This window comes from Schistocerca americana, chromosome 11 (genome assembly GCF_021461395.2).
Source record: "Schistocerca americana isolate TAMUIC-IGC-003095 chromosome 11, iqSchAmer2.1, whole genome shotgun sequence".
Taxonomy (NCBI): Eukaryota; Metazoa; Arthropoda; class Insecta; order Orthoptera; family Acrididae; genus Schistocerca; species Schistocerca americana.
In genome coordinates, this window is record NC_060129.1 from 145,830,834 (window position 1) to 145,894,181 (window position 63,348).

At 40.7% G+C, this 63,348-nt stretch overlaps 1 long non-coding RNA gene across 2 annotated transcripts; it reads right to left on the reverse strand.

Moving 5' to 3' along the window:
- Positions 1-20,957: 20,957 nt before the first annotated feature.
- Positions 20,958-59,638, reverse strand: LOC124554021. Of its 2 annotated transcripts, none has more exons than XR_006968211.1 (5): positions 59,547-59,638; positions 52,070-52,642; positions 51,776-51,941; positions 41,061-41,202; positions 20,958-22,171 (listed from the first exon to the last, which is right to left on the reverse strand). It is a non-coding gene; the product is annotated as an uncharacterized LOC124554021 (long non-coding RNA). The 2 variants fall into 2 exon arrangements; XR_006968210.1 differs by having other exon boundaries at positions 41,061-41,205.
- Between the last annotated feature and the right edge of the window lie 3,710 nt (positions 59,639-63,348).

Sequence of the window (63,348 nt, forward strand, 5' to 3'; positions counted from 1 at the left end):
AGCTTCATCTACAGACCTGTTGCTGTTGGAAGCAGTGGAGCTAGCGAGTTGCTGAAGATACTTTCCTGGCTGAATCTAAAGTCATTGCCTACGCATCGAAACTGTGTGTCTGGCTGAGGGAGCCGGCGGGTTTGCTGCTGCTGTCTCTGCAATGACCTCTCATAGCAGAATCATCTTCAACACCATCCTGGACCCTCGTGAGGCACCATATGAAGCTGTTAATGTAGACAGAGTTGCAAGGACAAGGGAGAATGCACTGGATTACTCTCTAATGAGACAAGGATGTAGTGATATATCCAACGAGGTGACAGTCTCCAAATACGGGGATATCAGTGAGAAGTGCATCATTGTAACAATGGATTACAACGATGTTTTAAGATATAAGACAATTATACTTCAAACTCTGCAAATATTTTACAATGTTAGAACTGAAGGCGGATTATTGATGACGAAGATGTTTGTTCACAAATGGGACATATTTTTAAGAACCGTAGCTAGTCAGAATCTACTGCAACCACGTATTCCTGATCAAACCTCACAGCTCACATGACAACTAGGAGACATACATCGTAGCTCAGGACATCAGGAAACAATATTTAGATCAACCTTTACTGGACTGTTATCCTGGACATAAGAAAACTATATCCCGGGCACTGAAACATGTCACTTCAGGGTCACTCCCCAAGCGCTGTAGAGTTGGTAGTATAACTAACAAACAAGTGAGGAACGGTACGCGCCGTGACTTCTGAACCAATAACAGTACTGAACAAAAGCCAGTTCCGGCATCGACGCTACCACGTTGCCGGCTTCTGGGTAAACACTGTATGTCAGTGTGCAAACACCTACTGTTGGGTTGTGTTACCGCCTCGACTAGTTTTTGTTCATTAAACAATGTCACCGAAACGATGTCGTTCACCGAGCGACAATCCATTGTGCCGTGCAGTACCATTAAATAGTCAGGCTTTGGAATTGCTGTGGAGGACGCACGAGTTTCACGAGCAAGAAAAAGAATTTGTTTCTGTTCATCGGCATGCGTTGATTCCTGCCGATAAAGTTTTAGAGCGTACCTCAAAAACTCTATGACTCAGTGAAAGAACAGTTATAAGGAAAGGCGTGCTACGTCAAGACTTACAAGACAGTGAAGTAAACAGTGTGGAAGAAAGCCCCTGTGGCAGAAACTGTGTGTTTTTAAGTACTCCAGGAAAGTAAAGAAGCAGCTTCATCCTGTTACACATGTAGATTCTTTCCAATCCGATGCAATTCGTTGGCACATATATGGATACTATAAAAGGAAAGAATACCGCACAATAGCAAAGTTGCTAATTTCTTTAAAAGAAAGTGAACTTCTCTGGAGGGGGGGGGGGGGGGGGGGGGCGTATGATATTAAAAATTATGGGCTTCTGTTTTAAAAAGTTAGATGGACGAAAACTGTTACTAGAAAAAGCTCATGTCGTTGCAGCTCATACCATTTTCTTACACAAAATTAAAGGAAAGGGCATACACTCAGTCATACAGTTAGATGAAACCTGTGTCAATGCTGGAGAATCAGTCAAGAAACACTGGACAGCTGATACTCCGAATAGCAGCCAACAGGTAGAGGATCACAATTAATTGTGGCCCAGCAGGATCTTCAAACGGCTTTGTGCCTGAAGGACTTCTAGTTTTCCGATCGAAAAAAACTGGTGACTATCATGAGGATACGAACCACCCACAGTTTCTACAGTGGCTTAAAAATTTGTTGCTCCAATTTAGTGTTCCGAGAGTTTTTGTAATGAACAATGCACCGTACCATTCCGTTGATTTTAGATAAAATTCCCACCACTAATGACTGTAAAGAAACTATGATGCGGTGGTTGCAGGCGCGAGACATTGCTGCGTACATAAGCATGACAAAGCTGCTGTTATACTCGCTCGTGAAACAAAATAAGCCTGTGACGCCCAAATACGTTGTAGATGAAATTGAAAGGGAACAGGGTCACTTTGTAATTAGGTTACAGCCTTATCACTGCCATTTTAATCCAATTGAATTGGTTTGGAGTGAAGTCATTAATTTCGGTTGTTTTTATTTCCCGGTTTCATATACTATCAAAAGCTTGATCTCCGTCATTGTTCTCTCCATTGTCAGAAAAACGTACTTTGTTGCATTTACATATAAACGTTGATCGTAGTTTACATTTATGAAACGTACTTTGGAGTTGTGGGTGTGTGAGATGGCAACTATTGACACCTCACAATCACAGGGTAGCCTACCACACAAGAGCTGTCAAGTGACGCCCTAGGTATAACATTTGCCACTTCCATGTCAACTATATCGCTCAGCGTGTTCAGTCGATGGCAGTCAACAAGCCTAGGCGTGTCTCCTTCAACCATGATATTCTGTTATTACGTTCTCTTCAGATATTGACCCCTTACTGGTATGTCAGCTTCCAAACTGGACTCGGATGGTGGGGTTATTATGAAACTTTTTTAGCTATGCTTAGATCAGAAATCAAGAACAGATTAGCATGTTGTACCTGAGATAGATTGATATCTCACTAAGGAGTTGTGACGAACCAGATGCGTGAGCTTGTTATACCAGTGAGCACAGGTGTCAGCTGGGTGAGGGATACTAGGAATCGAGCGACTAGGATTGCTTGTACCTATCTGTGTAGTGCAGGGGGACAGATTGTTTTGGACCATTATATTGACCGATCAAATGAGCCTCTGCCTGAAACACAAGTTGAAGGCGGTATGTCCAAGCTATTGAGAGATTGGACCCTCGGTTCAAATGGCCACCAGTAACTAGTCAGCATTACAGAGGACCAGTGGATGACGGCAGGTTTACTTCGGATCCTTATCGACATTTCCTTGACGGCACGGAGGCCACTTGGTCTCTCATCGGATGGATACAAGCTAGGGGTGCACACCCAGAGGTAAGTAAAATTAAATATTACTATCATTATTTTCCTATACTTTATCTTGAGAACCCTTGAATCTTTCTCGCATCATCACATCCATGAAGATTGTTACTTGGATGCTGATGGGGTTGTTTATGCAACCAGCAGGCAGTCTAGTAGGATATGACAGCAGGTCCAAAAGCATTAACATGAGGACCATGTCATTGGCAGTAGTTGATGGGTGTCCTGATCCTCAAGAATTAGTATAAAAGAAAAGTATCCATACAGCTTCTTCAGAAAAAGCACACAGGCAAAACCCATTACTACAGCTGTATGATACATTATTTTGAGCTCTGCGGTAGATATGGATATGTCATTTTGGTCGCAGATGGTATGCAAGAAGGTGTTAAGACAATCTCCGCCCAAGACAGTGCAGAAGTGCACAGGACTAGAACCTACAATTGGAAAGGCCACCCTACATTTAACTATCTCCAGCGTAACGGAGGCATCACAACTTCCTTCAATCATATAGGATGGACATCAACTGACAGTTACTGTGGGGGAGGGGATTTCTATGCAAATGGGCGTCAATACTCAGATATCATCACAACAGTGACAGTTACACTACACGATGGATGGGCTGACACAGAACTCCAAAGTGGGACGATTATTTTACCGGGTAGACATACAGCTGATCTATCGAATGGAGAGTTCGTGGACTTAGTTTACGGTCAGACCTTCTGGGAGCCATATGACATCAAAGGCTGTACACCAACTGGTCACTCTGTTCTATATGAGGGACCAGCCATTCTATATAAAGAAACATTGCGAACAGGAAGTAGACACTTATTAGTAGTTAACTCAAGAGAGTAATTGTTTGCCTTAGAGCTCAAGATGACCATTAATGCGTGCAGGGTACCTTGCTACACAACTGAGCACCCCCGGCTGTTGGTTCATTTGATAGCAGACAACCTTCCCAAATACTTCCAGAAGGAAGGCCATGTGGATCCTTTGTCCAGAATCAGTTTAGCTACCAGATGCTACAGAAACTACGACTCAAGACGGGCAAGCTGCTTAGCAGACTGGCCTTCTTACAACGGTGTCGAGATAAAGAAGTGTTGCCGAAATTTGCCAACTTGCGACACCCTGTTAGCACGACAAGATCCAGACGCATACTACAACGAGCCGGTGCGGCCCTGGCAACACATACGGGTCACCAGGCAGGAGTTAGATAAGAACGCAAGGATGCTGCTTACTCAACACCTTCGATTGGCATCCTATCTCCCACCACACACATGGGAGTGGATCGACGGAGACACATATGCAAGCAGTGAGATCCACAAGAGAAAAGCCACGGAAAAACAATGTGGCAAGTTCACCAGACTGTCTGGAGCCCGGCAACATGCCGACCACACAACCAATGCCAAGACTGTCATCAATCTGGCAGGCAAAGAACTGGACGAGACCACAATATCAGTGCTGTCGAGAGGACTTAATTTTGCTCCAGTACCCAGGACACTACCTAAGCGAGACATTATCAGCAGCATCGAGCAAGCCGTGCGCGGCCTCCCTACGGAGGCAGCTGAGGAAGTTAGGAGAGAGACGTGCAGGGTCCTGGAGAAGGCAAAAATGCCCAAGAACAACATAACGTCTGCTGAATGGAAGGCTCTTAAGGCCCTACGTGAGGATGAGGACACTGTCGTTCTAGCTGCTGACAAAGGCAATGCCACGGTGATACTGAGGAAAGAAGATTATTGGCAGAAGATAAACTCACTGCTACAAGATACTGCCTACAAGCAACTGGACAAGGACACGACAGCTTCCGTGACTCGCAAGACCATCGCCTTGCTCAATGACTGGACTGGAAAAGGACGTCATCAGGAAGCTGTACCCCAGAGCACCGGCACCACCACGGCTATATGGGCTCCCTAAGATCCACAAAGACGGAGTTCCATTGCGACCCATAGTGAGCACCATCAACTCACCGACATATGGTTTAGCCAAGTACCTAGCACAACTGCTCAAACCGATCGTGGGTCACTGTGAGCACCATGTCAAGAACTCGGCGGAGTTTGTGAAGGTACTACAAGGCTTTCGCCTGGATAAAGAAGATCTTCTTGTCAGATTTGACGTCACCTCACTCTTCACACGAGTACCGCTGGAAGACTCCCTAGCGCTGCTCGAAGCACGCTTTAGTGAGGACACGATAAAGCTGTTCCGGCATGTGTTAACAAACACCTACTTCAAGTGTGGAGGCAAATTTTATGAACAAGTGGATGGTGTAGCCATGGGGTCCCCCTTAGCTCCAGGCATCGCTAATCTTTACATGGAGCACTTTGAAGACATAGCCCTGGACACCGCCCCATTGAAACCTAAAGCCTTTTACAGATATGTGGATGACACTTTTGTCGTGTGGCCACATGGCAGAGAGAACCTGCAAGACTTCCTGCGACATCTCAACAGCATACACAGCAACATACAATTCACCATGGAGGTGGAAGAAAACGGAAGCTTGCCCTTCCTTGACATTCTAATCAAGAGGCACCCTGATGGCACCTTGGGTCACGCTGTGTATAGGAAGAAGACACATACGGATTTATACCTTCATGCACAGAGTTGCCACCACCCAGCACAACGCAACTCAGTGCTTAACACACTTGTGCACAGGGCCAAGTCTATCTGTGATGATGACAGCCTACCTGCAGAGTTACAACACCTAAGGAAGACCTTCTGCCGCAACGGTTATAATGAGACACAAATCTCGCGCACCCTACACAAGAGCAGGAAGGTAGACACACCAGAAGAAGATGAGACCAGATGCCTGGCATTTCTACCATACGCGGGACCGCCAACAGCCAAGATTGCCCGCATTCTGGAGAAACACAACATCAAGACAATTTTTCATGCCCCAAGTAAAATTAAAGACATACTTGGCTCAGTCAAAGACCACCTAGGACTGCAGACTCCGGGCGTATACAGTATTGAATGTGAATGTGGTACGAAATACATCGGACAAACGCAGTGCTGCATCACGCAGAGGCGCTCGGAACACATTAGAAATGTACGCCTTGGTCAGACAGAAAAATCGGCGGTAGCGGAACATAGCATTAACGAAGGACACACCTTCCTCTTTGAGGGTACGAAGAAGCTGTGTGACGCTAAAGGATTTTGGGATTCAGTTTTCAAAGAGGCTGTAGAAATTTGGTTGAACAGCAACCTGATCAATCGAGACACTGGTTTCCAACTTAGTACAGCTTGGAATCCCGCAATAACTAAAATTAGAAGAGAACGCTCCGGCACGAAGACGGTAGCGGCCACAGACGTATTAGGAACCGGCAGGGACTCGACGCCCGGTCCGCGCCGCGAACCCTCCACCACTGGCGCGGCGGCCGATTCCGCAGGTACCCGATTGGTCGGCGCCCGGAATCAGTCACTGGTCCAGGAGCCTTTATAGGACCGCGCAACACAGCATCTCGACACTTCGCTTGAAGATGATGGGTACGAAACCCTTCGAAACGTTGCGAGAAGACGAGGCCTTTACTCGGCTGATCACCCGAGAAGATTTCACGTACCTACGTTAATACTAAATTTGTGTTTGTGGAGAGACATATCAAACAGGCCCTTCTCTCCTTATACAGACACTTCACTAAACAATAATGTGAAATCAAACGAGCACAACTACTGACACTACTGACGGGCCTAGCGATGTGAAGAAATACTTCTCTTTACCGTATGTAGGGCCAATAACCTACAGATTGCAACGTCTCCTTAAAAATAAATATGGCTGCAACATAGTTTTCTCTACCAACAACTCTCTCAAAAATAATCTTATCCATAATTTAAAACCAAGACTGTCGCCTCTGCAAAACTCAGGCGTTTATAAAATCACCTGTGACACTTGCTCAGCTTATTGTGTAGGACAGACTGGACGAGCTTTTTCGATTAGATATAAAGAGCATCTATTAGGGAAACAAGGTACGAACGTACATAATTCGTCATTCGCTGACCACCTTCTTATGACAGGACACAAACCTAAACAAGTTCATGATATTAGTATCTTACATACGGAAAAGAAAGGCTTCAGACTTGATATTCTTGAACAGTTGGAAATTTTCAAACATTTTTCCCGTAACGACCATTTAATCCTCAATGAGCAATCACAATTACGTGATAAAAATTTCTTTGATGGTGTAAAGCCCTTGCTTAAAATCACTTAACGCGGAATATTGCTATTATGCTTCCCGTACTGTAGCCTTAAATATTGTTCTCTCTCTCCCTGTTTTACAGTATAATATTTTGTTCAACTTTCGATCTGTTACATACCATCTGACAACGTAATCAGCACATTACGTGCACTCCTGTTCCAATGCTTCTGACAGCTGTTGTCACTGTAAATTACAAACATTCAATACTAGATGGCGCGATACAAGGTGCCGACTTGCCAACATCGACGGCGCGCGCTCCTGTCAGTCTGATGCTGCTTACAGTGCCGGCCGCACACGCCACCCTTAGCGGCGCGTCTTAATCAAGTTGTGCATTCCTAGGAAAATTTTATAATGTACAAATATATTTTTATCTTTAACGTGAGCACTGTTGCTCTAAACCATTTCATAACTATTTACTCTATGTAAGTATGCTTTCTTTGTCTACTGTACCGTAGCAGTTAGCTATGATGTAATTTTATTACATATGTTTATTTTAATAATTTTTATAGTATTCCAAAACTCTGTTATAGGTAATGTAACATTTTTTTTACTTCTGATGAAGGCTGCCTTAGAGCAGTTGAAACCTAGGTAAAGTTGAAAATTTTTTACCTGTGCAAAGCTGTATTTTCAAGTAATATTATAAAAAACTAACACTATTGTCGATTGCCTTCATTAATGAAGAAGAATTTGCCTATTCCCTGACTGGTGAGAAGGGACGCACTGCCATTAGGCGAGGAGAAGTGCTTTACCTGTTTGTATACCTGTCCCTTTGAACGTCCAGAGAACTGAGCGATGTTATAACGATTTAGCCATAACGTATAAAAATAGGAGTGTCTTCTGGCATCAAAGACAAGCATAATTAAGGCTACTGAGGTGGAGGTTAAATGCTCTTTCTTGACCCCTCCACGGTTTTACTTATACGACGGATGGTATAGTTTAGCACATACGTGCTCGCGGAGCAAGCTGTGAGCAGCAAGGCGCGAGCACGGAGCAGCGCGAGCACGCTACCCCCACTACCAGACCAGAGCGGAGAGTTACGTGGGGCACACAACGGCTGCCGCCAGTCAATGTAAATCCGCGGCCACCTGCAGGGATATCACTCACGAATTATTACTGCGACAAATGAAACAAATAAAGTAGAATGTACACGTGCCACATAATTTTATTAGCTTAGTGTATGCCTCTACATTCGCATTAATTTGTGAACTGTTACACAATAAAAGGTGTCACTGAAGTGTGGGATTCTCGGTTATCTTGTACTTTTTGCCCTTTACAATTGCGTCTATGGTCGGAGTAATTGTTCTTGTGCATTTTAGGCGCAGCGTGCAGTTTAAATTTCGATCAGACAATGCGTTTCTCAGGCGCGTCTTGTTGCATTTCATTGCAGAGAACAGTTGTTCACAAACATACATGGAACCGAACATTGATATTATTGTAGCCGCCAGTTTGTGCAAACGAGGAAATCTATCCTGAGGGAAGTGTCTGTAGAATTCCAAAATGTTTTTCTTGTTCTGAAATTTGTCTCTGTATTCTCTGTCACACTGCAGGTCAATAATTTCTTGCTGCAGCTCAGGACAAATCTCATAAATATTCGCTGAATATGGAGAGAACAGATCAAAATCACTGTCTAGTGCTGTCAGACCTTGAAAGCGCTGATCAACTAAACTATGTGAATAACGTTCACAGTCTTTGTGAACATCTTGCATGGATGATAGTTTAGGAAAATGAGCTAGGTTTCCTGTTTCCAGCTGACTCACTTAAAGTGTCAATTTCATTTTAAAAGCTCGTATTCGATCTATGAAATGAGTAATTAGCAGATCTTTACCTTGTAGTAAAATGTTCAAAGCATTCAGATGGCTAGTTAAATTTGCTAAGAACGCGAGATCACATTCAAACGCGCGCGCGCATTTCCCCTCCCTCGCTACTCCGCGGCCTTGCACCTGCTCGCGAGCATGTGCCTGAGCAGACGCGAGTACTCGCGCTCAAAACCGGCCAGTTGTTAAGCCCTGGTTTAGCAGGAGGTAAATCTGTGCCACAAAAATTTTCTCCTGTATCTAAGGAGAACTGGACACACGTCAGTCCAGCTGGACTTGCTACCAGAAGATGATATTGAGAAGTTTGAAAAGAAACTAATGTTTCATGGTGAGAAAGAATCTATGATTAACATCATTGCTCTTGGGGCTGCTGCGTATCACCCGGATCACCAAGGTATTGCCACAGATGACTTATTTACATCAAGAACAATAGAATCCATGTCTGCCTCTGTGATGGGAAGTATGTGGGGTTGGTTTGCCAAATTTGGTACATATATGTCTGGGGTGTTGAGTATATGGTTTTGCATCAAAGTGTTTAAATTTGTCATCAATTCATTTATTAATGGAACATTGTTGTATAAGATGTATGGCTTTGGAAGTCAACTTTCAGCTTGTATGTGGTCTAATGTTACACATGTTCTGCTCAGCCAGCACCAGCCTACCCAGGTGAAGACTGAGGATGTCGAGATGGTCGGGCAGAAGGTGGAAGAAGACAAACTGACAGAGGATCGGCCAACTTCCGTTGTCGCTTCGGCTCCTCCCGGTTCCACACAATTATATCCTCCAGTGCCTCGAACGAGGTCAACGTGGGTTGTGAACGGAATGACTATCCAACCTGGAGCTTAAAATTATCAGTGTGAAGGACGTGATCAACAATATTAAGAACTCTGCAATGGACTTTTGTATGTGGACAATAAGTATAGAATTAGTATATCTTCAGTATTCCAACAATATGTTTGTTTTGTATAATTTGATGGTTGTAATCAGGTGTTTTAGGCTATAGTTAGTTGCGTAGTAATACTGACAATTGTAATGTCAAATTAATTGTGAGGTTGTAATAAAATATACAAACAAATTGACTCATACACTCAATATACTATGTTGTATTAAAATCCTTTTGTGTGGCAGCTAAACAGTATATGTCTTGGAGATTAAGACTGAAACAATTGCGAGTGATAAGACTACAACCACCCTCAGTCCGACCATGTGCTCCAGTCCAGCAGTTCGTCCAGTTCATCCAGCTACACAGACTCTGATCCCAACCTCCTCATGTATTGATAAATCTTGCAGAACTTCTACATGCCGCCTCCTTATTATCTGAAGAAGTCATTGTTTTATTCTTTATTTTACAGGATCCCTCAACATTCAGCACCCGCTCTATACCTGGGCCACTGAAACATTGCACTTGACATTTGCATACGAAGTTCGCAGTGTAAAAAGTGAAGAATGAGAGGTGCTAGGCATTCAGTGTGGGGCGCCAGCCAGTCACAGCGCAGTGAGCACTGCTGTTACTCACATGCTGTGACGTCAAAGTTCCCGTGTTGCCGGCTTTGTTTAGTGAATGTGTACACAACGCGAATTGTAAGTTACTGGAGTTACTACGCAGAACTCTCGAGTTTTATGAGCAGGAGAAAAACTACGTAAGCATTCGTGGACAGCCATCAATTCCTGCCGATTAAGTGGTGGAACGTACGTCAAAAACTCTTGGAATTAGTGCAAGAACTGTATTAGGTAAGGGAGTATTACTACAAAACTTGGAAGATACTGAAGTGAGATGTAATGATTCCGAGCTGACTGGATCAAAAAATACATTTTTAACGACCCCGGGAAAGAAGAAAAAGCAGCCTAGTCCTATCACAGATTTAGATTCTTTCCAGACTGGTGCAATTCGAAGGCATGTTTATGCTTACTACAGCAGAAAAGAGTATCCGACTGTAGCTAAGTTATTAGTCTCTCTAAAAGAAAGTGAACTCTTCAGGGGTGGTAAAACATCACTAAAAATTGTGCTAAAAAATATGGGTTTCCGTTACAAAATGCTAGACGGACACAAAGTACTGTTAGAAAGGGCACATATTGTTACCGCTCGAAGCATTTTCTTGCACAAAATTGTGAGCCGAGACATTCATTCCATAATTTGGCTAGACAAAATGTGGGTTAATGCCGGGGAAGCTGTCAGTAAATGCTGGACGGATAACACAACCAGCAGCAGCGGCCATCAGCCGACGGGAAGAAGAGCTAGATTAATTGTGGTCCGTGCAGGCTCCTCCAGTGGTTCTGTCCCCGATGCACTTCTAGTTTTTAGATCAAAAAAGACTGGTGATTACCATGAAGATATGGATCACACACGATTTGTTGAATGGTTCAGGAACCTTTTAAAACAATTTCCTGTCCCTAAAACAATTGTAATGGACAATGCTCCATATCATTCGGTGATACTGAACACAGCCCCAACCACAAATGATCGGGAAGAAGTTATGGTGCAATGGTTACAGGCTCGAAATATTGCAGCGGATATGAGTATGACAAAGGTTCTCTTATATTCTCTTGTTAAAGAAAATAAACCTACGACACCTACACATGTAGTAGACGAAATGGCCAAGGAGCAGGGTCATAGTGTAATAAGGCTGCCACCACATCACTGCCATTTCAACCCTATTGAGTTAGTATGGAGCGATGTAAAAATGTACGTAAGGAATAACAACAAGTCCTTTACCGTAACAGAGGTGGAGAAGCTGTTGTGTGAAGCTCTTATGACAGCGGATAGAGTTTCACGGAGGAAAAAAGTTGAGCACGTCGAGAAGCTTATACGAGCAGCACAGACAATAGAAGGCATTATCAGTGGCCACGAACAGTTAATGATTTGTCTTGCCGATGACTGCGACGAAGACGGTTTTGGCGATGAATCGGACAACATTAACGATGGCGAGCTGGATGGAATTGCGCCATTATCGCTGTAAATTGGTGAGTGAAAAATTACTAATATTAGTTATTTATTGCGGTTGTTATTTATTTTGTAAACTACGAACAGTATTGATTTTAAAGTACCAGTCGTCAGATGCCTATTTTCTGTATTTCTTTGCTCCGTTATCGAAAGGGTGTGCATTGTCATGCTTTCACGTGCATTATTATACTGTTGTTAATTTCCTGTCATTGTAGTATAACTAAAAATGAGTTTTTATATACTCTGTAATTGCTCAAACACTTGCATTTACGAGACAGGAGGGAAATGTGTATGGTCTGCTGTGTGTATAAAGGCTGCTGTTGAAACATCGCTACTACAGTACAGCCAAGCTAACTTGACAAAAAGCGAACTGTCAAGTGCAATGTTTCGCCGGCGCGGGTATAATGGCAGCCTCAGGCTCAAATACAGAAGCCGATACAATGTCGTCGGACGCTGAAATGATAAAAGCTCCGGACAGAGCTCATTCTAGAATTATGGGTGCATCCACCAGAGCAACAGGTGTGCCAGCTACAGACACAAAGAGACAAAGAGCTGCCCAAGACCAGACCACATCTTCCAAGGCTGCAAGAACTGAAGAACAAGGAAGAGAGAAAACTCGTAGCCGAGCCACAGGACGGGAACAGGCTGATGGGGCAGCCCCACCTGGACTGCCAGGAAGTGGAGCAGGAGGTGGTAATGGGCGGAGGTGGTCCTGATGACGAAGGAGACTGGAGACTGAATGACAGCGATCTCCCGACTTATGAAGCTGTAAACCAAGAAGACGTGATGCAAAAATATACAATTCATACGTTTCCTGAAGGAACGCAGGGGACAAGTGTAGGCGCAATTGTGCTCCGAACAGCGATCATCGTACACGGGGCTCTCGACAGAAAAGAGATTTTTAGCTTAATGGCGTGCCAGAATCCTCGTCAGGTATTTCTGTCAGGCTATCTATGGCAGACCAACAGTGTTCTGTGGTGTAAGAGCAGTTGACGTTTATGGAGTAGAACCTCAAAGAGCAGCAGATGTTCGTGGAGTCACAACACCTGGTCCATTAATGCCACTGCCTACCATCGTGGTACGAGGGTCTGAGGATGGCCAAATACTGATCGAAACCGATTACCGTAGAAATAAATGTTTTTGCAGTCACAGCTATTTTTGAAGTACATTATAACCCCACTTTTATGTTCCCGGAATTAACATTTTCCCATTTGGTCCCGTCAAATTTCCTACGCCCACAATGTTAATTTGCACCTTATTTTGCGTCAACATATTTATAATTTTTCCGCAATTTACGCATTGCGAAAAAATGTTTGTGGAGAAAAAATGATGATGGCTGTCCAGTAGTGTTTACAAATATTACATGGTTAAGATTCTTGAGATCATGGCTCTCAACTCAGCAGATTTGAAGCGGTAAACGTCTAAAAGTTGGATCAATTCGTGCCGTATTCCCCGCCGCTACCAAGCTCTACTTGGCATGGCTGATGTGAGGTTCATCTGAATAAATATATCACGACCAGTCACAACCATTTCCAAACTGTCTCTACTAAGCAAACAGTTTCGCGATTGTTGTGATCAATGTGACACCTTTGTCGAACCATATTTAGCGTGTTTCGGCGTATGACCACTTCAAGCGCTAGTTGACACTGTCATTCACTTGGCATTGCTCAAATGTTTTTAGTTTAAACACAGCGCCGGTTTTGTACTTTAATCATACTGAGCAAAATGTGTTTTGAGAATTTATTCTCATTGCCATGTGCAGTATTTATGAACGTATTTTTTGTGATGTTACACAAACAATGTGAGTGATAGTTTGCATATGTGTGTGTGTGGTTTTCTGCACAACTGATGAGGCACAGTACCTGATAACCTCAAAAGGACGACTACAGTGCAAGAGTGACAGAATAACATACATTCAGACACCATACAGTATACATATTTACATATTTGCACTTGACAACGAGAAAAAATTCTCAAAACGCGACATCCTAAGCATGAAAAAACACATAAATAGTACAGTATTTCATTATTTAAATACTGAATGACAGCTGCAGACTTTCAAAAACATCGATTATGACAAATAAGTCAAACATTTCTACTTCCCAGACACTTGTCCGTTCCATTTACATCAGCGGTTTTTATTAGATAATCAACCTTCATTAGATAATAAACAAGTCCCTGATAAGTCTTCTGATGCCTGTTATGTACATATATCATACATAAAGTGCAAGGAAGTATCCTAAATGTAACATTTGCAGCTTAAAGCTTTATTTCCAACATTTTACATCATTTCTTTGATGTCACTTGAAAAGTGTAAAAGTGTGGTTTCACTGTATATGCAAGTCGTATGGTGTTTTAATCAAACAACAACATTGTCTGCACATCTCTGAACACAGTATTGAAACCTGTACATGCAGTGCACAGCTGCCTGAGAAGTGGAAACAATTTTGTCATCGTTATCAGCATCGTTATGAAAAAGCAGTGGATGATGTCAGTGAATTTAATGAAGTAATGCTTGCCATCAGAAAGTTGAAAAATGGAAATGCAACTGGCCCAGATCTACCAGGGGAAATCTGGAAAATGCTCGGAAAGCCTGCTTCAGAACTCCTTGCCTGACTCTTCAACCCAATCATCGCCAAAAAGCAACTTCCGCAAGCATGGACAACTAGCATAACAGTTACGATTTGCCCTATTCGACTCCTCTGTCATACTTCAACCCTTTTAGTGCCAAATATGATCTGACCGTGATCCAGATTTTCGGTGAAAAATGCAAGTAACAATCTGACCCCGATGCCCTTCTCATTCATTTTTTCCGCGCTTGAAGGCAAAGATGTTAGTATTTCCTAGTCAAGAAGCAGAAGGAAGGTCAAAGGCACTGCATATTGATCTTCTTTTCGATTGTCAGTGCAATATGTCGATTAAAATAAACTTCTCCAGTGTTGTTTATTTACCGAGTATTTCACAGCAGCATGGCGCCATCAAGTAGGAAGTTGCGGTTTAAAATGTGTGATTTAGGCAATAATATGATAAATAGTGAAAGTAAAGATGAAGTTGCAGGATTTGCAGAAAGTGAACCGGATTATGAGATGTCCAGTAGAGAAGAGGACTCTGTTTTCTTCTTCAAGTGACGATTGTGCGTCAGCAAATGACGACGATGACCAAACAACTGAATTGCAGTGCAAATACTTTTGTTGAAATAATGTTTGAGGCATCAGACAATCTGCCCCCTACAAGCTTTGTTTATGCAGAACTACCAGGTCCTAAACATTTACCAGCAAAAGCCTCACCAATTGATTTTTTCAATTTGTTTTTTTCGCAGCAGCTTCTTACGATTATGGTGACAGACTAACAGATACACTCGCCAGGTGGAATCAAACAGTTGCAAACAACAACTGTAGCAGAAAAGAGGGCTTTTATAGCAGTGATTTTGAATAACGGACTGATAAAAACAAACAGATGATTTTTAGTTATTGGTCAACTGATGCAAATCTGCTGACACCGTGGTTTTCGCAAATGTTTTCACACAACAGGTTTCAGTTGTTGTTTTGGTTCTTGCATTTTGTAGATAATTCGGAACTTCACCCTCCTGGTCACCCATTATATAATCCAACAGCCAAATTTCAAGTGTTGGTAGATATTGCCAACAGTGTTTTCTGTCGTCACTACACTCCACACCAGCAACTGTGTGTTGATGAAAGTCTTGTTGGGACAAAGGCGCACTCACAGCTAATCCAGTACCTTCCCAATAAACATCATCACAGGTGGGGAGTCAAATTTTGGATGCTATGTTATTCAGTAGTAAATTAATGCCTACGGTTTTATGTATACCATGGTGCAAAAAGTGACGACAAAAACGAAATAAAAGAGAATGGCCTGGGATATATAGTCATCATGAAACTACTAGCTCTAGGGAGCTACATGCAAAAAGGTTACCTTGTGTTTTGTGACAATTTTTTTTACGTCTCTTCCTCTGGCAGAAAAGCTGTATTCAGTTGGCACTTATCTAATGGGAACAATTAGAAGAAACAGAAAATTCCTGCCATGCGGTCTTATGACAAATTATGCTGTTGGTCAGCTAAAGTTCTTCAGGAAATCTTTTATACTTCTCCAGGGCTTCAGACAGAAGAAATCACAGAGAAACTCAGTCCTCCTTGCGAGTACATCATCCTCTGCTACATCGTCAGAAAAAAACAATTCACAATAAACAGTCAGTCAAGAAACCAGATGTAATTTTTTAATATAATAAGTATATGGGTGGCATTGTAGTACATGAATCGATACTGGACTCCGTAATAGATTTCACCTCAAAATCAGAAAAAATGTCGACACTCACGATAAGATCTGGAAACAAAGCCTATACATTAATCAATGGACATGCCCCCACAAACAATTATAACAAGAAGAACCCAGAGATGATAAGAGGAATTCTGGGAAGATCTGGAAGAAACTACCAGCAAAATCCCCAAGAATCACATAAAAGTGTTACTAGGAGACTTCAATGTCCAGTTAGGCAAGGAAAGAAAATTCCAAGACACAACAGGGAAACACACGGCCCACATGAGAACGAACAAAAATGGAGAGAACTTGATAAACTTCTGCAGAAATTTTGATCTGAAAATCATGTCAACGCAATTCCAGAAACCACACAGGAAACTTGTAACTTGGAAATCCCCCAACCATGCTCTAGGAGAATTTCAGATAGACCACGTAGCAATATCCACAAAAACCACCAGAGAAATAATGAATGTAAGAACAAGGAAAATAGTTTTCGAATCTGATCATCACCTTCTCCAAATTAAAGTAAAATTTATACCCAATAGACAAATCAAGAGTACCTACAAATAAACAAGAAAGAAATAATAGAGAAATTATGAAAATCAATATCAACAACTGGACAGAACTGTCAGAAAAAATAACAACTAATAAAATTGGGGCAGCCACCGAGAAAAAGGAAACACCGATGGTGGAACATGACATGCAACAGGGCCATACCCTGGAAAAAATTTAACAGCCATAAAACACAAGAAAAATGGGAGGACTTCAACAGGATACAGAAAAACACTTCAAAAATAATCCGAAGAGAAAAAAAGAGGTTACGAAAACAACAGGTTGAAGGAGATAGAAGAAGACTTCACCAGAAACAACACACGAAATTTTTACAGCGTATTCCGAGAAAATATGACAGGATATCAGCCACCAAGCTTATGCTTCAAAAGACAAGATGGAACACTGGAGACAAATCCGAAGAAAAACTGTGAAATATTAGCCAGATACTTTGACACATTACTTAACTGTGATAAACCAAAACAGAGATTACAGTTTACAAAACCAGAACCCAACCGGGACTCCGAACCCCCAACATATGAAGAAATCGTGAAAATAATAAAATCATTGAAAAATAACAGAGCACCAGGTGAAGATGGACTGATTGCAGAAATATGGAAATTAGACCACGAAAACATTACACCCATAATTCATAGTATAATCAAAAACATCTGGGAAACAGAAAAGATACCAGAAGAATGGAAGTCAACCCTAATACATCCCCTCCACAAGAAAGGAGACAAAACAGACCCTAATAACTATAGAGGAATTTCGTTACTGCCGGTGGCATACAAAATTCTATCAAAAGCTCTGTTAAATCGCCTAGAACCTCAGATAGATCCACAGATCGGAGAATACCAAGGAGGGTTCAGGAAGAGAAGATCATGCAGTGAGCAGATCTGGTGTCTGAGAACATTATTAACAACTAGAAAGTCCAGAAACACCACAGTAACGTTTGTTGAGTTCAAGAAGGCTTACGATTCCATAGACAGAGAAACACTTTTTAATACACTAGAAGAAATGAAGGTAGACAATAAGACCAGAAAACTAATCGAGGAAACATTAACAAATACAAAGTCAAAAGAAGTTCATGGGCGAGATATCAGAATCTTTCGAAATCAAGACAGGAGTGAGACAGGGAGATGGCCTGTCACCCATTTTATTTAACGCTGTTTTAGAGAAAATAAACAGGATGTGGGCCAAAGGAGTCAATGGGGTAAAGATGGGGAGAGAGAAAAATAGAACTGTCAACATAAAATGTCTGGTCTTTGCCGACGATATAGCCATTATTACAAATGACAGAAAAGAAGCCAGAGAAGCCCTAGAGATATTGCATGAAATCACAGCCAGAACAGGACTACAAATATCATATGAAAAAACCCAGTACGTGGACACAAAATCTACAGACAGAAGCCCATTGATAACAAAGTACGGAAAGATAACACAAGTAGAAAGTTTCAAATACCTGTGAGAGATTATACAGAAAACAGGACTGAATTCAACAGCCAATGAAGAAAGGGTTACAAAACTACAAAAAGCATACAGACTTACATGGAACCATTACAATAAAAGAAATATTTCCGTCAATGCCAAATTAAGACATTACAAAACAGTAGTCTTACCTGAGGCCTTGTATGTCTCAGAAACAACAGTAATCAGAGGAAGAACTAAAATCAAGGAAATGGAAAAGCAAGAGAGGAAAATTCTGAGAAAGATCTATGGGCCAGTTCAGAGGGGATCTGGATAAAGAGACCAACAAAGGAATTGTACAAACAGGCAGAGACAATTACAGACAATATCAGAAAAAGAAGGGCAAAATTCTATGGGCACATCAATAGGATGAATGAAAATAGGCCGACCAAGAATATTTTTAACATAGTGGTGACGAATAAGTTGAAAACTAACTGGGTAAAGGAAACCATGGAAGACCTCAAAAATCTAAACATCTCCACATCAAACAGAGGAAAATACAGAGAAAAAATAAACAAACAGAAATTCGAAGAAACACCAAAAGAGAAGAAATCGGGAAAGAAGTGGACAGAAGAGAGGAAGAAGAAACACAGTGAATTTGTGAGAGGTTTTTGGGAAGAGAAAAGAAAGAGACAGAAAAAAGTGCCATGAAATTGAAATGTACCAATTTATGTACCATATTGTCATTGTGAATATTGATTGTGTTTTAACGCTCTCCTTCATGGGGAATAAACGATGATAATAATAATAATAATAATAATAATAATAATAATAATATGGGTGGCATTGACTCATCTGATACAATAGCATACTGATATTTAGATGAGAGGAAGACTGTCAAGATGTGGAAGAAGGCAGTGTTCAGCATAATTGCCAGGATGTTGCTGAATGCATATGTTTTGTATAAGGAAAGCCTAAACCCCAGTGACAAACCACTGACACGGCTGAATAACAGCATAGTCATTTGCAAACTTTCTCAACAGTGGTTTCAGGCAAGGGCTGCAACCCCAAGTGCAACTGATATAAATGTACCCGCTCCAACAGTATATGGTGTAGAGACTCTTCCAGGGAGGAAGGAGCACTACTGCAGTGTTTGTTCTACGAAGGATAAGAATTGGCGTTCACGAACAGTATGTGTTTGTTGCAAGAAAGGACTGCATCCTTCACATGTTGGTCAGCATGTGTGCAAGTAGTTGTCATAGCTGCAACCTCACATTTGTCAGTGATTTATGCCTGAAGAACTGAGAACACATTCGGAGCAAAAGAATATTTTTGAATGTTATGCTCTTTTTGATTTTTTCCCTAGTGTAATAAAAAATTTTGTATTCCTGTATGATGTTTTTGTTAAGGAAACTAAAGAGATTCCATATATACCTGAAGTTTTTTAGTATATCATCATTTGATGGGTCTCAGAGTAAACTGGAATCAAAGTTTTAATTTTTTTCGATAAACCCCATAATGAAAATAATTTTTTTCTCTGAAAATTTGTTCTTTGACAAGGTGTACTGCACGTATTACTGCAGCCAGCAGCATTCCCTAAAAATAAAAAAAATACATTCCTTTATGTAATGGTTTAGATTTTATTTCAAGTATGGCACAGGTCTTCATTTTACTGTAAAATCGCATGGCACTTTTAACATGATCTTTTGAGAAAACATCTGGCCCTAAAAGGGTTAAAGATCTTTGAACGGATACTTGATAACAAACTCAGAAGTATTGTCTCTGTAACACCGAACTAGTGTGTATCTGTTAATGGATGCAGCACCATCAATACCCTACGTGCCACACGCCTTTTGATGGAAAAAACACAGACAGAAGGGTGTACACATGGCATTTCTATACCTAGAAAAGGCTTTCAATCGCATCCCACACGATCTTCTTTGGCGAGCTCTTCACTGCCATGGCGTCCCTGAAGAGTATATAAGCTGGGTGCAAATTTTGTACCATAATTATACTAGTGTTGTTCGGAGTCCTGTTGGAATTTCTCCTCCCTTTGGTATCACTGTGTGTGTTCATCAGGGTTTTGCCCTGGCACCACTGCTATTCGTGTTTTGCATGGATATGGCAACAGCTGACATACAGACTTCACATCCCTGGTTCCTTCTTTATGAAGATGATGTGGTGCTTGCCGACCTAGCCCGCCCTGAACTCTTGCACCAGGCTCAAACGTGGAAGGACAGACTTGCTGAAAATGGACTGCACCTCAATGTCTAAAAGACAGAGTAGCTAGAATGCAGCTCTCAAACCAGAGGCACCGTAAGTTTCGGCAAAGACGACCTGCAGAAGACCACGCATTTTACGTATCTAGGGTCTGTCGTCACCTGAGGCTGTGACCCAACTCTCGATACTCAGATGAGGGTGAATGCAGCTTGGATCAAGAGGAGACAGGTCACTGGAGTCCTCTGCGATAAGAAGATGCCTCAGTATCTAAAGACAAAAGTATATAAGACTTCAGTTGCAAAAACAGTGCTCCACATAAACCTAGGAGGAACAAGACCACGAGGTAGACCGATGGACTGACAATGTCAGGTGAGACGTGCATGTTGTCGGTTTAAGACCAGAAGATGTCAACAACAGGGATAAATGGAGGAGATGTAGCAAAACAGCAGACTCTGCAAGTCGGGATTAATGCTCGGAAAGAGAGATGTCAGCGAATGTATTTGTCATATGACCAGAGAACCTGGCAGTATCATTCTCAGAAATGGAATCGTGTAATGTAGCACACCTTCTCTGTATGTGGCATAAATATTTCCATTTAATTTTGTGGTTTTAAGTACTGATTTCAACTATTTTTCTCATCATGTTTTCTTTATCATCGATTATGCACAACTTTATTTCTGCCACTATCACATAGTCGCCTTGAAATATGTGAAAAGAGTGAGAGGCAGGTGTTATTTGTCTTCTCCTGGGATCTGTGAAGCTAAGCAGACACAAGGAGAGACATCCTCACATTTTTCTAACAGATTTGCTAAAGTAAACACAGTCTCAGAATAGACTGGGGTGGACTACGTTATTCTTTAACCCATTTAACAGTTTTATATCCATGTTCAAGAAGGACACAGAAATAGAACATATCCAACAGAGCAAGAAACAGATATCTCCTGCCACTCTCAGTCGCATGGACATATCCTCTCTTTCTGAAACCTTCATTACAGCTGAGAGTGCTGAGTTGCACAATCTGGTATGTACAAGAATAAGATCTTGGTTATCAGTAGCAAAAAAGCATGGGATATAAGAAATTACACAGGTTTCCTGAACTCATTTAAAAGTGTGTTATTTGCCAAACAATTGATGCGCACATTCCCCCTAAGTTCAGAATTTGTGTTTCAGTGTCAAAGGGTTATGACGTTCCTCGCAAGGGAACAAGCCAGAAGTGCAACATATTGGGATTAAAAAATTCCACTGTGTACAATGAAACTCTGGCTCGGATCCTCAGCAAGCACAGAGAATGTACACTTTGCACACTGCTAATGGGAACTGCAATGGTAAGCCTTTCCAGCGGGCATGTTAAAATTTCTTCAGGCCTGTCCATTTACAAACACTTACACTCTAAAAAGCCCAATAAATCTGTTTTTACAATAGTGCAGCAAGCAACCAACACAAGGTGACTATTTTGTTAAACACCTCTTGCGCCACTGAAAGCTAATTTGTATTGGAAATCTCAATATTTCTTCTATAGCTTCTAAAAACACAGATGACAACATAAAAGTAGAACCTTACAGCCATGTTCCCTACATTTACTGCCTCAGCTGAATCGATATCAGCATTTCCTCAAACATAATCTACCAAGTTCACACAAATATTCTGCAAATTTTTCAAAAACCACAATTTTTTTTATCTGAAATTGTGCATTACAATAAGAAGAACTGCACGAATGCAAATCTTTGACTAGTAACTTATCAAAGGGTGCCTCCTGTTCGCCGTGTACTGCATCTTCGCCTCCCGGTAACCTCAAGACGACTGCAAGCTGTGACAGGTCCGCACGATAAGGTATTTGTGCCGTACGGAAAGACGTGGTGGACACTGCTGCCACTTCTCAATCTGTAAGATCAAATGAACATTACTTAAGAAGTGAAAACCACGAAAGTTTTACTTTTAACTAGGTACATCATTAAAAATCATGACCAACTCCCCCACACTTGTGCCTTATGGTATGAGAATAAACTATCATCAAGAAGTACATTAAGCAGAAACAACATTAAGACCATCTTGGCACAAAGGCCAGCATTACAACTAGGCTTGCTCCAAAGGGTTGTTTCAAATGCTTTAAAAAGGTAGAGTAAAAAAACATCAGAAGGATGCTCCACGTAGTGTTACCAGAAAATACAGTAAATTTTTGAACCACATTTTGTGTTCTGTGACGATCAACGTGCAACAGTCCAACGTATAAGCTCTTTATGGACAATCCCATGCACCATTATCTCGGGTGAGTACCATCATGACAAAGACCACATTCGTATGTTTCCGTTTCACAATTCCCCTGGCTTCATTACACCTCACACGAAAGCCTTACTGTACTGTAGAAATCACATCACAAACGAGTTGAGACAGTGACAACACGGCGTAATCCGCCATATTAGATTTCAAATTCCTGAACAATCATCGTCAGTTTCCACACAGCCAGGCTAATGATGAATAGTTTCTCCCCAAGGACTCTGCTAATTCATTTCCTTCGCTAGAAACGCTTGTTGGTTCCATCACAGAGAACAAGTGTGGATGTGGAGAGAACAGAAAAAATCAGTATAGCTATGATCACTTCCTCTTACAGTTTAGACCCCATTTCAATAATAACCGGTGCTGCAAGCTACCTAATCAAGACAAGAATAGTGCCAGTCACTGTACAATTTACGAATTGTTCTCACACCCCATTTTTCTCAAGAGGAGCAGCAGCTTGTATTATTTATGTCTTTTCTAACAAACACAAATAAGGTACTCCGTTCAATTCTCTATACAATGACTAAGTGGCAAAAGGCTGAAGGAGGGTTTGTCAGCATATGTACATAATTGGTAGGAACAGGAAACATTGAGTGTGGACAAAGTTTCCTGGAGAGCAGATCACATATCAACTTGTCCAGTTGTCAAGAGGGTAATGAAGTGACAATCTCAAAGCACAAAATTTGACTACAACTAAACACACAGAGACACCGAAGAATGATCTGTCATAGCAGTTAATACACACAAGCAGTAGTGTCTAACAGCTTATATACAAAGGGATGAAATACAGGAAACAAATGGTTATTTACAACTTTTACAGAAGTCAGACAGCAAATATAAGAGTTGAAGGATGTTAAAGGGAGCAAGACGGGTTTGCAGCTTGTTCTCATTTTTTACATTATGTATATTTTACAAGTAGCAAAGGAAACCCAGGAGAAATCTGGAAACGGAATTAAACTTCAGGGAGAAGAAATAAAAATTCTGAAGACTGATGATGACATTGCAATTCTGTGAGATGGAAGAGGAGTTGAAAGAGCAGGTGAAATAAATGACAGCACCTTGGAAAGAGATATGATGAACACCAACAAAAGTAAAACAAAGAGTACTGGAATGTAATCTAGTTAATGTGGCTATGTTTAGGGCATGAGATACTAAAAGTAGTGGACAAGTTTTGCTAGTTGGGCAGCAAAATAACCATCGATGGCTGAAGTAGTGAGGATATAAAATGCAGAAAGGCTATAGCAAGAAATCATTTCTGGGGTGGGGAGGAAACTTGTTAACATGTAATACAAATTTAACTGCTAGGAAGTTTTTTCTAAAAGTATTTGCCTGCAGTGTAGCCTCGTTCCGAAATGAAGTGTGGATGATAAGCAGTTCACACACGAAAAGAACAGAAACTTTTGGAATGTTGTGTTACAGAAGAATTCTGAAGATTAGATGGGTAGATCATGTAACTAATGAGGAGGTAATGAAGAGAACTGAGGAGAAGAAAAGCTTATGCCATCGCTTAACTAAAAGAAGGGGTCAATTGATAGGGCAGACCTGAGACATTTAATTTTGTAGTGGAGTGAAGTGTGGGAGTTCAACACAGTAATGGGAGATGAAGGGATGAGTACAGTAATCAGATTGAAATTGATGTAGATTTTAGTAGTTATTTGGAGATGAAGAGGCTTGTACAGGATAGACAGCATGGAGAGCTGCTTAAAACCAGTCTTTGGACTGAAGACCACAACTACAACATGGAGAGCTAAAAAAGTCACACTAGCATTGGGTAGATTTTGTATTTAGGGCACTTACAAGACAACTTCAGCAGAAAAAAAAGAAAAAAGGAACACTTAACAAAAAATTGCCTCTAATGCCTTTAGTAAATAAAATAGGGTTTTAAATAAAAATTACAATGAGTCTGAAAGGAAAGGTTGACAATCATTACATAATACTTGTTCCGACTTCAGGTCTTTTTAACACTTTGGAGACCATGTCGGCATAGCTCAGGCTGAAAGTTTGTGCTAAAAAAGACTGTACCTGTGTATAGGTCAGGCCATGATTTTCTAGAGAAGTGAACTACCTATCACTCGAAAAGTGAACTCATCCTGTACGAGAACAACGTACGGATGTCTCGCGACCTGCCACTCGAGCTCTGCCGCCTTCCATTGTCAATTTCTAGAATTATTTCAAAAGAAACAGCAGCAAACATAACAGCTGCTGTCATGAATGGATCTCTGAACTCATCACATTGCAGACCTGATTTTAGCTGATAAGGCTAAGACTGAGCCAATACAATCACACTGTCATAATTTTGTGCTTGTACCCACTAGGTTTCTCAGTTTGCTGCGATTCTGTTACAAATACGTCACATCTGTCAAATGACCGAGAAATTTTGGAAGCTCGAGAGAAAGAAACCGGTCAAAAACTCACCTCTCATTTTTTTCATCGGAGGGTAGTTATACTTTCGGTCATGAGCATCTTAAAATTAGAAATCTATCAAAGAATTTTAAAGTAAATATGAAAAATGAATTTTGGAACTTGGCCCTTTTTCATTATGCATTACTCTTGAAAATACATCAATTACAAATGTGCCAGTAATGCTTTACAAAACTGTATAAACGGCCAGTTTCCTACGCCCAATTTTCTCCCAAGTGGCTCATCTCTAACGGCAGATGGTATCAGAAAAGATGCAGGAGCAACACAGGTGCTCACAGCTGAAAACTATAATGCATAGAGAAATCTGGAGGAGGGTGGTTTAATGCCCAAGTGACACGAGCGGCTACTCAAGGCACCGAGGCGAGAGGTGTGCCAGAGGCACCTGCGTGCAAAATTTGTATATAGGGTGTACTGTAATCAGTGACAATGTGAAAGCATATGATAACAGAAGCAAAAATAAGCCAGTAAACAAGGGTCTGAAATGACATATTTGTGATCGTAAATGTGTGGTAGCAAACCTCCACTGACTTCAGTGGCAAATACAGTCTTCATTTCAATTTGAGCCCAATTAAAAGGGGACACCACAGAATAGTTTACATAAATACTAACTGGGACAATACTTTATACTGAAGTCCATGGTGGACTGTAACCACACATTCGCAAGTATGTCACCAAAGACTTGTGGCGGACCCACATATTCTGGACTGTTATCATATACTGTCACATGAGTGAGCTTTTGCTATTAGTTGTGATCCACCCTGTACATACAAAACAAAATTTTATTACAAGATTTGTAGATGATTAAATAATAAATATTGTGTGGCTCAGTGCTTATTACAAATTTGAGTGATAAGCACGTCAGTTTAAACTGGTGCAGTCACCAATAGTCAAATCCAAATACTGCAGTGGACTCTCTTTAATCACACAGAAATGTGTGTTATCGTTTCCATTTGCATACACAAAAATTTTTATCATATTTCATCAAAGTTCTACAACTTTCACGGGAGATTCCTAAAAGTGTAACTCCATACAACTTTTCTTTGTATGTAACATAGAACATATGTACTTAAACAGTGTTATGTTTAATGCATCAGTTTAAAATTCGATGGGTAATTTTCCTGTGTTAAAATTAGGGTTTGGATTGATGTTATTCTGGCTGATTATAATATTCAGATAGCATTTACAGTTAATATGTTCACAAAATATCTGTTACTTTTATGTAAAAAGCATAAAAATCATTAAATATTAACATTTGGTCAGGTGACCGAAAATGCTCCGTTACTGGCTGAAGATCTGGTGATGTCATTGACTGGGAGTAAAGCCCGGTCCACATGCAACGATCTGTCTGCGCAGACATCGGCGCAGATGTCTGTACATGCAAAACATCGCTGCAAATGTGGTGTGTTCACATGACACAAACCCCTATCTAGTACTCGCCCACCATCTGTCGGTGTAGAAAAGAAATCAGTGGCAAGCGACTACGCTCCCCGTAAACGTCAAAAATTTAATTCAATTATTTTGAAATATAGAAATGGAGGAAGTTCTGTTGTGGTCTGTGTTCGCAACTTGTGTTACAAAAAACATTCAGACCAACCGCAGGAAACGGAGAAAGCGGTCAAAATGGTGTAGACAGTGGCTACTAAAGCGAAAGCAGTTTTCTCAAGTAAATTTACTGCGAGATTTGCAGGGCGAACCTTAAGAAAGCCAAGCAGATCAAAATACTATAACGTTGGCTGGTTTACTTGATCTACTCCTACACCAGATCTTCTAGATTTCTAAACTTTGGATAACTCTTTTCGTAAACAGTTCGCCACGAAATTTTTTTTTATTACTGTTTCTCTGTTTGCCGAGGCGTCAACAGCCCGCAATTTTTTAATTGGAGCATTGTATGGCGCTGTCTTTTTGTCTCAGTCACTATATTCTTTACTTTTAATCTTCCAGAAACATGGGTGGTTTCTATATATTTCAATCAATTCACTCACAAACTCTCGAGAACACTGACGAGTATCAGCCATTTTAATGCACTATGTGCACAAATACAAACACTAGACTGAGCAAACAGCTGTTTCGCGCCAGATTTGCGGCGATCTCCTGTCCACACGCTCCAAGTTGTCTGCGCAGATGTGGTTTGAACCCACAGATTTGAGAGGTTTCGCTCAAACCTCCAACTCCAACTTCCCCCGGTTTGCACACACCTCAGGTTGGTGCAAATCTTCTGTCCACACGCAACAATCTGTCTGCGCAGATGTGATGTGCGCAGACAGATCGTTGCGTGTGGACTGGCCTTAAGGCAAAGCTATATGTGTGTTCTAGACTGTTTGACAAAGTTACAAGGTTTTTATGTACTTTTTCTGCCAACAGTTTAGCTATTTAGCAATGGAAAACACAATTACAATATTTTAAGTAACAATAGAAAGCAATTTTGTGAACACTGGCAGTGGAAACATTGCAAAAGTTGACGCGTTTATGCTCCATTTATTTAGAGTGGTGATATGTGCAATTAGGAACCCTGATTCCTGCAACATCATTAAACTCACTCACCACTAAGGAATTAGATTAGATTGGATTCAGTTTTTGTTCCATCGACCCAAAAAATGAGATGATTTTCATGGGTGTAGAACATGTCAGAAAGTATAACATAAAAACATCAAACATTTGAATATAATACTTACTATCCCGACCATTTGTCAGGAGATTGTTGAAATAGGTTAATACAATGTGGTAGACTGGAGCAGCTAATATTTACAGAATTAACACACTGTCAGAATGAAACATTGTTATGCGCTATTAATAAACTTATACAAAAAATGCCTAATCTTGACTGTGGTGACCAAGTGCAGTCAAAACTGAAATCTAACAGACATTTTTACTTAAACTGGCGTAACAGTCTCTGTTAAGATATTCACTTTCACAAATAGGTCTGTATATTATAACCAGATTGTCAGCTATCAGTCATGAGCTACAACCCAAGACACAATAAAATAATTGATGACAAATCTTAGTACTGATTTCCATTATAGAAGACAACTTAGTAGAGTGTTAGCTCTGATCAGTCCCACAGTGGCACAATGGATAGCGCTTCTGACTGTGAATGACGGTATCACATTAGCGAATCCTGGAAGAGTCCTTTTTTAGAGGTTTTACGTGAAATACAAAACGAGAACTGAGTGTGGCAGTTGTTTCAATAGTGAGATGTATTATTTATAGCTTCATATTGGTCTTAGTCTGAGAAACAGACAACAGAGGATGAAATCATTTACTTTCTGAGCAAACAATTCACTTTTTTGGGAAGCATTGCTAGCAGTGAAGATGTCAACATACGTCCACAGTGCGAGGTGTAGGACTATGAGTTACACGGGGAGAGATAAAGCAGTACAACATGCAGATAACAAAAACATAAGGGCTGTGATGTTTGCGAGTGTAAACTAATGTCAGTGTTTGAAACAGACTTACTTCATCTTTATGTAAGACGATGAAACTTCTGGAGTTTAAACAGTAAGGATCATGACTGGACAGCATGAAGATTTAAAAAAAAAATCATCATTTCTAATAAAGTAAAAAGTGTGTGATCATATTAAGAAGAAAATATCTTTTTGAATGTGATGTTGGTTGGTTGGTTTAAAGGCGGGAGAAGGGACCAAACTACGAGGTCATCAGTCCCTAGATGTGTGAACAGTAATTGCAAATGTAAGTGCACATGAACAGCAAGGAAATAATATTATGCCTCTGATTGTTGTGAAGTTTTTTTAAGTGCGATTTGGTTTTCATATGAGAGGCCTGTCGAGTAGTATTACGCGTATACGTTAAAGTATTCTTTCAGGATTGAGCCGAATCAGCATTTTATGGGCATCATCATCTTAAAGTCGATAGTCTACTGCTCTAACAACTGAGCTGCCGAATAATTTATCTGGAGCTGGGTGAAACGACAATTTTCACTAAGAGTTTAATTAGTTGAATGATACTTTCCTTCCTTGTAACAGTGGGAAAGTATATCTCAGAGGTAAATTAATGTTAACTTCACAGTGTGACACATTTGTATAAGTTAGTGAACATGGGTGTCAAGATGGTGGCAATTTGCCAATACAGAGCTTCCACATTTTACAAACATTTCTCATTCACCGAAACACTCAGGAGTTTTTATACACACATTCATACAGTATGGTATTACACATCATTTATTACCAATTTTCCAAAACAAATTCCAAAACAAGGTATCTCAGATTAATATTATGACAGCAGCAGCGAGCTAGTCAGTGATGTCGCAGGCATAATAGGCTTTCAAATGATTTGAATTTCACTTCTGTTTTTATAAAATGATACTGAAATGCGAAAGGGGAAAAAAGCATGTCCGGAGCATAACACGACGTAATTAATAATTTAAGACAGATTCCCGAAAACAGTCAAATATTCTATTAGAGTATTAATAGATGGCATATTTTTATTGAAGCTAAAATACTTCTATTGGTATAGCTATTATGACTTTCACCAAAAGCTTTTAAAAATAATATTTAGCAGTGGAATGAAATTCAAAAAAGATTGTTTCTGTTACAGAAGAATGTCTAGTAGAACTTGTTTTAAGAGGAAAAACAACCCATTTCCACAATCACTATATTTAGATTCAGAGGCCATACGTAAGTCAGTCAGACAGCTGGAGCCATATTGCACAGGGTTTGCAGACCAACATCCACAGACTTTATGTCATAATTAGTCCACTCTGAAGTAATTTATTAGACAAAAATTTGGAATGTGAGCTTGAGAAAGAACTACTGATTCCTGTAAATCTTAATGAAAAGATCACAGACCATTTTGCAGTACAGAAGGGAAGACAAGCCGATTTCATCAACAAGTAAATGAATTTAGGTAAGCAAATTGTGCATTAATACGTGATAAGATGCAATTCCTACAAAATGAAAAGCTTGAAAATGGGTGGTAATACATTTTTCGAACAACTTCACATTTTCCGACACTTTACCACAACATACTGTGAAAAAAAACACGCCTTTTTGTAGATATCTTTAATGAAGTGTATAACTTTAACCACACAGTTTTATAATAACAAATATAAATACAAAAACCAACAAATACACTATGCTAACTTCGCAAATGTGGCAGTTGCTCGGTTTGCTTCTGTCAGACAATCACCACACAGGTTCCACGATATCACAGAAAAATATCACGAATTCTTAAAGGCTGTGGATGGAACACCCACAAAACATTATACATCTCACATTTTGAATTGAAAACGTGAAAAACAAAGCATGCAGCAAACCTAACATACACTGCATTAAAGAACTCTTTAAAGTCAGCAGATAAATATAGACTACCTCTTGGACTTAGATTTTGATTTTATTTAATTGTTGATTATGAACAGACAGGGCACACAGTATGTAAACTTTTGGCAAAAGTGTGATATCTCCTCCCCTCTCCCCTCTGAAATCTTGGTTGTTGTAACAGACCGATCTGTAGAATATCCTGAGGTCCCTGTCAGTTTGACTGGTAAATGTTGCGGCCTTCCCCAGTATGAAAACTGTGAGCTCCACCTGACACGTATTATTTACTATCTTACAAACCACTCTGTAAGTAGCCAATTGTTTCTACATTTTCACAATTTTCATTACCACCAAAATTGCCAATATACGAGGGTCACTCCAAAAAAAATGCATACTATTTTTTTTTAAATCCATATTTTACTCTACAAGTTTGAAAGTTTTACAGTATGTAGATACATCCTTTAGGAACAATATTTCCATTTCTCCACATAATTTCCAACCCTCTCAATTGCCTTACGCCATTTTGGAACCGGTGCCTGGATACCCGCACGGTAAAATTCTGGACCAACCTGTTGGAGCCACTGTTTGGCAGCATGCACAATGGAGTCATCATCTTCAAACCTTGTTCCACGAAGAAAGTATTTCAGTTTCCAAAAGAGATGACAGTCACACGAAGCCAGGACAGGACTGTAAGGCGGGTGTTTCACTGTTGTCCGTCTGAGTTTTGTGATCGCTGCCACGGTTTTTTGACTGACATGTGGCAGTGCATTGTCGTGCAACAGCAAACATCCTGCTTTTGCCGATGTGGTCGAACACAACTCGGTCGAGCTTTAAGTTCCTTCAGTGTCGTCACATATGCATAAGAATTTATGGTGGTTCCACTTGGCACAATGTCCACAAGCGAGAGTCCTTCGGAATCGAAAAACACTGTGGCCATAACTTTTCCAGCAGAAGGTGTGGTTTTGAATTTTTTTTTTCTTGGATGAATTTGCATGATGCCACTCCACTGATTGCCTCTTCGTCTCTGGTGAAAAATGATGGAGCCATGTTTCATCACCTCTCACAATTCTTCCAAGAAATTCATCTCCACCATTCTCGTACTGTTCCAAAAGTTCGCCACATACCATTTTCCTTGTTTCTTTGTGAGCCACCATCAACATCCTGGGAAACCACCTGGCCCAAACCTTTTTTAACACCAACACTTTCAGTATTCTGCAAACACTTCCTTCCCCTATCCCAATGTAGCGCTACAATTTGTTCACTGTGATGCGTCCGTCAGCAGTCACCAATTCATTAACTCTCTGCACATTGTCTGGAATGTGTGCAGTACCAGGCCTGCCGCTGCGAGGACAATCCTCAATATTGCCGTGCCCACTTTCATCACGTAACCTGCTTGCCCACCGACTAACTGTACTGCGATCGACAGCAGCATCTCCGTACACTTTTTCAACCTCTTGTGGATGTTTCCCACTGTCTCGTTTTCACAGCACAGGAATTCTATGACAGCATGTTGTTTCTGACGAACGTCAAGTGTAGCAGCCATTTTGAAGACATGCTGTGACGGCACCACTCACGGGAACAGGTTGAACTAAGTTTGAAAACAAGTTGGAAGGATGTATCTGCACACTGTAAAACTTTCACACATGCAGAATGAAAACTGAATTTTTACAAAAATTGTGTGCATTTCTTTTGGAGTGACCCTCATAATAAGCAGCAGAAGTGGTACAGTAAAGAAAGAAATAGCCTGGTGCAAGGAACTGTTTGAAGAGTAGACAGAAGCAATGGCTGTAGTCTTGAGGCAGTCTCTGGTACTGATAGGTCAGCTGCTTCATTTTATTGTGCAGTGACCACGAATAAGGAGGTATCTCTAACAGAATGACCTCCTCCATGACAACAGGCACCAGTCCCGAAAACGTAGATCGTGTGAAATCCGACGTATGCTATCCTCACACAGTACCCTGAAAGTCACAGATTGAGGCAATCTGGTGGATGCACTATTTGTAGTCCCCCAACAAGGATTTCACTAGATACCACAGCAATGTTTATCAGTCAAAGTATGAACAAAATATGTGATCAGAATTGCAGGTCATTTTACGTCACGTCATCTGTGCTCTCTCATCTCAGATTTGTTGTCTCTGTAAAAATAAGCACAACTGTACCAAATTTTAGCAGTTTATTTCTGTTTCCACTTCACGGCACTTCGGGTTTTGGAAGATTTGTAGTATTGTAGCATATCGATGCTGCACAAGCCGGCGCCTTGATTCCTGCGGACCTGTGAGCAGTGCTTCGAACATCGCCACTAATTGGATGACGTGACCAATGAAGAACCTCCGAGTCTGCCAGTACAGTGTTATAAGTGGCAGCCACCTCGGCACCTTCTATTAATTCGAGATTAGTCCTGTGCCACTAGTTGGTGCCAAACATAACACTGAGATGATGACAGCTAGTTGTACCAGAAAACACTCAACGTATGTCAGGCCTCTGCTTATAGCTGGCTAGAGCTGCCACAAGTAGTCGCAAGTGTGGCATTTCTTCACCCACAAGTCGAGTACAACATAGGTATTTAAAGCCCACTGGTCTCAATCTCGTGCTCAAGTGTCCAGATTCCTACGGCGACAGATCCATTTGGCCACCTCCCAGCCATTTATCATTAGCAACGAGGGCACAATATTTGGCTCCAACTCGTGTCAGAATGAGATTTGCTATTTCTAACATTATGACGTCACATGACAGCAACTGCTAGCATTTTAAAAATAAATTACTATTTCTTTGTTCATAATCCAAACTACGTGACCTCTGGTGGTTATATACTCTAGAGCAAGGTGTTCCCATTTGTGTGTCTGCCAGGGGAGGGGTAGCCAGGCACAGGTGGGGATAATCGCACCAATTATTCCGTGACTGAATACTGCACACTACACAGTCACCCGATGAAGGTGAAGATGTTTCTTAATCGCAAAATGTGGATTCTCAGTCCCCCATATGTCCTTAATGCTTATCGACGAAGCCATCCAAATGAAGGTGGGCTTCGTCGATAAAGCATACTAATTCCCATCGTGCCCCACGGCCAACCGTGCAGTTTGAACATCCTAACGCACACCGCTCAGAAGTTATAATGATGTTATTTCATACAGTTCAATAATGGGCAACCTGTATGTGGGTAGGAGGCAGCTGTTTTCCTGTGGGTGATGTCAGAATGTCAAATTACCTCCAATACTAAAGCCCGCGACAGCATTTACGGCATCCGGACCGGGGCTGCACAGTAGACAGCTAGCCACTCAGCACTCAGTCTGTTTCCTCATTCTGTTCTGTGTAAACTACGACTGACTGATTTCTGCGGTATCCTGTGTGGTCTGTGAGTTTTGTCATAATGGCTGAGACAGTTAGAAGGCCCTTTTCTCACATGACATACTCATTCTACGGATGCAGTGCAACAGGCAGATTCCATATTTTTAGATTTCCAGAAAGCATTTGACACGGTGCCCCAATGCAGTCTGTTAAAGAAGGTATGAGCACATGGAACAGGTTCACAGATACGTGAGTGGTTCGAAGACTTCTTAAGTTATAGATCCCCGTACATTGTCCTCGATGGCGAGTGTTCGTCAGAGACGAGAGTATCATCAGGAGTGCTGCAGAGAAATGTAACAGGACCCTTAATACTCTCTATATTCATAAATGATCTGCCAGACAGGGTAGACACCAACCTGCGGCTGTTTCCTGATGATGCTGTGGCATACAGGAAGGTGTCAAAGTTGAGTGGCTGTGGGAAAACACAAGATGACAAACCAAATTTCTAGTTGGTGGATAAATGATGTAGCAAAATGCAAATTAATGCAGACGAGTAGGAAAAACAAACCCTTAATGTTTGGATACAGCATTAGTAGTGTCCTGGATGACACAGTCATGTTGTTTAACTGTCCACACACAATGTTGCAACTCAATATGAAATGGAATGAACGTGTGAGGGATATAGCAGGGAAGGCAAATAGCCAACTTCGAGTTTTCGGGAGAATTTTAGGAAAGAGTGTGTGATCTGTGAAGGAGACCCTGTATAGGACTGTTCTGAAGTACTGTTCAAGCGTTTGAGATCCGTACCACGTCGGATTAAAGGAAGACATCGAATCAATTCAGAGGTGGGCTGCTACATATGTTACTGGTAGTTTCAAACAACACACAAGTGCTACAGAGGTGCTTCATGAACTCAAATGGGAATTCCTGGAGGGATATTAACATTCTTCTTGGGGAACACTATTGAGACAATTTAGAGAGCTGGCATTTGAAGCTTACTGCAGAACGATTCTGCTGCCTCCAACACACTCTGCGCATAAGGACCACAAAGATAAGATAAAAGAAATTGCATCTCATACGGAGGCATACAGACAGTCATTTTTGTCTCACCATTTACGATTGGAACAGGAAAGGAAATGAGTGGTACTGGTATGGAGTATCTTCCACCATGTACCATATGGTAGATTGTGGAGTATCCACACAGATGTACAAGATATCAAACGATTCACAAACAGGCAAGTGACCTTATTTTTTAAAGAGTACCCATTCTTCAAATGTGAGGCAGATTAAACCGAGCCGGACAGCGATGCTGCCAACGTGCAGGAGCATAACACAGATACTGTTTATGCACTTTCAGTCAAGTTGACAATGCAGCATTCCTTGGGAGTTTTGTAGCCGGACGCCTTTAATGTTGTTGCCGATTATAGTCCTGACTGCGAAACTCTTCTTCGATGTGAGATTATCATACAGGGTGTTCTGTGTCTTTTTCTACTGGGAACCTTGCAATTTTTGGAGCAGCAGCAGTTGGTACAGCTTTGGTGATGGTGTAGCACGTATGTTAATTAGTGCAGACATCAATCGATTACTACATTCAATTTGGTAGAAAAGTGCTGTTGCAGGCAGATCAGTATTAGTTGCCCTAGAGGTATTGCTGCACGTGATTCTGCAAGTGGTATTCCTTGCACAGCACACACAGTGTCTAATGCATCAGCAGAGACCTGGACTGTGATATCTGCATCTGATTCTGTCTAGAATCTTTATGAACTCTGGGTGACCAGCTGTTGGAGTGCCATGGAAATACTGGATTGGTGAATAAGTTCATAGCACTATCTGTAAGTTTAATAAATGCAACAGATACATGGAGCTGATTTTACTCATCAATAACACATTCTCCTTTACTACTTACAACAATCTGCCAACACTGGTGTAACTATTCAATTCTGCGACTTTAGAAATCACGTGGTTTTGAGGTGAAGAACACGTCGAGCCAGGTACGGAGCACATTTTCATCAGTAAAGGAAGTTCCTCGAAGGTTGTTAGAAAGCAGAAAAGGTGAAAATCAGAGGGCACGAGATCAAACGAATAAGGTGGGTGCAGAATGACTTCTGAACCCAACTCCTGTACAGCATTTTTTTTTATGGAGTAGCACCACTTTGCTGAGTCTTTGTGGTCGTCATTTTCAGACTGCGTCTGCAAGACGTCTCAGTTGTTGACAGTAAATGACAGCAGTGATGGTTACACCTCAGGGAAGCAATTTGTGGAACACCACACTGTCACTGTTCCACCAGATGCGTAATATTATCTTTTGTCAATGCGCGAACATCTTTGAATGTGGAGTTGCTGCATTGTTTGGGCTCAACCATTCCTTTCTATTCCCTATGTAAGCATAAAGACACCATTTCTCATCACTAGTTATGATACAAGATAGGAATGAATGGTAGTGTTTATAAGCCAATTCATGGAGAGCAAGCAGAGATGCAATAAGGCTGATTTTTGAGATTTTGGCTTAGAGCTCGTGATAACCTGTACATTCAATTTTTGAACCTTCCTCATTGCATGCAAATGCTGCACAAGGGTGGGATGATCACAGTTCACCACATTTGCCCGTTCTGCGAGTACACTGATGGCGATCATTGTGGATTTGTGCATTTAAACGATCTTTATCAAACCCCAAAGCACGCCGGAATGTGGGTAGTCAGTAAAGTCGAAATGATCCTCCTCAAAATGAGAAATCCATATTGTTGCCATGCTCTGTCCAGTGGCATTATCCCCGTACAAGTTGCAAATTTTTCTGACTGCCTCTGCTGCTGTCAACCCATCTACATCTACATTTATACTCAGCAAGCCACCCAACGGTGTGTGGCACAGGGCACTTTACATGCCACTGTCATTACCTCCCTTTTCTGTTCCAGTCGCATATGGTTCGCGGGAAGAACGACTGTCTGAAAGCCTCTGTGTGTGCTCGAATCTCTCTACTTTTACATTCGTGATCTCCTCAGGAGGTATAAGTAGGGGGAAGCAATATACCTCATCCAGAAACGCACCCTCTCGAAACCTGGCGAGCAAGCTACACCGCGATGCAGAGCGCCTCTCTTGCAGAGTCTGCCACTTGAGTTTGCTAAACATCTCCGTAACGCTATCACGGTTACCAAATAACCCTGCGACGAAGCGCGCCGCTCTTCTTTGGATCTTCTCTATCTCCTCCGTCAACCCGATCTGGTACGGATGCCACACTGTTGAGCAATACTCGAGTATAGGTCGAACAAGTGTTTTGTAAGCCGCCACCTTTGTTGATGGACTACATTTTCTAAGGACTCTCCCAATGAATCTCAACCTGGTACCCGCCTTACCGACAATTAATTTTATATGATCATTCCACTTCAAATCGTTCCGCACAGAAGTAAGTGCTACCAGTGTTTGTTCCGCTATCATAAAATCATACAATAAAGGATCCTTCTTTCTATGTATTCTCAATACATTACATTTGTCTATGTTAAGGGTCAGTTGCCACTCCCTGCACCAAGTGCCTATCCGCTGCAGATCTTCCTGCATTTCACTACAATTTTCTAATGCTGCAACTTCTCTGTATACTACAGCATCATCCGCGAAAAGCCGCATGGAACTTCCAACACTATCTACTAGGTCATTTATATATATTGTGAAAAGCAATGATCCCGTAACACTCCCCTGTGGCACGCCAGAGGTTACTTTAACGTCTGTAGACGTCTCTCCATTGAGAACAACATGCTGTGTTCTGTTTGCAAAAACTCTTCAATCCAGCCACACAGCTGGTCTGATATTCCGTAGGCTCTTACTTTGTTTATCAGGCGACAGTGCGGAACTGTATTGAACGCCTTCCGGAAGTCAAGGAAAATAGCATCTACCTGGGAGCCTGTATCCAATATTTTCTGGGTCTCATGAACAAATAAAGCGAGTTGGGTCTCACACGATCGCTGTTTCCGGAATTCATGTTGATTCCTACAGAGTAGATTCTGGGTTTCCAAAAACGACATGATACTCGAGCAAAAAACATATTCTAAAAGCACCCTTGGCACCCTTGTTCTCCATAATGCAGTAACAACTCTCACATTACGCCAACAATATGAAAAGTGCACATAAGTACCACAGACTGAGGCGGTTACAACACCCTTGCTACAGGCACACAGCAAATATCAATTATCTTTGCACGTATATGGGCACTTTCCTTTGTAACACATGGTGTTAACCACGGTCAGACTCCCGATTAGCTACCCTCGGTTATCCCGCTTTTTAATCGGCGTTGGTGCAGTTAGTCATAGTGTTAGAAGTGATGAGGCACTCAGGTGTCATAAAAACTGATGAAGTATTAAATGACTGCAAGTCACTGGAAAGTAATTTGCATGGCTTTCATGCAAGTACACACACAGAAACAGTAGTAACCTGTCAGACTGAAGAAAAAAAGCAGCATGTCAGAGTTAATATCTCTCCAAAGCATACGATACCATCCATCGTGGTACCCTTTTAGAAAAATTTTAGGCACAAGGAACATGCAAAAACTGATTTGAATCACACTGTACACAGATTATAGAACTGATTTCTGCTTACTCCACTCACAAAATTATTTCAGTATCAGATACAAAAAAAGTGCGAACAGGAGTAACACACAACAGACAGCACTAATGTGATCTGTGAACCTAAGCAACTGCTGTGAACAACTACTGCTGAAGTCCCAAAGCATGTCCACCCACAGTTCAGTTCAAACAGGTTGACAATGACTATAAATAAAAAAATAAAAAATTACATGTGATTTGGTAATTTAAGTCAAAATATAAATCCACATCTGGTGCTGAGCGACAAGTAACAGCTACAAAATTGCTGGGGAGTCATGTCGATAAAAACAAATTTTAATGACCACATAATAAAACTAGCACAGAAACTCAAATCAGCCTGTTTTTCTCTTAGTATTATGGTAACATTTGTACCTCAGAAGGTGCCAGGATGGCAAATTTCTGATCTTTAGTCTCTTACAACATAGTGAATAATATATTGGAGTTCCACCACTTACCGCATCAAACAACTTTTTTCTTTTTTTCCATTACAGAAGAGGGCTATACAAGTAACACATAGCCCCCTGCAGACACAGTGCAAAACCATATTCAGAAAGCTTATACAATATCTGATCAAAAGATTCCTGGTGAAAACAGGGGATGTGTCCACCTGCCACCTTTACAACAGCTGGAGCTTGGCTGGGACCTTTCAGCGGGATCTCTCTATGCCTGCGGAGGAATTTTAGCCCCTTCTTCCTCGAGAACTGCACCCACACAAGGTAGTGATATCGGATCTGGAGTGAAATCTACGTTCTATCTCATTTCGAAAGTGTTCCAGGTTGGGACTGTGGGCTGCCAGACTACTTCAGGAGAGTTATTGCCCACAAATCATTGCCTAACAGATGCTACTTTATGGCAGGGTGCACTGTCCTGTTGATAAAAACATCCAGTATCTAAGTGCACCTCTACTGCACATAGTAGACAATTCTGTAAAATGTCTTCATATCCTTCCATAATTAGTGTTTTCTTAAATGCAATAATGACACCACACCTAACCACAAAAAGCACCCCCACACCGTAACACCACCTCCTCCATACTCCACTGTTGGCACTACACGACAGCAGGTACCGTCCTGCAGGAATTCACCACACCCGAATCCCTCCATTGGATTGTCACTGTACACAGTGCGACTGATCAATCCAGATCACTCATTCCCAGTCACCCACTCTTCAGTGACACCACTCTTTACACCATCTCAAGTAGCACTTAGCACTTACCACTGAAATGTGCGTCCTACGAGGAACTGCTTTGACCACTTTACGTCATTTTTGTAACTACCTATGCACATTCATTGAGCTGGCTGCAATGATGATAGCAAACTGCAACACACATCTGATTCCTTCTCCTAATTTTGTGCATTTAAAAAAAAAATCATCCTCCGCAATCCTCAATGGGTCCTGCCCGTCAGTACATGACATTTGATGACATTTGGCGTGGTTGTTCCTTCACATTTGGCTGCAAAACTTCACGCTTGTCACTGTTCAACTTTCCCTCCCCACCCCCCCCACCCCCACCCAACCACCCAAATGTACAATTTCCTGGTCGTTATATCACAAAGCTGTGATTGTTCCTGTACAAATGAGCAGGTTCATTCTGTTAACACCCCAACACCTGTGTTTTAAACTATTCACACAAAAAATACCACACCGCCATTACACAATTCCACATTTACTGTCTCCTAAGACAATGAACAGTAGTCACACAACACAGCAGCCTTTTGAAATAAATCCATTATATGCAGTGGTAAACAGTGGCTGGTTCATGTAATAAGAAGTTGTTTCTGAAGCACGAGATGTCGTTGCTTGCAATAGGCTCGTGGGAGCATTTGGGAATAGCAGTTAGGGGCAGTGGTGCAGATGGGTACGAAATAGCAATACGTATGACCAATAAGAAAATTACAAAAATGCATTGAGATTATTTCTGAGAATACCAACAAGGAGCATTGAGATCTACACCATTCTCTCACAGTATTCAATGCATACATTTACAACTAAAGAGGAAGGAAGTAGTGACTCTTAACATGGAAATAACGATCATGGCTGAGTACAAGACTAGTGAAATGAGGCCATTCTCCGACTTACGTAATGCCGACAGTAAGAAGAAAAGAGTATCGTCGTACTGAGCTAATGCAGTAAGGGAGTTGGACAGATAGCAGTTAGAAATTTGGAGCACTGGCTATCATTCAAGTTTTCTTCTTCACTGGGAAGTTGGTATGCAGGGATCTGACAAACTGCCTCTTGCCTCAAGTAATGCTGACAACCTAAGAATGGTGAAACGGGATCTTTCATCCTCAATTTGAAGTAACTACAGATGTCAAATTGCTCTGCAGAAACAAACAACAGATGTGCTTAAATAGTTTGTGTAAACAAATAGTTTTCCCCTCAGATTCAGAGCAATACTACGGAATGACAACAGTCAACAAAGGTAGCACCTGGCTGCTATTGTTCCACCACATTAAGTGTTTGCAAAGGATGGCAGAACATACACAGCTTGCCCTAAGACTTTGGGCATCAGCCGATTTTAACATAATGAGCCAAGAAGCAGTTAATAACTGAACAAACACAAACCCCATGCAGACAAATGGGGAGAGAATAGAAAAACAACCTTCGGAATAAACTTGGTTAAGATAGCTCTCAACAAAGAGCTCCTTCATCTTGCATATTGACAGTTAAGAAAACTATCAAAGTTCTGTGTGAAGTATTTTTCTCTACGAGTGTGAAACAATTTGAGAGAGCAGAAGAGAAGCATTAATGCTTTCCTGATACAGTGCAACCACCAGACATCAGACTCCTCACAATGCATCTCTTTCTGTTCATATTTTGAGTTCTAACAATCCAGTCACTACTGACAAAACACCAAATCCAAATTAGATTTCACAAATCAAATCCTACCACACTGAATGGGCAAATGGGAAATCCTTTTCAAAAACTTACATTGATCCACAGGAAATAGTGCCAGATTTAAAACCCCTCATCCACCCATCACGTAGCAACCGGTCCATAACGCTGATGCACGAATGAAAAGTGATGAAGGCAGCAACCAGTGCAATTTTCTGCCACCACTTATATTACACACCTGCTAGAAGTAGAGAGAAAGACCAAGTAAGAAAAAATTCAGAAGGAATGCACTAATGCAAACAACTTAATGTCCAGAAGACATCAATCTTATGGTTTTCAATGGAATTTTACTGGCAACATGGAAGCCCAAGACACTTGCATGTATAGACATTTAGGTCCAACCACTGCCAAAATTTCTGGCCTAGAAAAGAGGCAAGCTACTTCTTATTTCATTAAGAAATATTGTAAAAGTGTAAGCTTCAAGTTTTTAAGATTTAAATTCTTAATAATTGTAATAATCATTAAAAAAGTATAATTTTTCTCTAAAATACATTCACATCTTTTACAATTAGCATTGGTATACAGCGGTTTGGTGGACAGGCAGGGGGAAGGGGGAAGGGGGGAGGGGATTCTGGCATGGGTGCAGCAAGCTCCCCATCATTGGGGTTAAAGCTCACATGGGACATTACATTAATACTTGTTCCATAGATCATGAACACATTTCATAATCTTAATGATGTGGAACATTTCAGCTTAACACAAGTTTTCTTTGCACAATACAATGTTTTTCCTGTGTCACATCGAAAAATTGATTTATTTTTTATTATTGCTTCATATCTAAAAATTCATCTACTGAGTAGTACTTGTCATTTAGAAATTCTTTTAATTTGTTTTTCAATTATGGTTGGCTATCTGTCAGACTTTTAATGCTATTTGGCAAATTACCAATGTTTTCTTTGGCAGCATAATTCACCCCTTCTTGTGCCAAAGTCAGATTTAACCCAGAAGAGTGAAGATCATCCTTTCTTCTAATATTGTAGCTATTCACTTCACTATTATTTTTTTAATTAGGATGGGTTATTAACAACAAACTTCTTAAGTGAATTTATGTATTGCAAAGGTACTGTGCATATCCCAAATTCTTTAAATAAAAGTGATCTCGGGTGGGCTCCTGCCATTATTACGATTACACGCTTTCGTGCAATGAATACTTTTTCTCTTAATGATGAATTACCCCAAAATGTCATATGAAAACAGTGAATAAAAATACACATAAAACACTAATTTACTGATACATTTATCACTATAATTTGCAATAACCTCCATAGCATGAACAGTTGAGCCTAAGTGTTTCAGCAGATCATCCACGTGTTTCCTCCAGTTCAATTTCTCATCAATGCATACACCCAAAAATTATGAATATTCTGCCTTAGTGATAGACTTCTGTTCAAATTCTATATTTATCAATGGTGTTATGCCATTTACTGCGCAGAATGGTATGTACTGTATTTTCTCAAAATTTGGTGAGAGTCCATTGGCAGTGAATCACTTCATATTTTCTGAAAGACACTATTCACAACTTCCTCATCTAATTCTTGTTTGTTGGGTGTGATTACTATACTTGTATCAGCAGCAAAAAGAACTAGCTTTCTATATTCATGAATATAGAGTGCCAAGTTATTAATATATATTCTTTGTAACATATGAACACAGAATCCAAATACAGATGACAGTTCTTGGCGCAAAGAGGAAGGTTCCATCTCAGGTGGTATATAGGGCTTGTTTCTTTTCACAGTAGCAACTACGAACAAATCCCAAATCAAAAGCCTTGTTAATGGTAGACCTTGTCATTGACTACATTTCTGCAATACCTTTGAAATACTAACAAATCCTTTGTGTAATTACAATGAAATGAATACTGCTAGTTGCATACAGGTGCTGATATAAGTCAATGGGGACTGACCCCATTGCCTTATAGCAATGCCTGTATGCAGCTAGCAGTATTCATTTCATTATAATTTCGTTCTAACGAGCTGCATTGTCACCAATGGTATCTGTTCTTTCGGACATGTCCGAAAGAACAGATACCATCTTCATATATAAGACCTTTACTACTCTCCCCCCTTGATTAGTTTGTCTTCCAGAAGCAGATTTACCTGTATGAATTTGACCAGTTATTAGATAAGATTTTCACAAATCATAAAACCATGAAACCTTCATGCCATTGTTGCCTGGCTTGGAGGGCATGTACAGGGTAAATCTCATCTTTCCTTTGTAAGGAAAAAGCTGCTAATCAACAGTGCAGTTTTTACAAAGATTTGAATTCAGCATTTCAAATATGCCAGATATTGCAACAGCTTTGTCACTTTTCAAACGCTCAGCCCTAGTGTTCACACAGTCAAATCTTATAAATCTGCTTATCTGCCAAACCCGTTGAGGGACAGTCAAATCTTATAAATCTGCTTATCTGCCAAACTCGTTGAGGGATAAGCTTGTATGATACAATGGGAATGCAATTCTCTTTGTGTATTCAGTGTTAGAGAATCTTACTCCAACTGCAATCAATGGCTCCCACACTTTCGCTGTCTCTTCTGAATTGATGTTATAATTTGTGAATATCTGATTTGCCTTCTTATTGGTTTCACGAATTATTATTTCACACATTTCTTCTGCAAATACGTAGGATGGAACTTAAACAGCGGCAACACTGCTGTGGAGACACTATGCAACGGAATCTACTATTGTCACTGATAGCACACGTCGAGATACCCACCTTACCTCCGAGCAAACGGACACACCCGCGTCACTGGTGTGCGCACAGTCGAGGGAAACACAGTCACTTGTGAGCAAGTGGTCTAACATAACAGTGTCACTATGTTTTCGAAACAGGAACAACGAAGTTGCATCAAGATTGAACATGCCAGAGGTCGTACAGCACAACCGTGTCATCGAGGTCTTCGAGAGGCATGCGAGGAATCTGCATTGCCGTACAGAACAGTGGCACGTTTGGTAAAAGCCTTCAACGACGGTCAGCAAACTGTGGCAGACACACATCGGGAAAGTCGTCGTAGCATCTCTGAAGACAATGTACGTGCTGTTGCCGTGTTAGTGGACAGTGATCGACACTGTACGATTCGTGAGCTCACCCACGAAACCGGATTAGCGCATACGACTGTGCTTCGCATCCTGAAGGAATGCCTGGGCACGCAAAAAATTGCATCACGATGGGTTCAATACGACTTGACAGAAATGCAGAAATGGATGCATTACGACACAGTTCAGATGCACTTTGAGTGCTATGGGCTGCAAAGGAGAGGCTTTCTTACGCTGTATCGTAACACTGGATGAGACACGGGCCGCACTGTACGAGCCAAAACTGAAACGCCAATCCGACAAATGGCGTCATTACGGGTCGCCGCGAAAGTCGAAAGTGCGTCAGAGCCACGGTACGGTGCAAGTTATGGTGGTTCTCGTGCATGACTGACGGTGTTATCCTAACGCATTACGTTCCTCCACGGCAGACTGTCAATGCACAGTATTACTGTTCGTTTTTGGAGCATCACCTGCAACCAGCTTTGCGAAAGAAGCGGCGACACTTTCTGCGCAACCCACGCGTCATTTTGCACAGGCGCATTCAGCACAGGCTGTGGCTGCCCTGTTCGGTTGATGGGACTGTGAAGTACTGTACTGTCCACCATACTCTCCGGACTTAAGTCCTCGTGACTGATTTTATTCCGAAGGTGAAGGAACCAGTTCGTGTCATTCGATTCAGAACTGTTCCAGAGATTCGACAGGCAGTAGACTGCTCCATTCTCACCATCAACAGAACGGGCTTTGATAACGGTATACCACGCCTTCCACATCACTGGCAACAGGTCTTACACAATGCTGGTGACTACTTTGAAGGACAGTAACAGGCGCAAACATGTAACTATTTTGCATCAGTTGTGAATAAACAGTTGCCATTATTTAAGTTCCAACCCTCCTATACTCTTGAAAATGTCTTTTGTAGAAAGAAGTTTTGTTGTAACTGCTAGACCAGCCCTTTCCTGCAAAATATTAGGCTTCAGCAACTTTCTTGTCTCAAAAGGTTCCTTATGCCATTGAGCTCCATCTTTACCATGTAGAATGCCTACAGAAGACACAGCTGTTTTCGCTAGCTCTGTCATTTTCATCACTACTTTTATTACTTGCCTCTCTCTCTCTCTCTCTCTCTCTCTCTCTCTCTCTCTCTCAACTTCAATATTACTACAAGCACCAACAGCATTTCCAATATCTGAAGCAGCAGCACCTTCCTCACACAGAATGCATTCATCTGTAGAAACTTCGGAGTTGAAACCTGTAGCACAATTCTCTCCTGTATCAACAGCTGACGATAACTTTCTAATATACTCTTCTCTTGCTTCATAGCTTAATCTGCTGTATTCAGATTTAGAGAGTTCCAGTTTATTGTCCATGAGAATCCAGAGTTGAGGTTCAGAGTGGCAAAGATTACACAATAATGAACATTTCATTATATTGTGCAACAGTAACAACTGCCATCAAAAGTTAGTATGCCTTGTTGCAACAATTTCGTATACACCCAGAACTGAGCGTTGCCAACCGTGACTGTACGACAATTAATTGATTGGTTACCCCAGTAACCTGGTTATAGAACAAATTTTTTTTTGTGTGAACACAAGGGTTAAAGAAGGTTATAACAGGCGACAAAACGTGGGTACACAGGTATGATGTCGAAACAGAGGTCCAATCATCCAACAGAACTGCCTGAAGAGCCAACATCGAAAAGTTCGATATCACACGCGAAGGTCTTTCCACTGTATGTTTTTATTACAATGGAATAGTGCATCAAGAGTTACTGTTCTGCTCGTATGGCAAATAAGAAATACCACCTGGAGGTTACGTGCCATTTGCGCAGGAAGCAGTCTGAAGAAAATGACCAAAACTGTGGCAAAACCACTCGTGGAAATTACATCACAATAATGCTCCCACTCACACCTCAAAGCTTCTTTGTGAGTTTTTGACAAAAACTAAACTGTCATGTTGTCTCAGCCAGTGTATTCACCGGATATGCCCCCTGTGACTTCTTTCTCTTCCCAAGGTTGAAGATAACCATGAAAGGACTTTGTTTTGCAATCACTGATGAGATAAAAACAAAATTGTGTTGCTTGAGGCTTTCCCCGACAGACATGTTGTATATACGGTTCTCGGGCGAGACGTCGGATGTCATAGTGAAAACTCCACAATATTTCATCAGCGCAACTGGCAGACATCTTCAGGTGCGACGAACACACTGCTAAGGCAGGACCAGAGTCCCCTATTTAGGCCCAGCGCACACTGCACGCAGCAGAGGCAGAGCCGCTTTTGTAGAGCACGCTTTCCAAGGGGGCACTGCATACTGCACGCAGCCGAGGCGCAGGGGAGGATTAGCTGGGTCAGCACTCTGTCCCGCTGTCCGAGCCGCACAGTTTTCCTCTGCCTGCGGCCCGAGGGGTCCCTTATCTCAGGTCCCATCTGTCAGCAGTTCGCACCAGCAGCACAGAGGAAGTTTTGCCTATGGCACCGCGCTGCACTCTGCCAGTAGTGACTTCCCACCAGCAGTGTGCGCGTCTGCGACAGTACCTCACTTTCGTTCTTGAACGAAGTCTTTTAGTTATGGAACACCTCAATCAGTTAGTTCAGGACAACCCAGTGCTGTACGACACCAATCATCTGGACTACATGCGGAGTAAATTGAAGGACCAAATATGGAAGAAGGTTGCAGAGGAATTACATTATAGCAATTGTAAGTACTATTAATTAATTAATTTATTTATTTTATATGCATTTTCACAATATACATTTAATATTGATGATATAAGTCGTTCTCTTTAGTATTGGCCTCTTTTTATAGCTGCATACTGCCATTGAACAGAACCTTCTGATGAATTAAAACTCTCATTAAATTTTTCTCTCGTAAGGAAAGCTTCACTCGTGCTTCTGCACCTACTTGGAGCAGGCGACAGAAGCTGGTTGGTACTCAGTGGTCCCATGTTGTCCACCTCGGCGAGATCATTTGACGTAATGTTATCAGTCCTCAAGTAATTATGAAGTACGCATGCAGCTGTCACAATTCTATCTAGTCTCTAGTTTACACTCAAAAGGCCATTTAAACACACAAAATCGGGAACTCAAGATACCAAATGCACACTCTACAGTTTGACGAGCACGAGACAGTCTGTAATTACAAACTTTATTTTTGTCATTGCCATTAACTCTGCATTTAGGATGCGGTCACATTAAGTTTTTTAATAATGGAAATGCCTTATCACCTACGAAAACTTAAGGGGCTCTATTTTGTTGTCCAGGAAGCGATTTATCTCCTGGGATTTTTAAAGTTACGTCAGTCAGTTTTCTTCCTAATACTGAATTAGAAAAAATATTTCCATTACTAAATCTGCCCATTGAACCAACGTCTATAGAGGTAAATCTGTAATGAGCATCGACAGTAGCCATTAATACTACAGAGCAATGCTGTTTATAATTGAAAAATGAGGAACCAGATAATTGAGGTTTTCGCAAAATGATATGTTTCCCATCAACAGCTCCAAGACAGCTGTGAAACTGCCATTTCCTCTCAAAGTCAGAAGCAATTATTTCCCACGTAACTGTTGTTGGCTGGGGTAGATAAATGGGTTGTAGATGCTTCCATATCGCTCCACACACATCATAAACTATCTTCGACACTGTCCTTTGACCCATGCGGTAGCTTAGAGCGATGGTTTTAAACATGTCCCCCGTCGTTAAATACCTAAAATGAAAAAAGACAACAACCCGTTTATGTCGCATAAGCAGAGTGGGCAGAAAATTAATAAGTGTTTCGACATTTATGGTATGTGTACACGAAATCACAGAATGTTTCTGACACTACTAGGGGAATGGGGCAAAACTATTCGAAAATGTAACTGTTCACCTTTCTTATGTCACTTTATACAGAAATATATGAAAAACTAAATTCAGGAATTCCTTGTTGCAGGGGAAACAGCGAAAGAAAATTGGAGAAAACTTAGGGATTGTCATCGAGATGCCCTCCGTAGACAGAAAAAGAAGAGTGGGCAAGCAGCCAACTCAATCCGCCCATGGCTGTACCAAAAATCAGATGGTTTAGTTCCATATATGGCCAACAGAGGTACAGTAACAACTATAACAGAAGAGGTAAATGCTACAACGAGCGTTGCAAATGATGGTGGAGGAGATGACGTAACAGACACACAGAGGAACGAAACACAAGACGACTTGGGGACGCCATTGTCAAAGAAGAAGAAGAAGAAGAAGAAGAAGAAAGCAGATGTCAGTAAAATCATTCTTGAAAGTATTAACAGCTACGAAGAGAGAGCTAAGAAAAAGACATTTTACGCAAAAGATCACTGCATCAAGAAAATGACGCCTTACACCAATTTTTCATGTCTATGTACCTATCGACAAAAGAGATGCCAAAGGCGTACCAAGTGTTGGTAAAGAAAAACGTGTTTCAGATAGTATCTGAAATGGAGGAGGAAATTTTGACTGAACCAGTGGCTCAACATCATTCATCAATATCATCATGCAGCACAGAAAATAGTTCGTCTACCACGTCAATATCTGACTCTCCGGGTACAGAGTTTGAACCTTCAGCACCACATTTACTATAAACAGTGTTATGTCCATTATTTTAACAAATTTAGACGGAAATTGTTTCTCTGAACTTTAATAAATATTGAGAGAAAAAATACTTTATTTCAATTGCATACCTTAAACACACAGCTAATTTTTCTTCTGTAGGTATGGGCTCCCGCATGTGACTTGGTTTTCCTCTAATGTCTTGCTCTATCAGTGTATGAACCTCTTCAAACTGCCGTCTGTTCAGTCGGAAGCTTTCCCTGAATACGTGATCAGGAACTTCCGTAGACAACACGTATTCGCCATGTGTTCTTCGCTTTTGCACGTACTTGCTTTTCCATAGAGATCTTTCTCTGTTCTTGTATGCACTGTACAATAAAATAACACTCCCGAGTTCCGAATCAGAATCGGAATCTAAGTCTAACTGCATAGACAGACCCGCGGGGGACATTGCTGGGCGTTCTGTGTTTCGCGAGCGCTGGGCCACCACTGAGCTCTGCCGTGCCTCTGCTGCGTGCAGTGTGCGCTGACCGGCAAAACCTCTGTTGTTCTGCTACGCCTCTGCTCTGCCTCTGCTGCGTGCAGTTTGCGGCGGGCCTTATGCCAGTCTTAGGCAGGCAGTCGCATGCGTGGCGGCGCCAAATTCTATGGCCAATGGCGACGATATCAACCGATAGCTGGAAGGACTGGAACGCCACCTACAGGATGATGAACCAAAGACTTCAGCGAACGAGCGGAGGCCGCCACCGCTGCTGCTCTATGCTGCCATTAGCCGCCCCAGCGACCTCTGCCGGAAGCCGCAAGCAAAAATGTGCGTCTGCGTAGGCGCCTTGATTATCCTCCCGATGCCAACAGAATATTTATGTTGCTGGCCAATCGTCATCCGCCTTATGACCAATAGTACTCCTATCTGCTCGAAGCGACTACAGTATTGCCAGCGCTGGATCCCAAGCTGTACTAAGCTGAAAGCCCGTGTCTCTGTTTACAAGATTCGTCGAGCTACGTATTTCCACTGCTTCCTTAATAACACTGTCCCAGTACGAACTGATCGATGCGAGAATTTCGGTATGTTGATAATTCATAGAATGGCCTGCACTGAGACAATGCTCGGCCACTGCAGACTTTTCTGGTTGCTCCAGATGAGTGTAGCGTAAGTGTTCAGTACATCTCTCTCTTCTACAGTGTGACAAGTTTGTCCGATGTACGACATGCCACAGCTACAAGGAATCTCGTGAACACCGGGTCTTCTTAGGCCAAGGCTGTCCTTAGATGAGCCCAAGAGAGCTCCAAGTTTTGCTGGCGGACGAAAGACACATTTAACTTTATGCCTCTTCAATAATCTTTCTATTTTTGAAGAGACACAGCCGATTTATGGCAAGATGACCACTGCCCTTTGTTCTTCACCTTCTTGCTGAAGGAGCTGAACACCATAACGAAAAGTGAGTTTCACAAGTGCTTCCGAGATTGGAAAAAGCACTGGCACAAGTGTATTACATCTTCATCTGTGAGGGTTTACTTTGCATGGGGCAAAGCTGATGATCAATGAATAGTCTTTAAGAAACACAAAAATTCCTGTTACCTTTTTTTATTCCTTTTAATCGCAGCTTGTGTAGCACTGTCAATCGTCGCAACTTCATACAACTACACGGCTGAAGCGGATATATTCCACGATGTCCCACAACAAATTTCGCATTTTTTCAACCAAAAGCCGGCCGAGCGGTTCTAGGAGCTACAGTCTGGAACCGCAGGAACGCTACGGTTGCAGTTTCGAATCCTGCCTCGGGCACGGATCTATGTGATGTCCTTAGGTTTAAGTAGTTCCAAGTTCTAGGGGACTGATGACCTCAGAAGTTTAGTCCCATAGTGTTCAGAGCCTTTTTTTTTTTTTTTCCCCCCCCAACCAAAACTATAGTTCAATTCTTCTATCTTGGCGGTTCGCGCATGCCCGCCCAGACGCGGGAGATTGCTGCATTGCCAGTTGTACACGCCAAGAGAAGCAGCGCCATAGTACAGTTCGCAAACTTATGTTTAGGGGGGAGCGCGCAGTTTATTAAGTAAAGCCACCACGGCCCATTAGCCCTTTCGCTGCTACAGAGATGTGCTTCCCGCACTGTGCGCGATTTTGTCATCACTGCACTGCTCGCCTGTGCAGACACACGGTGTTCCGACTACTTTGACACTATCATTCAATTTGACAAAAACTACTTGGCCCAAAAATTTGATTTTTACATATCTTCTTGACTGATACCTTCCTCCCATAAATGACTTCATTTTGTTTCGCTGTTCAATGCAGTTATTGTGCATTAGATGTAGTAAACCATTGCAGAGGTTAAAGTCCATAGCGTATACTTTTCGTATGGTTGATTTTAGTTGCCACTAGAAATTTCAAAAAATTACAGTCAAATGAATAAAATTCATGAAGTAAGACACTTCAATATTGTTTATAAAATAAAGAAAATATTAAGCACCGATCATGGTTTGAACTCTGAACCTTTCACTTAGTAACCACGCACTTTAACCATTACGCTAACGCAGCTCGTCATTCAATATTTCTCCCGGAGGACTTTAAAATATCACGCAAAATACCGACAAACATTGTTGGTATGATTATGAATTACTCACGTTTCGTCGAAGTACAATAGGAAATAAACAATTACCGCTTTTCTTTATTGCAAAAAAAGCGGTTAGTGAGAATGATACAAACACCTTTCCTTGCTATCGCCTGCATTAGGAGGCTTCTTGCTTGTTTGGTTTAATTAGTTAATAGAATATGAAGCAATTGGTATAAAGAATGCTTTTTCCAAACTTTCTATAAAAAGGAAGTCTGCTATCAAGACATTGCTTTTGCTCTATTACTTTATTTTTGACTGAACATTTCTAAAACTGAAGACACTCTTCCGTGCTCTGCACTGCAGTCGAGCTCTGGCAACGTCGTTCTCTGTTCATTGGCTGACTGTGTTTTGTGACGTCAGATGCGCAGAACGAACCTAAACCTGGCCGCCGTCGTAAATGACGTGCACTTTAGCGGAGGGAAAAAAGTGTTGCATTACTTATTGAATGCCTCTCATCAATAGCAACTCTCGAATGAATAAAAAAAACCTTACTGTAACCACGAGGTTTGGTCTTCACAACAAATTCTACTTAGCAGCATAAATTCAGCAGTCATTACGAACCTCATAGAACCAATAAGCGAGTTGTCTGTCACTGATGGCAACAGGCTCTGCCACAATGTAGGTCACACACATCTTGCAGGGTATTTGATGTACTTCACATTAGAGATGTGCGTAGTACGGCTCGCCTCACCATCTCATCTGCAGGCGGGCCATTCGTTCAACTAGCCTGAAAATTATTTTCTTACGTTATTATCAAAAGCTAATTATTCTAAAGTAATGTATCCGACACACAAGGTCTCCACACACTGCCAGAGTCAACTCTTGACAGCCGGAGTCTTAACTGTAATGACTTACCTTGTGAGAAAGAGTAATCAAAACTTTATGAGCAGTCTTCCAACTCGTTAGCTGCAGCCTGAGTCAGTTTTCTCTTCACCTGGGAGCAGCAGTTACACCAAAAATGCATGAGTTTTACATTTTCCAGACTCACTCCAAATTCTTAACTTGTGAAAATTACAGCATCATCTTTGACAGCTGTGTTTGCCCCGACTACTGTCGGGCTCCCCACTGTTCTATTTAGTCAAGACGTCACAAATTTCATCCTAAATTTTATGTTTCACTTGTCCATCTATCCTCAGGTGACAAATTCACACAAGTGGGAGAAAGTGGTGCACAAAGCCAGAAAATCTCACTGTCTCCCCACACGACCCGGTTATCGGGTTACAGACATCCGACAGCCACCGTTGGCATGAAACGGAGGAAAACTGGAATGTCGGTGTAACATCTCCCAAGTGATCCAGTAATAATGTCTTTGTGAAAGTATTTTCCAAGTATGTACAGTCCAGCACTTCTACTGAAGAGCCTACTACATTCATTACGGACCCGAACAGCATTGACCGACGGACCTTGTTTATCAGACACGGCTGCCTTCTGAAAAATGAAGACAAATTTTTCACATAAGCCTCATTGGTACCCATATAAACAAATTACAAACTTCACTGAATCTTCTGATAAAGTAATTCATAATGAAATCATAAATGTTGAATTTTAATGAGGTAAGTTACTAAGTATAATGTGTACTAAGTCTGCCTCAAAATAAGTTTGTAAATATAAGACAACTAAGGAATTCCTGTCACTAGTATAAAACAGCTTCAAACATCTGATTACTTTACAAATTATGATTCAATGTGTTAAATACCTGACATTAAGCACGTAAGGAAGAAAATGTTTAAAAAAGATTTCAAATTACGTTTAAAAATTTGTTGGAAGTTGCTAAGTGTTCTCATTATGAAACAACAGGTGAATACAGTTCGGGTAATTCCTTTTCTGTTTCAAGCAAGCTTTTTGTGGATCTCAACATTTATGGCATAACTGGATGGATAAAAAAATTGACTCACCAAGTGGCGGCAGGAGAAAAAACATAGAAATTACGCATGTGCAAGCTTATAGAGCCAGTGGCTGCTTCTGGCAGGAAAAGTAAATGGTAGAGTTAAGTGGAAGTTACAGCATAGTCACCCCTCTCATCCCATCTGGTAAGTCTCCGCTGCCCCAGAGTCCTGGGCGACGGTTCCGTAACTCTCCCATTTCCTATACTCGCTAGTCCTTTTCCTTAATCCCTCTTCCTTCTGCTTCAACATTTCTGCCACAAGGAGCCACTGGCTCAGAAAGCTTGCACACTTTTATATGCTTTTTTCCTCCCGTCGCCTCTTGGTGAGTAGATTTTTTACCATCCAATTATATTTTCAACATTTGTTGTCATATCATCTGAACTGTGCATCGTACAATAATTTAATTTCCCAGGTATATTCAGTGGTCTACATAGATTCTGTCTGAAAACTTTGATGCAAATGGAGTCAGTAGTACAGAAGTAATGAACTACAACATGTCTGATGCTTTTTACTACATGGACAGCAAAAATGTAGTATGCGATAAACTTTTTTTCTTTCATTGTCTTTTGTGGGTGCAATGAGGAAAAGTTTCATAAAGGTTTGAAAATGTGTTAAATTTCTTTGAAGTCCAGATGTCAGAGACTCAGATCGGTACCAAATGTTGTATGTCAATAAGAGTATCAACCAAAACTCCGACTTAGTTCATGATATGTGCTGTCATAGGGCAGAACGGGAGTAAGTGTTAATTAAATGTAACAAGAATTACTATGGAGCACATCAAAAGCATACCTGTGAGTAACAAACACATTTTACTTCCGTGGGGAAATTGGTAGAGAGTAAGATCCTCAGATTCAAACCCCAATGACGACAAATTATTTTACAGTACTATGCGTGAAAGTGTTATATGGGACAACATGTTAATGACGTGTAAAAGGGCTGTTTGGTGGTTACAGCCGTGTTCTCTTGGCAGTCTTCTTCCATTTTGTTTCTCTGAAAGTAGTAAACCTATAGCGTACATTTGTAGTTTCACAGAATATACAACCAGAAAAGACAAATAAAGAAACAATTGCATCACACATAAGAAAGTAATGGTAGTAATAATAATTAATAATAAACAAAATAATAAGATCAACAATAAGCGCACAGTGCTCAACTGATGAAGCAAAAGCAAACTGCCGAAAGAACATAGCGACAAATTCCAAAAAGCCCTTTTAAAAGTCAGGAAAATGTTCTCCCATATAAAAATTTCCACACACAAACAGTAAAAAAATTCATCAGTGGGGTTTGACTGTTCTACCTTCTCACCCATGTGAGATCTACAATACAATCACTCACAGGTATGCTTTTCCTGTGCTCCATAGCTCAGGTTGTACTTTTAATTACCGTTTACGCATGTGCTACTGGACAACAGCACAAAGCACGAACTAAATTGGTGTTCTGGTTCATACTCTTTCGACATACAATGTTTAGTACCAATCTCAGTGTCTGAAATCTGGACGTTTGGGTGTAAGTGCTCTAATTCTCAAATACTGGGTGAATACAGTCGCTTGACTTCTTGTGTTAAACCTTTCATGTATGATTATTCCTGTTAATGAGAAGGTTGAGCATTTTAAGTTTATCAAATTGTTCAATAACTGTCCGAGACATTCTAAATCAAAATTTTTGTTGCCCTTGTAAGTCATTAGATAGGCAACCTGCAACAGGAAGTGTGCCCTGGATCAGCTTTTTATAGAGAAACAAAGTGTCTGAATGGCGTAGCCTATGACTTTGGTAAAAGGAAACTTACACTTTGGCCACACTAAGGAGCTGTAAAACTTATGTATACATTGTAAAATGAAAATCAATGCATCACCTATTGAAATAACTGTTTCCAAAGGACTACTTTGATACAGCTTTTCACAATAGTCTATCCAATGTAGTTTTTTCTCTCTGCATAACTGCTGGTTGTTTAGTCATTCCACAGACTATTTTCACATTAAACACAATATATTTTTTTCTCTAAAAATGATTATTTCTACTCAATAACTTACGTAATTGTTAAGGAAAAACATCTTCAATTGACATTTCTAAACATTTCTGCTGCCTGCAAGACATTATATTTCCCTAAGTAGACTGACAGTTTTATAGCTACATGTTTCACACCTTTCTGTGCAAAGTTCGAGTCATTACACAATAATATCGATCTCTTTCCTTCTAGTGTTCTACTCATGAATATTTCCATTACTCGCTAAACCTATTTGACTGTTGATAAATTCCTCACGTGAAGGCTGTAGACAACATTCCCAGTTGCTTAAAGTGGAGAGGGAGGGAGGGAGAGCGAGCGAGCGAGCGTGTGAGTGTGTGTGTGTCTTGATTATGGCTGAAATGCGTAACTCCATTTTCCAAGTTCTTTTCCAAGGGAAAACCCAGAAGAAATGCCCCAATTTAATCCTCGTACCACTGAAAAGATGACGAAGTAAGTATTAGTATCAGAGATGTTGAAAAACAGCTGAAATAATTAAAATCGAACATAGCTACAATGCCAAACAGAATCCCTGTTGGATTCTATACTGACTCTGCAGCTGAGTTACTCCCTCTTCTAACTATAATCTAGCATAAATCTCTTTAACAAGAAACCATTTCCAGTTCTTGGAAAAAAGCACAAGTCACACCTGTCTACAAGAAGGGTGGTAGAAGTGATCCACAAAACTACCATCCAATATCCTTGATGTCAATTTGTCGTAGAATCTTAGAACATATTCTGAGCTCAAACATAATGAGATATCTTGAACGGAATGACCTACTCAATGCCAGCCAGCACAGATTTCAAAAACATCATTCATGTGGAACCCAACTTGCACTTTTCTTGCATGATATACTGAAAGCTTTGGATCAAGGCAGTCACGTAGATGCAGTATTTCTTGGTTTCTGAAAAGCACTTGATTCAGTACTACGTCTACGTCTATTGTCAAAAGTTCGACCATATGGGGGTTTCAAGTGAAATTTGTGACTGGATTGAGGACCTTTCGGTTGGAAGGACACAGTCTTATCTTGGATGGAGAGTCACAACCAGATGTAGAAGTAACTTCAGGTGTATCTCAGAGAATTGTGTTGGGATGCTTGCATTAATGTTTTATATTAATGACCTTGCAAACAATATTAATAGTAACATCAGACTTTTTGCAGATGATGCTGTTATCTATAATGAAGTACTGTTTAAAAGAAGCTGCATAAACATTCAGTCACAGCTTGATAAGACTTCAAAGTGGTGCAAAGAATGGCAACTTGTTTTAAATGTTCAGTAATGTAAAATTGTGCACATCACAAAATGAAGAAACGTAATGCCTTACGACTATAATATAAATGAGTACCTGATGGAATTGGCCAGCTCATACAAATACCTGGTGTAACACTCCGTACGGATATGAAACGGAATGATCACATAGGCTCAGACATGGGTAAGGCAGATAGTAGACTGTTTTAGTGGTAGAATGCTGGGGGAGTGCAATCAGTCTACAAAGGAGATTGCTTACAAATCATTGTTTGATCAGTTCTAGAATATTGCACAAGTGTGTGGGGCCCATACAAAATAGGTTTAACAGGGAATATTGAACATATACAGAGAAGGGTAGCACAAAGTCACAGGTTTGTTTAATTCATAGGAAAGTGTCACGGGTATACTGAAGGAACTGAACTTAAGGACTCTTGAAAATAGATGTAAACTATCCCGAGAAAATCTATCAACAAAGGTTCAAGAACCGTCTTTAAATGGTGACTCTAGGAATATACTACAATCCCCCATGCATCGCTCACATAGGGATCATGATAACAAGATTAGAATAATTACTGTATGCACAAAGGCATCCAAATAATTATCCTTCTCACACCCTACACATGAATGAAATGGGACGAAAGACTAACAACTGATACAATGGGACGTACGTTCTGCCATACACCTCATGGAAGTTTGCAGAGTACAGATGGCAAAAGCAACTGCACGTAAAAAATTTTCAGATCTACTTTACGAGTTTTCCAGTTTTAAGTTTTTATCAATACGCACATCAAAGAACTTATAGTACATTCTACCCTGTTTCTTAGTTCGTATCAGTATACTATGTTAACAGGTGGCAGAATAATTTCAACAGTAAAAAACTGGGTAACCTGCCCCCCCCCCCCCCCAAAGTTCTAAGGCTTGTCCATTTATTCAAAACTAGTCAGCAACTATCACAAACACTTCATTTATTATTTTCACTATTGATGCTTCTCTGCTTTCCTTTGCAAAAATGATTAATTCTGTCTTCTGAATAACAATGCCTCTGGCTCATTTTTCTGATATACTTTAAAATCACCACAAATTAACAATACCATTCATCTGTCTGACAGAGCACAACAATCCATCAAAATTTTCCTACTGTTCAGTGGAGGCCTGCATTACAAAATCACAGGTATGAGATTCCCCATTATGAAATCATACAACCTGATCTACACAGAATTTACTTATGTCTGCATTTCAGTATACATATTCCTTTTTCAACTGACAATTACTTCTTTATCCATGCTTCATCCACACGAATATGCAACTGATTTATAACCACTTATATTAATATACTGCATCCCTGTTGTCCCATGGTTTTCATACAAATGGCCCCTCAGCTTCCTGTTTACTTCCTTTACAGTAAAGTTAATCCAGTGCTGCTCATAGCACCACATAACTTACACCAAATCCACAATTATGTGAAACTGTAATTGTGCACAATTATGCGCTTCGTAGCTTCTTTTGTCATAGGTCACCCCCCACCCCAATTTTTTTGCTTTTAGCTGTGCTGTTTCCAGCTGCTGACTATCAACACCTGATCCCTGTTAAGATTTTAACACATTTGTTCCAAGTTTTGTGTTATCTGGCAAAGACTAGCACTTGGTTTCACAAAATTTGTGGCCTGGTACTCTGCACCCAATTTTTCCTGTAGCTAATGGCTCTCTCCACTCCCATGACTGCTACCTAAAAGCACAACCCTTCTTTTCCTCTCCTGCTCTGGACTCTACTTCTCTGAATATTATATGGAATCCACATCCATTTAAATTTGCTTAGAATAGTTGGTGAAAGTTATGTAGCAGCCCCCCCCCCCCTGCATTTTTGTAGTTTATGTAAAACCAATGCAGACAATATGCATCAAACACTCATTATAGATTGTAAGTCTCAAACACACATTTTCTGAATTTACTTTGAAGTTTTACTTTATTATGATGAAAAGGACGTTAGATTTAGGAACGTGTGTATAAATATGATGCAAACGTATACACCACACTATGGTGCATGCCAGTCTGTTGCTACATCCTTTATTTGGCATTCATAGTAGTTGACTCTGACACGTCACAACCAAATTAACAGTTTTCAACCCAACCTAGACATCGGGATATGCTATGTTACCATAACCAAGATTACAGGCGGTGTGTCCCAATAGCACTCTCTAGAACAACATTCAATCCTTTGTCTCATACTGCAATTTAAGCCTCCACCTCCACCCCCCCCTCCTCCTCCACACCTTTAACCTTCATTACCAAATTAGCTACCGATGATTCATTATGCCTCAGACATTGTCCTAACCCATACATTCTCTAAAAAAGGCGTGAACACAAATTCCTTTTTCCAAAATTTCTTTCACACCTAACTGTAGGGCAAGATCAATTTCAAAATCTTTCTAAAGCTGCCTGTAGCATAAGATTGCCCAACATTTAAATTTGTGTTGCCCTCTTTTTTCTGAGGTTTTTTTCCCCTGTTGCCAGAGTAAATTTTACATCCACTTATTAATTTTACGGCATTGTTAGACTTACGATTACGGAAACAGTAAAATAAATACAAACAGCGTACAGAATAAGTAAAAATATTTCCAACTGAATAAATACAAAAAACGCTGAACAACAACATAGCGAAACAGCCCAATAAGACGAAATGACGACTATGTATCATTCAAAGGACTTTTAAACATAAAAGATACGACAATATGGCAACAATCGTTCAAGTGTACCTGTGACAATACGATTTGAGAGGTTAAGAGATTTAAAATTACGTGACCTAGAAATCAGTAAGAATTTATTACATGAGGAAAGTCTTAAAATTCTAAGATAGATGCGATATGACCAAATCTGTAACGGCATACAAACATGATGAAAAGGCAACATATTAAACTCAAAGCAGCACACAAGAAGTAATTAACATCGGCATGTGACCCTCAGCAACACACAAGGGGAAAAATTAATGAGAACTGTAGAACAGTGTTCTTCTCTTTCCCGGTTTACATTCATATCCTTAAATTTCATTGGTTTCTTAAAGAATCACATGACTCTTTTCAATCCACAATACTCAATCACAAACCGGCAGAATCTACGAAAACAGCTTCACATTTCGTTTCTTCCACGTTAGTTTGTGCAGAATCTGGAAGTGTATTTGGCGAAATACGTAAACTCACCTTCCAATCTGTCACTTCGTTCCAAACAACAAAACCGCGCGTTATAATCCACTTCCCGTCTTCAAATGCGCAGCGCACTGTGCCGGCTACAGCCAAAGACACTACAATTCCATGGTTGCCAATTGAATTTGGAATTGCAACTGAGGTAAAGACAGTTTTTTTTTGTATTCGTCGTTATTTGATTTTTCCAGAAGGCCGATTCACGCTTGACAATGAAAAGAAAGTCAAAACATTCCACACTGCATTTCAAATGGCGGCATTCACACGGGCCCTCCATACAGTAAGCGCCGATCCGCGCAGAATGGAGCGGAGTGCTGGTGAGTCAGCAGCGTGGTTTCAGTGTGCACGGTAAAAATGTAAGACGAAACTCTAAAAACTGCAAGCGCCGCTTCCAATGTTTATCGTCGGCTGAAGGGAGAATAACAAAACGTCACTAGTATGTAACACCAGTGCTGATAATACGAAAGATATATGGTGGAAATAATATTTTAATCTTGCCCTGTGGTCACAACCTTAAAGCACTACCGCCAGATATATTCTGCATAGTAATTTGCATAGTGCCGTGAGGAACCATCTCGGCAATGACTATTTTTTATCACCAATCCCACATCTTTAAAAACTTTTAATGTCCTCTCACTATAACATATTTTAATTTTTCTTTTTTAGATGCAGGCAAATTTTAAAACTCGTTCTGTAACAGCAAATCTCACCAATCAGCAATTTTTTCTAAATGAATTGAACATGTCTTCATTACCTTTTGCTCGCCATATTATTGACAAAAACCACTGAATAGTAAATTTTGACTAGGAGCGATGAGTGCCTATGATCTTTTAACGTTGCAAGTATATTTTATTCGGACGTTTGTTAATTTCAATATTCACTAAAAATGTGATGACTCTGTACTTTGCTTTTCATCATGTAGGTTGCACCTGGAAATGCAGCTGTAGTCCACGAAACCAGTTGTGTTTTAATAAACAACAATGTTACCAGCTGTTAGCGGATTTCTTCCTAAAGTCATAGTTACAATAATGCTGCTCTTGACAGAAACTGATTTTTCTCTTAAACTGAGTAAGTGTTAAGCCAACATTGACAGTGTAAAGTACAATTAATCTACTTTTTGCAGAATCTGGTTTTGCTCTTAAATTGTGCTTATATTAAACAAACTTTGACCATGACAGAAATAAATCAGTTGACCTCCGAATTAGTTGAACCAACTAGGTGAGATTAGCACTGTGGAAGGAAGACTGTATGGAAGAAACGGTACCACCATGTCCTTATCTTTACAGTTCGTTAATGCAAGATTAAAGAAACTAAATTCAGATTGGAGTTAAGTCAGAAAATCAGCTTGCGCTTTCAGACATATGAAAAATTAACTGCTCGTATTTAGGATTGCACTATCACGGACAGCGAAAACTCACCTCTGCCCCAAGATGGCAGAATGCTGCAAGCAGCCACATGTCACAAGCATCTTCTGCCTTCTTCAGTCAGTGTCTGCATCACTCGAACATCTGTTCTCCACACCCCCAAAAAACTCTTTCCCCCTGACCAACTTCAAATCTCTCAAAAATTACAGTTGGAGAGACTAACTGTGTAATATTGCCAACATGATGGTCAAGTTTCTATAAATCAGGGAAAGACAACGAATTTCTACCTCTCTGCACACACGATGCACATTTAACTTTCACAAAGTTGTTTATGTTTCGTTAGTTTGTCTACACTCTATGCTAGACAAACTAAGGCAATTTCACTGGCTAAATTATGATTTTGGAGAGAAACATTGGCACCATTCCATTGTTCTACTGTCACCAGGACATTAGTCTTTAAGATGCCAGCACAGAGCAGTTTGGTTACTGTACTCACTTACCTAAAGAGAGTGGTGGAACATACTCCAACTGCCATTCCCTTGGCACTGCTCATCAACACAGAAAAGGCAGGAGGGTGGGGCGTTCAGACTGATGTCAAAAACTCAGAGCTGTGGAGCAGTGAGATTTGTCATTGGATCCCTCAGACGCTACAAAAGGACCTTCAGCCCAAAGCGAAGACTTTCTCTTCCAGACACACAGCCCCTCAGACCACCAACGTAAAAATTGAAAAATATGCTGGCCGAGAAATGAATCGGTATCGCATAATGGTATGTGACGATCAGATAACAGAAGTTTAGTTTTAACTTTGCTACAAAGCAAAAAATGTGGTTCTTCTCCTTGTCACAAATGATATCGACGAAAATACCATCACATGCAGTGTCCGGCTGGTACCTTTTCTGTCTCAAATTGATGAAACTAGGCTCTGAAGTTCAAACTGACTGTAAGGGTGCATGCGGCACCTGACTTTCTCAAACATCTCCATTTTTTTGTTGCAGCTATAAATTTAAGTGTTCCCTCTTCTCATCAGTGGCAATTGCTTCCTTCTTGATACTTCAATTTGGTATTTTCTCCTTTTTTCATTAGTGATAACTGGGGTAATCCATGACAATCTTTATTCCTATTCTAAATCACATGATAAATCTAAAAATCAGTGGTTAAATCCATCACCATTAATCTTTTCATGACACTCACTTTCTTTGTAAGTTATAAATGTTAGCTTTTTACCTTTTATAAGCACATATTCAGATGAATTTGCGTGACAGTCGGTACTTTCAAACTACAATTGCCTTTGGTATCCTGTCGGATGTTATTTTTGGTATGACTTTCTTTGAGCTACGGCGACAATGATTCCCTTTTGTAACCCTGAGCTTTTTTCTCAAAATAGCGGCCCTTCCTGCTACATTATCGGACCTGTCCATCAGAATGCGACTTCGGTCTTTTAATTTTCTGTACCATATATACAAAGATTTCTCAGTTCTTCTTCTCGAATGATGGCCCACTGTGGAAACAGTCTTGACCTGTATAATACCTGCTACAATTTGCCTTGTAAGATACATGCCACAGTCGTACAATTCCGATGCACTGTGATAAATAATGTCTTTCTGGATATCGTCCAAATAAGTGACAATTCTTTTTCCAGTAATATCTTTCCTTCGAGGATGAGACTGTATTTCTTGACCACAGGTTTCCATCCAATGCCCACGTTTCTGCAAATATCGTCTGTATGGTTTGTAACGAAACAACATATTTACCACTGAAGTGCATTGTTGATAGGAATACGTTTCTTCTGGCTATGTCTTTAAGGTCGATAAGAAATTCATAAATCACTCCTTTTGTCTTTGTGTATCTTGATACTCAGTCCACTTCACTGCCAAATAAAAATAGCACCACTACGTGATGAATATCACAGCTTTCTTTGCAGGAGTACAACACTTCTACACAGCGAACGTGTAAGTGAAGGCACGGTAGCAAAAAAAGTTGCAAAGCCATGCTCACAGTATCATGAATTAAGCACAGTGTTGCCCATGAAGCCTGTTAAAGATAAGTGTTCATTAGTTAACTGTTGCTTGTTGCAATGCTACCTAGACGACACCTGTCGTTGAAATTACGCTACGGCAACAGTGTGAGCTTAGAGTCAGCGGCCAAGCCAGATAAGTTGCCAGTTAGAAATGTAGGGAAGATGAGGGTTGGGAGAACTGACCAACCACTCTCAGTCGCCATGTTTGGCTCTCCCTAGAATAGATTTTCCTACTGATATATTGAATCCAAAAAGAGAAAAGGTGTGGGATGTGAATGAGCTGGTATTGGATAAGAATTGTGGAAAGTGGATAGATGCAAAATGGAAGGCAGAGTGCATGTATTTACAGGATTTTAAGAGATCTGTAGAATTTAGTAGAGGTAACATTATTACTTCCTACTCCAATATTTATCAGTGAACA